Source organism: Choloepus didactylus, chromosome 10, assembly GCF_015220235.1.
Source record: "Choloepus didactylus isolate mChoDid1 chromosome 10, mChoDid1.pri, whole genome shotgun sequence".
In the NCBI taxonomy this organism is placed as follows: Eukaryota; Metazoa; Chordata; class Mammalia; order Pilosa; family Megalonychidae; genus Choloepus; species Choloepus didactylus.
The window spans coordinates 108,148,581-108,220,669 of NC_051316.1; the positions used below are offsets into that span (position 1 = coordinate 108,148,581).

General features: G+C 42.6%; 2 protein-coding genes across 2 annotated transcripts; both read left to right on the forward strand.

The window, feature by feature from the left end:
• Nucleotides 1–1,924: 1,924 nt before the first annotated feature.
• On the forward strand, nt 1,925–20,630 carry TNFSF15 (TNF superfamily member 15). Its single transcript, XM_037797538.1, has 4 exons — nt 1,925–2,780; nt 15,003–15,045; nt 16,833–16,880; nt 19,532–20,630. The coding sequence occupies exons 1-4, from the start codon at nt 2,583–2,585 to the stop codon at nt 19,984–19,986; spliced, it is 744 nt and encodes a 247-aa protein (XP_037653466.1). The 5' UTR covers nt 1,925–2,582; the 3' UTR covers nt 19,987–20,630.
• A 10,017-nt stretch (nt 20,631–30,647) lies between these two features.
• Nucleotides 30,648–31,993, forward strand: LOC119545328 (charged multivesicular body protein 6-like). The gene is made up of 2 exons (XM_037850821.1): nt 30,648–30,697; nt 31,159–31,993. The coding sequence occupies exons 1-2, from the start codon at nt 30,648–30,650 to the stop codon at nt 31,991–31,993; spliced, it is 885 nt and encodes a 294-aa protein (XP_037706749.1).
• Nucleotides 31,994–72,089: the final 40,096 nt, after the last annotated feature.

The following is a 72,089-nucleotide window of genomic DNA, read 5'->3' on the forward strand; positions in this document are numbered from 1 at the left end:
CTGACAGCTATGGCTAGGAAAAGGGGAGCACGAGGGAGCTGTAACAGAACTGTTCTGAATCTTGATTGTAGTGGTCATCACATGAAGCTACACATGTAATAAATTGCAAAGAACTAAATGCACAAACATAAATATACATGTAACACTGGTAGAATCTGAATATCGTTGTCAATGTCAACTTCCTGGTTAAGATATGGTACTATAGTTATGTAAGATGTTACCTATGGAGAGAGAGGTAGATGGGATTTTTTCTATATTATTTCTTACAGCCGTATGTGAATCTACAATGATCTCAAATAGATGTCTCTAAGCCTATGCCCTAGAGCTCTTGTACTCTTCCCATAGGACATTCCTGAGGCACAAACTCAGAATCCTTCCCTCAAACAGAATTATGACACGTCTATGTGCACTAGAACAGGGAGAGTCTGCTAGAATTCTCAGGTTCACACAAGAGAGGAAGAGCTAAATCCAGTTCTCTGGATCCACATTTTCTGCTTTTGCTATTCACCATCTTTTGAAGCCTTCTTACATTGTGGATAATAATAGAGACCTCTTCATTTGAATCCATACATTTGTACTTTTCAGATCCTGGTTTGATGAAGCATATCAACTTTCAAAAAAGAAATAAAATACAAGGATAGGAACAAGCATACAGATTTATAAACCCCCTCAAAATGATCATATATTAAGTATGATTAGGTTATGGCACCAAAGAAAATTTTCTTAATAGAGTTGTTAAACCAAGAAGGGATAGCCAAGGGACATGAAAATCACCCCTTGCTATAATTCTTTGAAAGTATGTTAGATGTTTATTTCAATAGATGTTGGTTATGTGTCTAGAATGTGTCTGTCTCTAGATCTGGAGCCACAGGGAAAGGATAGGACTTTGTACCAGTTCTCCCAGTTATCTGATGGTCTAATCAGGGAGTGACAGAAAAATAATCAATCACAGTCTAGTATGAAGTATACAATGATAGGGGAAGAATGAGAGGTTATAGGAGCATAGAAGATGAGCATCTAACCCAGTCCTGGAGGCAGGGGGATATAGGAAAGTTTTCTATGCACAATTAAGGAATAGAGGGGCAATGTGATATGAAGAGAGAGGGTTAGCAGCTTTCACAGCAGAAGGAACAGCATGCACGATAGTGCAACTGGGAAGGTAGTAGAGACGAGGCTAGATGTTGGGGAGACGGGTGATGGTGAGCAGGAAGCAGGCCATGGAAGGCCTTCCAGGTAGCTTGAGGGACTTAAGTTGATGTCATGACCAGAAATACCAACTGAATGGAGGCTCTGTTCAAACTGGTCTCCACCATATGCCAAAGGACAGTCCTTAAGTTCGCCTATCTCTGTAACCCATGTTTCTTCAGGGTCCTCTCCTCTACTCTGATATCACCCTTCCCTAAACTTCAAGACATATTTCCAATACTCCCTTCTTAAGTCCCTTCCTGAAAGGGATTAACTTCCCCCTGGGCAGAATGGGTGCAGTATACATGGATGTGCACCACATAGGAGCACACAAAGCACACACAGCATAGTGGTTAAGAGGCTCCAGGGCCAGCCTGCCTGCGTTCAAATCCTGGCTTTACCGTGTACTCTCTATGCTCCAATTCCCTTATCTGTAAAATAGGGATAATAACATTACTACTCCCGAAAGGTCATCTCAAGGACTGAATAGTTTTCATGAGTACATTTAACTCACTTAGAATAGGGACTGGCACAGAGTAAGTGTATAATAAATATTAGCCTTTGTTACATGGTATAGCCCCTATACTATACCCAAGTGTGGGCGGGCACATCCCCGGTGCTCTCTTAGCTCTGGACTAATCAGGGAGTGGGAGGCAATGACCTCCCATCAGGGACTCTATGAACTAATACTCTCTGCTTAGGCAATTGCTCAATGCAGGCTGAGAACACATTTCCTTTCACAGGTGGTTGTGTGCTAGAGGCAAGAACTTCCAATCATGATTTAGAACACTGTCATATTCCTAGCTCCTCTGTCTTAATCCCTGGAAGATCTTGGGCCAGTCCCTTCACCTTTTCACCACTGAGAACTTTGGTACCCCTATCTGCAAATTAGGAATGAATTAGGGTCAAAAAGACCAAGGGCTTGGCAGCACTTTGCAAATTGCTGATTCAAACGTGATTTCCTTTTTCCCAGTCTGCAAACCACATACCTCCCCAGCCCTCACTTTCACTTCCAGGCTGGCATAGCTGGCAGGACTCCAAGGCAAGGCATAGGTATATTCTAATCTGCCCAGCCCACAGACTTGATGAGTTCTTTTTCCCCTGCTCCGGGGACTTTCCTAACTTCCTTCTGTAAACGAAGGAGCAAGCACATGAGCACAGTGTATATAAATACGCTTGGGAAAGCTTTTCTTTTTCTCCTTAGCCCAAACTTAGTTTCTGTTGTAGGCGGTGCATTCCCTGGCAGGGCAGGGCCACAGTGTGTCGTCGACAGGGAGGGGGAAGGAGAGGGGGAGGAGTAGGCAGAGGGATGAATTCACCCTCTGTGAGAAGCTGGGCTTCTATTTAATGGGGGGTCTCTCTGCTAACGAAGACTCAGAGGCACCTCCAGAGCCGGCATGGAAACAGCCAGCGTGGAAATGCTGCCCGAGGAAGGCAGCCACCGGCTCAAAGCCAGAGCCGGGCTGGAGGCCAGGAGTGGCAGCCTGCACTGGGCTGTCACCTGCTGCCTCGTGTCGCTCCCCATCCTCGGGGGACTCACCACCTACCTGCTCGTTGGCCAGCTGCGGGCCCAAGGGGAAGCCTGCATGTTCCAGGTAAGCACCACTCCACTCCGATTCTGGCCAATCAGCCAACCCTCTACGGGCACCTGGCAGCTTCTGCAGCTTTGGATGGGGCTCCTTCATCCATTCTAGTCCTTGCTTTCCACTTACAAAGCAAATGTAGGATGTGAGGGGTAGAGAGGATCAACTCAGTTTCTATTCTCAATAATTCCAGGGAATGAATTGTCCATGTTTATGTTTCTATGGAAATAACCTCAAGCCCCTATATTTTTGGATAACTATAATCATAGTGCACTGATAATTTGGGGACATCCTTTTTCTTTAAAATAATTTTTTTAATTACATGAGAAATACATGGTCATTGAAAAAATAATTAGAAAATGCAGATAAGGAGGAAAAAAAACATGATTACCTGTAACTCCTTAGAGGTGACCACTGTTAATATTTTGAGGTATGTAATTCCTTATTTTTTAATACAATGGGATTTTTTGTGTCTCCTAATAGCCTATGATTTTATTTACATGCTATTAGAGTCACATTGGCATGATGATGCAGATGGCTATTTATTATATATTATATATGCCTGTATATGCTTGTGCTACCATTTATTCCACCAATCGCCTTTCTTGAGTTTAGAAATATTCTTTTTCAATGCTCAGGTAAGAACCTCCTGCCTGTCTATCTCCTAGGTTTTGAGGAGGGTGGGAGGAAGTTTATTCAAAACAGAACATAAGGGTCTAGGGACAACAATGGCAGAAGGAGGTACAGGTGTTAGGAGAAAATTTGTAATTCAGGACTAAGAACATCAAAACATATCTGAAAGCCTGAAGAATATGCAATTCAAATAATTTTATTAAAAGAAAAAATGTTCCTGCATAATCTGTGATGATCAATTTAATTTCAGTCCAAAGTATTAAATTCTGGAGGAGAAAAAGTTTTCTCAATTGGTTTAACTAGAACCCTGCTTTCACGCAATCCTGGCCAACGTCAAAGCAGAGACGTGAGCAAGCTGTGGCTAATGTGTAACTCTTATGACCCCATCAGGGTCAACAGATGACCCACGTTCATGACCACCGCCTTCATTTGACAAATATAAAACTATATAGGGGACCAGAAACGCTGTTTGTGCTAGAGGAGGCCTGCAGGGCATTGGAGGGCAGGCAGTGATCCCCGGACCCCTACGGGGCTGGTTCCTGTGAAGCCAGCACTGCAGGGTGCTCTTTTCCTCCTCAGCCAAAAGAGACACATTCTTGAATGAGGTATTGAATGGCCTCCAGTGACCTGCGCTTTCCTGGGCCCCGAAGGGAAACGCCCCCCTCTGTCCAAGAAGACTTTTGAGATCCACGATGTCTGCGGAAGCGGGAGAATGCTGGTTTAGATCTGGAACACCATCAGGTGAAATGCCACGGTCCAGGGAGGGCCGGCGGCTTGCCCACAGACATGGAGCGAATGGCATGTGCTGGGTCCTTTACACTCACTGCTACACGCCCAAGTCTACTGCAGTGACTGGTCCGTTGTCCGTGTTCAGGAAATGGATCAGGCTCGCATGATTCGTGCCGTGAGAGTTAAACCAATCTCCCAGAGAGCGGACGCGAGAGGACGTGTCAGAGCTGTGGTCTGATCAGACTGTGTAACTTCTCAGTGCATCAGAAAAAAGAGAAAGGGAAATGGAAAGAGGGCTGGGGAGCATGTAGCAATCGGAGTCATGAAAAGAAACAGCTGGTCCACCCAAAGCAGAGCATCTAACCAAGAAGAAAGTTAAAAGAAAAGTTGAAAGGAATTCAAAGAAGGGCCTGTTTGCTAACACACAAGCAGACTTAAGGGAACCACAGGGTTTGGTGAAGCATCCCGGGGCAAGGGACAGTGGGAAGCCCGCAACCACTCCTTGGCCTAAAGGGACAAGTATAGGGAGAAGGGAAAGAGGAACCCAGCAAGAGCCATAGCCAGGGAGAGGGCCTGCTGTGGGCAGCTGAAGGCATCCATGATTGGAATGCCATGGCCCAGGTCCTGGTCACAGACTCCACTACCTATAAAAGCCATCAGACAATCATGGGCTGGTGGAGGTAACAAGGTTTTCTAAACTCATACAGTCTAAAGCTCTATGTTTTGCAGATAGGGAAACAGAGGGCTGCAGAGACTGGCCCAAGCCTGTCCCACCAGTCGGGCAGAGCCCAGATTCCAACCCAGGCCATCTGGGTTGAGCCCCGGTCTATGCTCCTCCCCCACAGTACCAGGCTGCCATCAGTAATCACGGACAAGGGTAGCCACGGCCATTACCAAGAACTGAGCCTGACCCCAGCACCAGCCTCCCAATGAGGAGTTTCATCTACCAAATCTCTCTTCATCCTCAGAATGACCCGTACACCCAGGACTCATAGGGCTGCCTGTATTTCTCCAAAGAGGAAAGTTAAGAATCCAAGGTGGAGAGGTGTGCCCAAGCTCTTACAATTAGTAAGACCTAGATCTCGAATTTCAACTCAGATCTGTCTCCCCCAAAGCTTGGAACCTTCCACAAGCCTTGCAATTGCAAAGCTCCAGGCCAGTCTATCTGAGTAGACTCCCCAAACTCACCTTGGGGTCAAAGAACTACCTCCTTCTCCCCCCCAGGCCTGTCCCCTTCATACCCCAGCCCTTGGTCCCTTCTCTCTCCTTCCTCCAGCCCCAAGGTCTTTTTCTTCTGCCCACACCCTTCAGCCAGATCCATGGAATCTGAGATTGTCTTGGGAGTGAGTTTTCCATTCCCTCAGTGACCCAGGCCCAAAGACAGCTCAACTCTAACTCAAAGAGAATCAAAAGAGGAGGATCAGTCACCCTTCACATATGTACACAGCCCAGAAGAGCAAGCTCAACAGCAGGGGATAAGCTGGTGATAATAACAATAGTAACAACATGGCCATTAACTCCCATCTCAGGTTAGTAGAGCCCTCACAAGCGTGATCCCACTTGGATGTTCATGCCAACCCAGGGAGGCTGTGAGGGGATGAGTAGTCACATTTGGCCGAGGAGGAACCAGAAACCTTGAGGTTTCTGAGTGGGCACCCAAGGTCACAGGGCTGGGGAGATAATGGAGCCAGTCTCCCGGATGGTAAATCCAGGTTGCATTTGGTCTCGAGGTGTTGCCTCCACTCCCACCCCCAGGAAGGTTTTTTGATCCTGGAAAGAACCTACCATCCTCCATTTTTAAAGATGAATAAATGGATTATACTCATGTGTTAGGGAGAAATAGGGAACAGGAATATGGATAAAGATGAAATTCTGTGGAGACAAGTCTGGCCTTTGTTCTCCACCCACAAGCCAAAACAGTCCCTTGAAAGCGTTCACCGGGTTGGGTCATAGGCAGTAAGGCTCTCCATCTGTGACTTCATCTCATACCGTGCTCCTCCCTCTCAGATCCGCCTCCCTTCCCTCCCCCTGTCACGGGCATCTCCATCATGCTGGCTTTCCTCAGCTCCCCCAGCACCCCATGCTCTCCCCTGCTACCAGTCTTTACCTAGACGGCCCACTCTTCCAGAACTGCCCTAGGCTTCTCACTCAATCCTCCTAGCAAACCTGGGAGGTTGGCATCACTGAGAATCTTCTCCAATCCAACATACAGGTAGGAGAGGCCTTGAGAACAGGATGCTGTGCCTTTAACAGTGAGCAGGGTGCAAAACCTCTCTGAGCTTCAGTTCTCCCATCTATAAAAGTGGACAACAATACCTACCCAACAGATGTGCTGAGAAGATTCAAAGTAATCTCTGTAGGGCCCCAATGGAGTACCTGACAATAGCGGGCACTTGTTGGGCATTTGTGTCTTTCCTTCCTCTAAGTAGAAGGGGAAAGCGCTGCACAGATTTATAGAAACCTTTAGTCCAAGGTCCAACAAACCATGGCTTATGAGCCAATCTGGCCTGCCACCTATTTTTGGCAATAAAGTTTTATCGGAACACAGCCATGCCCACTCATTTGGGTATTGTCTATGGCTTTTTCATGCTACAATGGTAGAGTTGAGTAGCTGTGACAGATGGTAGATGGCCCACAAAGCCAAAAATATTTCTATCTGGCCCTTTACAGGAAAAGTTTGCCAACCCCTGTTCTAGTATAATCTCTTTGTTTTACAGCGGAAGAATCCGAAGATCAGAGATGGGAAGGAAAAGTCCAGGGTCACAGAGTTGGAACTAGACTCTATTTCTTCAGCTGTTTTGGGCCAGGACTCTTTATACCAGAAAACGGGACAGACTCTGCTCTTGCTGGGTCCCCAGTCTAAACATTGGGAAAGCAACAGCAACTGGTACAGAGGTGTCCCGGGTTTTTATTAGCAGCAACAAAAATAGTTACCAGGATTGTTAAAAACTATTTTATACTGGATTCGTCCTTCAGGGGTTGTGTAATGAAAGATTCAATGTGACAAACTTATTACCCAGGTAAATTGCAGAGTAGAAATCAAAAATAGATTTGGGAAGGGTTGGAATAAATGCCTTTAAGTGAAGTATCCATAAACATGGCATTAATTAAATAATGGTATCTCTTGCAGTGGAAAACTGTGTGGCTGCTGCTGCTAAAAAGAATGAGGCAGCTCTATTTGTAGGGATGGGGGAATTCTCCAAGAGAATTCACTAAGTGAAAAAAGCAAAGTGCATAAAAGCATATATAATATGGTACACCTTGTTTCCTTAAAAAATAATATATATTCACACATATGAATATGTTTATAAATGCATAAAATATCTCAGGAAGGACACAAAAGAAACTGGTAACTTTGCTAGAATCTAGGCAGGGGAACTGGGTGGCTGCTTGGGAAGGAAGAGGCATTTTTAAACCTGTATCCGTTGGCACAATATGTAAATATTACCTATACATGGAAATAGTAAAATGTTTTTGGATGTTTAGACTCCTAGAGGATTTTAGACAGAGTTGTGTCTTAGAAAAATCCTGGGCTAAAAGCATCTACTCTGTTTGAATGCTGGCCTAGCCACCTCTTAGCCATGTTACCTTACTTCCCTGGGCCACAGCTTAGTTACGTATGAAATGAGGATAATTAGAAATAAATTATTTAAAGTGCCCGGCAAGGGGTGGCAGGTTAGCAAACAGCAGCTATTATTACCGTAAGGTCAGCGAACTTCCCTGCCTGTGGAAACTGCATCACAGAAGGCCAACTACCTCACTGCTCTGGAATCTGCCATCACCAGGCCAGAAAGCAGGTTTTGATGGTAGAGGACTTTTCTTAGTCCCTGGTATTTTTGAGATGTCTTGGGGCCTTCTTCCCCACCCCAGTCTTGTCCCCACTCCCCACTCCCTTCTCCACCTGGCTCCACCATGGCCTGGGCCTTCTTTGGGCCCTTCAGTGGCCCTCAGAATGGATTCTCGGGCCCCACTTTAGCCCACAGCTGCCCTGTGCCCCTTCATCTTCCCTGGGTCACAGCTCTGACACACACAGTCTGTGCTCCAGGCATGACAGAATGCTCCAAGTTCACTTTCAGCCCCAAGGCTGCCACAAGTGGGTACCCAGTACTGTGGAAAGAATTGTCAGGGACATTGGAGAGGGCTTCCTGCTCGGGGTTTACCACTGCCCTGTCTGTCCTTCCCTTCCAGGTCCAACTTCTAGAATCATCTGCACCCACTCTCTCCACATTCTCACCTCCTGCTCGCTCCTAGATTCACTCCAACCTCACTTCTACCCTTCCCTTGTTCCCTGAAGCCCTCTTCCCCTCATACTCACCCTGACCTCGGTGGTCTTCACTCAAGCCAACAGGATCCCACAGTGACTTGAGCTCAGGCTGCAGAGTTATCCAGACTTGGGGGAAAGCCATGACCCCACTACCACAGAATTGTAACTTTATAATAACTTATTGATACCAGATACCATGCTAAGCTTCTTCGTATTTAAGGTTTCAAGAAGAATAAATGAGATCACATATATAAAGTGCTTAGCACGGTTTCTGACATATAATTCACATGCTGTACACATTTGCTACTATTTCTCTATGCATCAGCTCAGAGAATCCTCAAAATTCCCACTCTATAGATGAAGAAACTGAGGCTTGGAGAAATTAAGTAGCTTCCCCAGAGTCACACAGCTGAAGAGCAAGTTGATGGAATTCAAACCCACAATGTTTGACCCTCCCAACTACCATGCTTGACTGCCTCTAAGTAGAATCTCAGGTAAATTACTCACTTCCCAGAATGGTTAGGAGGATTTAACAACAGCATCCTGACCAGTGCCTGGCACACAGTGAGAACCCAGTAAATGCTTGAGAGCACCTGGCTGTACCCAGCACACTGAAGGTAGTCACTAAGTGTTTGCTGGACAAAGAGAGGGATGGAGGGTTAGGCAAAGTACCAGCCCTCACTGTGTCTTAGATCCCCTGCTATTAAATGAGATTAGTACACTTTCTTCATAGAGCAGTGCTGAGAATTCTGCAAAGATGTCCAGAAAGCTGTTGTCATAGGGAGATGCTCAACAGCTATTATTTCCCTGCCCATTGCACCTTGTATGAACCCTTTTATCGCTCTCAGTATCATCTGGGGAAAACAGATAATTGAGATGTAAGTGCTTTGCAAACTGCAAAACGCTGATCACACAGAGACACAAGCCCCGGAACACCTGAAGGAGAAGCCCGAGATTACACAGGTCAGGCTGTGGACAAAGGGCAGAGAAACAGGTGGTGGAGGTGCACTGCAGAAGGGGGAAAGGGAAGGTTTGATTCCCAAACACCCAAGGCGGCTCAGAGCTGGTGATTTCAGTTTCCTTTCATTCACCTGTTAAAGTAAACAGACACATGACTCAGTGCCCAGTACCTCGGGCTCCCAGGTCTTCACCCAACAAGCTATACACCGTGGTGCCACCCCAGAACCGTGGCTGCAAAGATTTTGTCTCCCAGCTCATTCTCCTTAATAAGGAGGAGCGACTGATGGCAGCAACGTGCCTGGGTTTCAAAAGAGGCTGGGGAAGTGGGGACGACTCCATTCCCTCAATCCTTTTGCATTCTGAAAGAGCAGGTGTCCAGAAGCAAACTGAACTGAGGAAGCCTATTGAATTTCTGTTGGGAGAAGGAGGATGCCACCCAGAGCTCCTACAGGGTTCAACTATGCTGCATGGTATAGAGGTGTGAGGGTGGCTGCAGTTTACAGTTGAAGTGATAAGACCAAAGGGAAGGCACGCTGAACCAACAATACATACCACCAGCGTTTACTGAGCCCAAAGAAAGAAAGAGAACAAGCTGGATCCTTACTTGATGTATAGGGACTTTCTTAAAATTATCACAATAGTCTTGGGAGGAAGGAATGATTGTCTGCTTTTATTGAGAAGGAAACTGAGTCTCCCCGAGGTTTGGTGACATGCCTAAGTCAGAAAGCAAGAAAACAGCAGAGCTGGGATTTCCAAGTTTGCTTGGCTGCACAGACTGCATTCTCGGCTCTTGCACCACACTAAATGTTGCAGGTAAAGCCCTCTCCAGGACACGGTAGGGGCCGATGAAATTAAATGACCTCAGAACAAAACATTTCCAGGTTAGGTTTTCCCCTGTGCAACTAAAAATTGGGAGAAGCAAGAGGAAGAGAGAAGGCAGCCAATGCCTGTGTCTTTTTTCTAGAAGTGCTGGAAGGATATTATGGATCGTAAAACAGTTATGCCTTTGCAATTGCAGCATTTATGACAGCAAGTAATGAATGTCTCTTCCTGTTTATGATATACTTGAGAGTGACTACAGGACACGCGAGGAAAGGCTTAATAGGTCATTAGTTAACATACACTCAAGGGATTTTTCTGGGGAAATGTCAACAAGAGAATGTCAAAGATGATCTTGCTTTGGACTCATTCATCAATTACACATTCAGCTACTGTTTATGGAGCTCCTGACATATGGCAAGGTCTGTACTTGGCCTAAAGGTTCAGATCCCAGACCCTCCATTTACTCTTTGACCTTGAACAGCTGCTTAAACTTTTTATAAGTTTATAAGACTTATAATGTTGTATAAAAGGTATATAGGCTTTAAGAGTTTACAAAAAGGTGATGCTGAGCCCTCCTTTGAAAGTAACGGAAGGATTAGATGCAGAATGCACAGATATGGCCAGCCCAGGGCCTGGTAACTAGTGAGCACTAAGTTAAACGTTAGTCTCCTCCTTCTCTCCGTCCGTCCTTCTTCCTTGTTTGAAGAATCAGAATAATTGCCAAAATGCCTACTGTGATAGGTCATGGTGATTTTGAATCAGGGATTTCCAGCCAACTTTCAAAAAAAAAGTGAGGAAAAGAAAGAAAATCAAATGAGAGTGCAAATTCCCTGACCTAGTGCAACTAAAGGTCAAAAAGCACCAGCTTGCTTTGCTCGGGCATCCCACCAACATATATGGCAAGGGGCATTCACATTTGCCTTTTCTACCTCTGGCTGCTGGCCAAGTCTTACAACTTTCAACAAGTATTTCTGAAGCGAATCCAAGCAGATCCCGATGATGACCTTTAGAAGCCCCAGTACTGAAAGATTGTGGCTACTCATCTCTATGTAATTACAACTTCTTTTGATTGAAACATAACCTGACAACTTTGCATGTACTCTAAAATAAAAAGATCCCTTTCCTAGTCTTTTGGATTGCAAAACTCTGGCTAAAGTTGTCAGTCTCAGCTTGGCTCCATCTCCTACTCTCTTTTCTTCCTGTCTTGCTGGTACCTGAGCATCTGTGCATTTTGCTGATCAGGTAATCAAGCAGGAGTGGTAGGCACTTGTGCAAAGCACTGGAACTAGAGTGGTGAGCAAGAGCAAAGAAATCAGGTCCCTGTCTACATGCAGCTTACATTGCACTGGAGAGAGAAAGGAAATTAGCCCTCAACTGAGTAATATCCTTCAAGGAGTAATAAATGCCCAGGAGGTAAAAAATTGGATTCTGTTTCTCAGTCAGGGGTTTGAGAAGACACTTAAGGGGAAATAAATCTCATTCTTCTGGGATGCTTTTGGTGTCATGGCTGTTCAGATTTGGAGGCTAATGTTGCAGTAATCAGCAAACCCCTCTGGAGCCATGGTCCCTGAGTGCACCCAGAATAGCCCGAGTGAAGGGAAGGGTCAGGGTTGGAGGACAGTGAGGCATTTTATTCATCTGGTGTTGCCAGCAGTCATTTTGAGAGCAGGCAATGAGCCAGCGCAAATGCATAAACCTTTCCCCAAGTAGCTACTATTCATCCTCTCAGCTCTCATCCTCATTCATCCCTGCCCTTGCTCAGAGCAGCCTTCTTTCCATGACAGACAGTCATTACAAAGAGAAACAGCAACAGAGGGATTTAGATGTTGTTTTTGGAGACAAAGTCCCAGGTGATGTTCTTCTTGTGGATTCTTGGAATGTTGTGGTCTTCAATGCCTGCCAGTTAGCACTGTCACAGCCTCCACGTGTATGGTGGCCTCTAAAATCCATCCATGTCCATCCATCTATGAAATTAAAACGTGTGCCCAGGTTATAGAAATTCAGCAGAGCAAATGTAGAGGAATGTCTTCGCATCCCAGATATCTGCTAATTACAAATGGGACTCTGCTCCAAAATAGGAATGCTCCAAACTCTTGGCTGGGTGTCTGCTTAGCCAAAGATAAGCAGTATGTTCATGAAGACTTCTAAACAGAGAACTAAAGGGAGCAGAAAAAGGCCAGCCAGGGCAGGTACCCTTTCCTACACAAGGAGATGCAGTCAAGCCCTCCCCAATTCTCTTTGGGAATTCATTCTTCAGTTTTCTGCCTTGCCAAAGGACCAATTCCTTCCTCTGCTGTGTCAATAGCAAGAAATGAAACAGGATACCGAATAGGCTAGTTTCCAGGCTGCTTCTACACCCCTGAGGCCCATCAAAGTCATTGATGTTAGAGAAGTGGTCATGGCAATTGGGTTTAGGTTTTCAAAACCATTGTATTCATGGCCTTATGCCAAGTGTACATAATGCATTCATTTAGCAGCAGAAATCCTTGCCATTTTCCAGCTGCCCCATGCTCTGTTGAGCCTCCTTACTCTTGCAAAAACTATTGGTCTTGTCTGGAATGGTCGTGACCCCTCTTATCACCTGGCTAATACCTGCAGGAACTGTAAGGCTCTGTTCAGGTGTAATTTCCCCTGATTTCCCCACTTCTGGGCCAAGTCATGCTTGCCCCACTGTCACAGTGCATGGAACTGCTGGTACTTACCTGTCCACCTTGCCAGAGGAGGAGCTCACCCAGGAGCTGTAAGGTGCAATGGTTTACAGTTTGGGACTCTGGAGTCAATGAGCCTGGATTAAAATCCTGCTCCTCCACCTTCTAGGTGTGGGAAATTGGGCAATTTACTTAACCTCCATGAGCCAAACTTTCAATATGAAGGCATGAATAGCATCCACCTTACAGGGCTGTTGTAAAGCTGAAGGAGATAGTACATGTGAAAAGTTTAGCACAGTGTCACTACTCACTAAAAAGCAGCTATATTTTCTACATTTTTTCCAGCCCCTTGACTCATTCACTGTGGTTGCCCCTTATGGCTGGAGAACAGAGGGTTTGGAAAGTTGTAAATAGTGGTTAACAAGACTAGGATGGTCAACTGGGACCATGAATGCCAAGATAAATATTTGGGACTGTGTCTTGAAGGCCATGGGGAGCCACAGAAGGTTTTTGAGCAGGGTTGTGTCTCACAAAAGTGATGCCTTAGAAAAAGCCTAGGAAACAGATCAGCGAAGGGAAGAAACCAAGGGCAGGAAGACCCATTTGGAGACTGTTGGAAGAATCCAGGAGGACAGAGTGCTGAGGCCTGCAGCAGAGCAGAGACACAAATGCGAAAAACTGCAAAAATAGAAATGATGGCCCTTGGGTGTGTAGAAGAAGAAAGAAGATTTCAGGTCTGGTAACCGAGGGGAAGCAGTAGTGGTGCCAGGATCAGGATTAGGGAGCAGAAGAAAAAGAGCTAGAGAGACAACAAATTCAGTTCATCATTTAAAGATAAGAGATGTGCCCTCAAGAGGGCTTCCAGCAGAGGTTAAATAGTGGTGTGGTCTGGGTTCTAACAAGATCACTGTTATCACAGACCTGCTCTCTCATTCTCACTAGACTCGACAGTGACACAATCACACGCACATGGCCACACATACAAGTGGACATCCTTGCACACACCACACCACAGACACATGTAGATACACAGATACAAAAACACATCAAATTGCACTCTATCCTGCTGATAGAGTCATATTCTCATACTCACACGGACACACAATTCCTCCTTTACAAATATATGTGCACACACACACATATTTTAAGATGTAGCACTGATCAGGTGTTCATGGTGACATAAGGATGGCTCTGTTATTGGGGACAACATAGTTGCAAGAACTAAATCAGACAATTCTGGGCTCAGCCAAAAAGTCTTGTGGAGAAGTGTTTTGGAAACAGTGTAAATGTATGACAGTGATTTTATCCCTGTGCTAAAACCTTAGTTTTGCTCCTGAGCTTTATTTTCAGGCATGTATGTGGTGGTTTTCTCATTTTCCTATGTCCTTTGCACTGACTCAGTTTTTTAGGGCTATTTAGGATCTCGTCATTAGTTATTTATGGGTGTGTTTATTCCTATTTGACAAATGAGGAGGCCAAGGCATGGAAAGGAAATGCTGTGAGATCATATAATTGCAATGACCAGGACTCAAATCCAGATGTGTCTGCCTCCAAAGCCATTGCTCTTCCACCATCACTTGGTCTCTGAAATGGCTCACAAACTAGGATGGCAATGATGAAAAAATCTTCACATATTCAGTGGAAATAAGGAAGAAATGTTGAGGGTGATAAGAAGGAGAACCTGGTCAAACTCCAGCTCTGGAATTTACTAGCTGGACCTTGGCAAATAATTTCACCTTTCTGTGTCTCAGTTTCCTCACCTGCATTATTTTTTAAATAGTTCCAGTTTTTTGATTATGCTGGGGGGAAAATAAAACAAGTCCCATTATTTGTTTTTTAAAAAAAAAAGCGAGAGAGAGAGAGAGAGAATTTGAAGCAATGACAAGAAGTTGGAGTTCCCTATAGTAGAACAGGAAAACCTCCCAGGATGGAACCTTAAAGTTGCATTTCAGAGACAAGCATAAGAGAGAGAAGGGTCTTTGGGGGTGCCAGAGGAAGGAAATGCTTAGTACAAGATTCCCATCAACCAAAGTATTTGTGCTCCTATTTCCTGAATCTCAGAGTGTCCGGGCTGGGTAGTAGCGGCTTCCTAATGATATCCATGCTGTGGGCAGCTGAATGAGTGTTGGGGTGAGGAGGCCCACCGAAGGCCTGAACCATATCTGTCTTTCCCAACAGACTCCAAAAGGACAGGAGTTTGGATCATCACATCAGCGAGCTTGTAAGTATGTTTATCTCTGATGCCTTTTCTTGTGGGGAAAAAGAACATTTCTAGTAGTTCTGATATGCATGAGGTTCAGAGATGGGTCTTTAATTACCAATTTGCTAAGCAGAGGGATAAAAAGTAGAAGCGAGGCTCTTCCCCAGGCACTGAAAGAGCAAAATTACACTGTGGCCAAGTAGGGTTCTAGACCTGAGCTCAAACTCCAGCTCTGGAATTTACTAGCTGGACCTTGGCAAATAATTTCACCCTTCTGTGTCTCAGTTTCCTCACCTGTAAAAATACTTATAATGGTTTTGGAAGATATTGCTAGACATGATGATGATGAAAGAAACATAAAAGACTGGAAGGAAACAATCATGCACAATAAGGCCAAGGGCAAGAACTCACCACTGACACCGGAATTAAGAAATATGAAAACATTATATAGTAATTGCTTTAAATATGTGAAAGGTTGTATAATGTTACTTTAACAGAATACTGTCAAAGCTGTAGACTGAAAAAAAAAAAAATACTTATAATGGAATCTATCCCACAGGTTAGTATGAATTAAATATGCTAATTCCCATAAAAGACTCAGAACAGTACCTAGCACATCAAAAGCACTCAATGAATTTTGCTTTTAATCGTCATCAACAACATCATCACTGCAATTAGAACACACTTGTCCAAAACAATCTCTGAGGAACAAAAGGAAATTCTGGGGGCTTCTAGAGTACTAATGGGCAAAGCAGAGATCCAAAGAGAGAAAGAGATCTGCCAAGGTCAAATAGAGCTACAGAATAGTTCCCACCCCCTCCCCATCTACTACGGTTTGCTAAAGCTGCCAGAATGCAATATACCACAAATGGGCTGGTTTTTTCAGTGGGAATTTATTAGGTTACAAATTTACAGTTCTGAGACCATGAGAATGTCCAGATTAAGGCATCAAGAGGAACATACCTTCTCTGGAGAAAGTCTGCTGGCATCCGGGGTTCCTCTGTCACGTGGGAAGGCACATGGTGACGTCTGCTGGTCCTTCTCTGCTGGTTCTGGTTTCAATGGTTGTCTCTCTCCTCCAGAAGCTTTTCTCTGGATTTCCACTCTTAGCTTCTCTGACCTCTCTGAGTTTCATATTCTTTTATCCTCTTATAAAGGGACTCCAGCAAGAGGATTAAGACCCACCCTGAAGGAACTGGGTTACATGTCCATGGAAACAACCTAATAAAAAGGTCCTACCCAACAACAGATCTGTCCCCACAAGAATAGATTAAAACAGCATGGACTTTTCTGGGGTACATAACAACTCCAAACCAGCACACCATCCATACACCATCCATATCAGTGGATACAGTTAAAGGGACCATGAAGAAGATACAAGGCCAATTAACTCCCACAGGATCTGCAGGAGCAGACAGCTGAAAGAGGGAAGTAGAGGAGAGCCATGATTTATTGAGCACTGAGCATGTAGCAGAAAACATCCTGAGTACTCTCTATCTGTGGTAGATATTTCTGTGCCCATCTTAGAGATGAGAAAACAGAGCCTCAGACAGGATAGATAATATACCCAAAGTAACGTGGCCAAGATTAATTTGCATTAAAGACTCCAACCCCTGAACCTCCCCTTCCTCCAGTAGTACATTCTCAAGAAACTACATTTCAATCCAAAAATTCTCAAGAACCCCCGAGCTCCAGCTGGAGAAGAGGAATATTTCTCTCCCATCACAGTCTCCTCCCAACTTCCAAAGGGCTGTCTTTTCCTAAGTCACCTTTAAGCTATACAAAGCATGTTTCTCTTTTTCTTACAGACGCACCTCTCAGAGCTGATGGAGATAAGCCAAGGGCACACTTGACAGGTAAATCTCCCTGATGTGTTCTCCAAAAGATCATGGGCCATAGTCCTGAGACTTCACTGAGAGCATTTGTCAAAATTTAGTCTAATGGCTTCAAGCTGGAAACCACACCACTTGGTAATAGACTCCTCTTCTCAGGCAAGGTTTTTCAGATGTCTTCCTCCCTTTGAGAAGACCAAAGGTCCTTTTCTCTTGGGAGTTTTCTTTCAGTTTCTATCAATCCTCTTCTCTGCTGTCTCTTTTCATTCAGACACAGAGCTCCAAGTAGTTCTGAATTTGGTCACAGATGAAAGTTACCAATTTATCAAGTCCATCTGTACCTTAATTAAGATGAAGCTATTGGACATTTACATCCAGGAAGATGCTTCAAAAGAATTTTCATTGATGTGAAGAGATTAAGAGGAATCCCTTGATATCACCAATTGTCCCAGTTGTCCACCAGCTTCCATAGACTAGTGTAGAATTTCCTGGCATCTCACACCTGGAGTTTCAGATGCTTCAAAGACTAAGGAGGAACAGCACAGTACAGAAAGGTGTGTTAAAAACCTGTTGAAAAACTAGAGTTAAAAGGCAAACATATTCTCCTGACCAATAAGAGAATTTGCAACCCACAAGAGGTACATCCTGTGGCCCAAGACATTTGCCCCTAAGAGGGAACGGTTTGAAGTAAGTCCTGAGTGATGATTAGGATCAGGGAGATGCTGAGGGTCACCATGACTTGCCACTTGTCTATAAGAACAGGAGGGACTGAAAAGACAGAGAGGCAAATCCTAAAAAATATCGGGTATGGAGATGACATCCCCTCGTCCTGTTGAATGAGAGGAGGAGGGATGGAGGGGGGTCCCAACCACCATTGAGCTCCCCATATACACCAGGCACTGTAGTAGGCATTTTTGCATCTATTACCTCATTTAATCTGCCTATCAACCCAATGAAATGGGGTTAGTCACTCCCACCCACGGATGGGGAAACTGAGGGTCAGGCAACTGAATTCACTTGTCCCACGTCATACAACTAGGAAGTGGAAGTGTTGAGATTCAAGCTTGTCTCCCAAACTGCACTGTTTCCATTGCAACATACTTCCTACCCGAACTCCTACTTGCTGATGTCTTGACATAGCTAATTGCATGTCAACTTCAAAGAACTATGTCTTGCCAAAAGACTAAATTAATCTTGCTTTTGCATCATCTAAGAGGAAATTTTAAATAAATAATTAAATAACAAATGAAGTTGCTGCATCATCCACAGGGGAGGAGAACAAATTTTCGGGCTTACTAGTAAAACTGCCTTTCACAAGTTTCTCAAAGAAGCACCAGAGTTCTCCAGGGGTCATTTAAGTTATTTAGTCTGGGGCCAGCACCACACACATTCTGGACATGTTGCAAAAGAAACCCAAGGTCCAGTCAACAATGGGAAAGCAACTTCAGAAAAACCAGGAACCAGGTTTCTGGCCACCCACTTAGTGTGAAGGTTACTAAATGATCTCTTTAAAAATAGCCTATCCCAGCACCGTGACTGACAGTGCATAATGGTGATTGCTACAGATTTCAAAAGCAGTTGAAAGTATGTTTTTATTTCTCCGGAAAAGTATGCCTTTATTGCAGATTATCTTATCTGAAATCAGTGGTTTGAATCGATGGCTTGATTCTATTCATTATTTTCTGAAGTGCTGCAGGCATGTTTCAGAAAAGCTTTCATTCCTATGTTCTATATAATGTATACGTGTGAATAATGCAAACATAAGAACATGTAAGATATATAAAATGAATAGGCTTATTTTTTAATCAAATTTTCTTCATTTTAGTCAAAATGAAAGATGCTGGTTTACTCTGGGGAAAGAATATAAATATTTATCCAGTAGAACTACATCCAGCTTTCATGACAAATATGCTCATATCTCTTCCTATCACTTGATCTTTAGAACAAGATTATGAGGGAGATTTATTCCCAGTTTACGCACAGAAAACTGTGGTTCAGATGGGAGAAGAAAATTATATAGTTGATTAATAAGCCAGTATGTTGCAGAGTCAGGACTGGAAGGAAATGGGCCCAAGTGGCCCCAAGTCCCTGTCTCTTCCACCCAACAAAAGCCAACTACACTGGCTTCCATTTGGAACTTGTTAATGTGCCAAGATCGAGATCTCTGGCCCCAATATATGCCCTGCATGTTAATTCTCCATTGAATGCTGCCTGCATTCACATGGCTTTGGGCTACAGCATTGGAATGGAATGACAAGGAACCCTTGACTCTCACTCTGAAACATCCTCTTTGTAGCAGAGCATGTCTGGAACAAAATGGCTCACAAAGGTGAATGTAGCTTAGAGGTTCTTCCTAATAGCTAGGAAGTCCTTTCCATGGGTGCTATTAGCTCTTGTTTGTTTGTTTGTTTTTGTTTAATGAAAGATCAGAAAACTCAGGTTCAAAGAGGCAAAGTAATTTGCCCAAGGTCACCCAGCTCAAAATTCTGCTCTCTTTCAACAAATAAATGTCCATGTCCATTTACGTACCCTCCACTCATTCCTACCCAAAGCACTTGTCAGTTGTTGCTTTTATGCAGTCAATTTATTCTACTTTGAAAACGATTTGAGACTCTTTTTAGCAAAGTCCACAGGTTCCGAGCTGAGTAATTTAAACCTCTCTTTTGTCTTTGCAGTTGTGAGACAAACATCCACACAGCACTTGAGAAATCAGTTCCCAGCTCTGCATTGGGAACATGAACTTGGCTTAGCCTTCACCAAGAACCGGATGAACTATACCAATAAATTCCTGTTGATACCAGAGTCGGGAGACTACTTTGTTTACTCACAGGTCACATTCCGAGGGACCACATCCGAGTGTGGTGAAATCAACCAGCGGAGCCGACTGAGCAAGCCAGACTCCATCATTGTTATCATCACCAAGGTAACAGACAGCTATCCTGAGCCAACCCAACTCCTAACGGGGACCAAGTCAGTGTGTGAAATAGGCAGTAACTGGTTCCAACCCATCTACCTGGGGGCTGTGTTCTCCTTGCAAGAAGGGGACAGGCTGGTGGTGAACGTCAGTGACATCTCTTTGGTGGATTACACAAAAGAAGACAAAACCTTCTTCGGAGCCTTCTTGCTATAGAGGCAACAGACATGACATGTGTGAAGATCCTCTACCACCTAGTTCCTAATTTTCTTCCTCTGTATGTCGTTACAACTAGAGGTTTTCTTGGGAGCAGGGCAGGTTAGAGGGCATTCTGCAGAGACAGTAGTTTAGCTATGAAATTTAGGACCCAAAAGTTAACTGTTGAAAAGCCTTAACTGATAACAATACTAATTGGAAAAAAGGCAGAAGAGAACATTGTCGTGGCTGCTTGGAGGAGTGGTAAGTTTCTAAACATTAAAACATTGATCTACTCAGTCAGGAATTGAAGAGGAATGTTTCCACACCTTGGTTATTGTCCCTTTTGATCCTGAAGTTTTTGCTTCAGTTCAGGAACATTGAGCAAAGTCCAAAGTCCATGGAGAACAATGTAAGCCCCTCAAAGGCAAAATCCTTAATCAGTTTCCCCAAACATTTTCATGCCTTGCCTAAAAATATGGAAAGAAAATTGGTATTTCTCATGAATCTTCTCAAAAAAGGAACTGGTTTTCATCCTTTCATAGCATATATCTTGAGCCCTGTTGGGTGCCAGCCACTACCTTTACTCAAAAGATACAATAGGGGACAAAACAGACTCTTCTCAAAAACCGTATAAATACTGCTAGATGCTTCCTGATCAAGTATCACTCAACACGCTCTGAGGACCAACTCCAACTCCTAAAAAATTATCATCTGACACATTCCTTAAGATTTCTGAAGCTTTCAGACTATATAAGAAGTCCAGCTGATTTGTCACCTCAGAAAATCGCAGACAAATTTCCAGCTAACTAGACGGCTATGAAACAAACTTGACTGGTGCCAGGAGACAATGGACTTATTCTCTGAGAAACAAAAGAAAGGAAAAAAGAAAAGTCAATCACCAAATCTGGAGAATTTAACCTAGATCTTTTTGAGTTTCACGTGCATCTTATATGCAAAGGGATTTAAATATGGAGTTAGCAATCAGCCCAACCAAAGCCTCTTCCCTTGAGGAGTGATCCCTCCTGTGCTTTGATGGGTTCATATCCTCTAGTCTATGTGCTTTTCCTCACTAATATACCAGGGGATCAGCAGTTCGGCTCTCCCAGCCTCTGTCGACTTGTCTGTAAAGCCAGAATTGCGGCCTCCACCAGTTTGTTTCCCAGAGTTACTATGAGGGTCCAAAGAGCTTATGGGAATGAAATGTGTTAACTCCAAACATCCTGTGAGGTCTGAGAGCATTTCAGAGCGACGTTGGGAGTGAGCTCCAGAACCTCGGCCACTGCTATAAATCTTCCCTATTGTCAAGAGCAAACAAAGCAGAAGTCACTCCCCACCCTGTGTCCAGGAGACTCTAGAGGCAGGGAGAGGCGCAGCCCGGCTCCTCAGCACTGCGCCTGGCTTAGTAGCACTCCAATATTTGTTGAGTTGTAATTAAATAACATTTAACTTCCGGTTTCTCGGGAGATTAAGATGCCAAGAGTGTTTCCTAACCTCTGCTAGGCTCACTTAAACCAAGCCAGAGGAGGGTGTGTCACCTCCACCTGAGGTCAAGAGGAGTCTTCATAGAGGAAGTAAAGCTGAAACATGAAAGAAGGTGGGCGGACACCAGATGGCCGCAGGCAAAGGGCATCTCAATTGGAGGAATTACCCTTTCCTTAAAGCAGAAAAGAAAGGTTTCTCAGTAACTGCAAGGCTAGCTTGATAAGACAACATACCCGCAACCAACTCCTAAATATTTATTGGTAAACCAGGAATGTTTTATGAATGACTCTAGTCTGGCTCCGGGATCAAACCTAACACCACATTTAAAAAAAAAAAAAAAAAAATACACTCTGCACTTGTCTCCACCATACATGAGAGTGTCAAGGGCCTTTGGGGGCAGGATAAGGTTTGCACTGTAAGAGGTGGGAGTAGCCTGTTTACCTTTTCCTCTGCCAAAAGGAACTATGTGCCAAGGGCTTTCAAACATGCCCTCTTTTCCTTAAGGGATCTGATGGATTTAGAAGTTTTCCCAAGAAATAATGATTTTCTAAAATCCTGAGGGTTACTTGAGGCTTTCTGAAAAATCCCTGCCACATATTTATTTCTCTGCTGTCATAGGCTTGTTTAATTAAGAATGTACTTTAGCTCAAGTGTTCATGGCTGATTTTGTTAAATTTCCTGTGATATATCTTTTGCTGTTCAGAAGGTCACATTCCTAATAGGAATGAAGTCAAAACTTCTAGTTCCAAGGCATTGTCTCCATAACAAAAATTAGTGCACTACTTTTAAAAGCAACAGGAGAGAAAGTCTTTTAAGAACATGTGATGAAACACTTAAAGAGGTTCATGGGATGCACTCAAGGGTTTGGAGATGAAAACAGAGCAGGCTTTAGAGAATGATTAATTTAGGGGGAAAAAAGCTTTACTGGTTAAATGTCTCTCAAAAGACTGAATCCCAAATCAATTTGGCAAACCTTTACTGATTTCCTGCTTGCCCTGGGGCTACAGAAATAAATCATCTGAGTCATGGAGGCTTTGTTCTAACTGCTGAGCACCTCCATTGTCTGCAGAGCCTTTCATTTATTTTGCTTTTATGAGCAAATTAATTAGCTAAATGGATATTTTCTCATTACAAAAATGGGTACCATTTGATGAAGGATGATCAAAAACAAAATGATATGTGTTTCCTATAAGTGGTTTTTAAAGTTACTCAAGAATAACTTTCAATAAATAAAGGGGAGGGGGGAATAAAGATACCATTATTTAAGCCACACGTTGAAAGATGTTAGTACTTGCTGGACTTGTTTGAACATCAGCACCCTTGAAAATATTAGAACTTAATAGATGACTCAGAGATGCTTTTAAAAGCCTATGTTCCTTAGCAAATATAGAAAACCTGATCAAAACACACTGGGTCACTTCCATTTTCATGCTATCATGGTTTAGATCCAGAACAGAATTGCTTAAGCCACTAAAATTGTATAATTCTTTTGACAAAGGTACAAAAGAAGCATGTCTGGTTCAGTTCAATAACAGGGCCTGCCAGAGTCTTTGGCTCCATTTCAATCTGAGCTACGTCACCCAAGAGGAAATTCCACCTCTGAGCTCATCAATAAACCCTCTGGATTATAAAAGTTCTTCTAGCTCACTGTGCACAAGGCATGTACGTTGCCAACATTCTCTTACAAGGTATTTTCCCAAGCCCTTTCCTAATTGGGTTTCCATGATTGTGACATTGGGGATTAATTCTTTGGAATGGGACTATTTATATTTTACACCTTGCAAAACACGTGCAGAAGCCTCTGGCCTCAAGATTTCTTGCTATCCTAGGGCCCAGCATCCTGGGAAGTATTTTGCCATTTTTAAAAAATGAACATCATTATCCCGCATACTAACAGCTATTGCATCACACTGGCAGCTGGGCCTGGGGAGAAGTCATTGGAGTATTAACCCCTGAATCCTTTTGCTTCAGTAGTGGGAGAGTGGAGGTCAGAACAGTCACATCTATGCCCTGTCCCAATCTAACAACCATATTGACAACATCCAGAGCTCTGAGACACATTTGCACCACCCCCTTCCTTCTCCTCATTTTAAGAAGTGAGCCATACAAACCCAAACAGGAGAAGTTACTTGCCCAGGGCCATGAAATGAGTTAATGGCAGATCCAAAGCTAGGATGCTGCCTTCCTAGGTCATAATCCTGAGATCATCCAATTACCCTACACTTAGCAAATAGTGTGTATAGGAGGGATTGAAAGAAGACAGAGGGGGCATCTTCAAATATCTGTGGGGCAATGTAAAAGGGGGAGGTGGCCTCTTCCAGGTGTCCCCAGAGGCGAGAGCTAGGACTAATGAGTGACAGTTACAGGGTCACCATTTCTGATTTGATAACCAAAAGCAGAATCTCACCAGATAATGGTTTTCCATTTCCTGGAGATATTCCAGCAAAGGACTTATCTCAGGGGCTTTGGAGAAGCTATTCCTTCGTGAGAAGGGTTGAGCCAAAGGATTTCTGAGGTCTTTTCCAAATCTATGGTTATATGGTCATGTTTTAATTGACTTCCATGTGCTCCACTGGATCATTAAGAACCTGGCAGGACTTGTCAAGAGTTCAGTGGCATCCGGCCTAGAAGTGGCTGTCATTTCCCACTTGTTCAGGGTGTATCCAACACAAAGTGACTCTGAGATCTTGGCCAATAGAGAAAGGAATCTGAGAGTTGATGAGATCTGCAGGGTTTATCTACTCCAGATTACATCACTTGAAGGATGAAGAAATCCAGGCTTAGAGATGTGTCCTCACTGGTCCAATGCCAGTAGTTAGTGGCAGTGTTGAGCCTAGAATTCATATTCCTGACACCAAGGCCTGTGTTCTTTCAACTTCATCACTAACCAGTTTTGTGGGTTGTTTTGTTTGTTTTTGAGCATCTGTCACACAACAGCAAGTGCCTAGATGCTAGAGACCCAATGGGGAATGCAACAGGCAAGTCCTACACCCGTGGTACAAACATTCAGGAGGAAGGAGACACACAGTGTTAAGTCAATAAAGTAGCTGATTTTATTCTTAAAGTCATTAAAATATATAACTTTCCCCTCTTTTGTTTCGGGGGTATACTAATTGAACAAAAATAGGCTTTTAGTGATAAGCCCTATGTGCTTTCATTGGTTTTATGTTTTATGTTAAAACGTCACAACCCCAAGATAAAATGCATATTGTATGCTGTTGGGTATGTACTTAACTGGTATACATCCCATGTCTTCAGGTACTACTGTATGGATTCTAATCTCTGTGAATGAAATATTGTATGTGTTAATGTATTTAATAGATGTGACTTAATAAACTGGCATTGAAGGCCGCAGTATTTCAACAATTAGACTGTTTTGCTTGTCAGTTTGTTCATTTATTTTTCTTTCTAGATTAAGGTCTATGGGTAACCCCTTGGGATTTTAAAAAATGTGACTAGTTTTCCATGTATTTGAATGCAAAATGGCAACTGATTTTCACTGGTTATAGTAAATCTTATGGCAAATTGACCGTGAAACACCACAGATTATGGTTCTCTGGTCAGATGAGGGGCAGAGAGAGAGGGGGAAAGGAAGAAGAGAATGCTGATCTGTCTGACATCTAATCTATGAATTAGGAGTCTGTAGTTAAATTACTTAATCTCAAATCCAATAATGGTGGGAAAAAAAAATAGAAGTCAAGAGAAAGCCATGTTAGTACTTGTCAGAGCTACAGTTTGGACCCAGGTCTGTCTCTGCTACTATACCACTGCCCCCAATGGAAGCAGCAATCAGCAGAAATCAAAAGTTTCATCAGCCTCTTTCCTTTTTTCAGGGTAGTAGCTGGATTCACAGTTGGTGTTCAATCAGTATCAGTATGGGCTATATTAAATTGGCAATTCTGTAGGGTAAAGTGGTCAATTATTGAAATTTAATTTGTTTCAAACTAAAAATCATAGGTAGAACCAGAGATGGAATAAGAAGAAGAGGGTAATGTTCTCCTCCAAATCACTGATCTCAAAACTTTCCCTCCCAACAGGGAAACTGGAAATTTATCAATGTCCTTCTGAAATTCAGTTCTCATATTTAGCTTGTACCCACTTCTTAGGGGTGATAAGGATACAATGTTTTATGCATTTCTAGAGAGGAATGACTTAGTTGCCCTAAATTGATTAAAAGACAAAAAAAAACCTGCAAAAGTCAATTCTCCAGATGAAAAATATTAATATTAATTTAATGGTCTGATCTATGGCACTACAAACAACTTTTTCTATCAGTTCTCAAAAGGACTTTCCATCCCTGGGAATGTCTGAGCAGGGAGACAAAACTAACTGACTATCTTTCCTGATGTTTGTCCAGTTAACCACAGGTAACCATGTAGCTGCTGTTGTCACCAATTAGCCCATTTCCCTTTGAGACCCTTTCACTGGGTCTTTGGGAAAAGGCTCTGTTCCCCTGTAGATCAACTGCTGATTATAAGATTTTAATTGTAAATGTAATTTTAGTTTACTTCATTCCCTTACTTCTTATCTTGTGTTTTACAATACTGCTGTAACCCGTAACAATCTATCTGCTGCAGCTGCCTTTTGTCAGCAGTTATAGCCCATCTGGTTAGCCTAGTCTCTTTACTTATTACCTTAGGTTAATTGAATGATTTACAATCCTGTTGTAAACTGTAACCTAATGCTCACCCTGGCTCTTGACAGTCTTCAAAAACTTCTTGCGCCCATACTTACACACTTCCAATTAACAATAACGAATCAAGCAATATCTGCCAATGTTATTCTTACCATCACCCTTTGTCTAAAACCCATAAAAACCCTAAACCCTTTGGATTCAGGGAGACAGATCTGAGGCTTGCCTCCTGTCTCCTTACACAGCTGCTCTGTAATAAATCTCTTTCTCTCTTTGAAATGTCGGTGTCACAGGATTGGCTTTTGGTGTACATTGGGCAGAGTGGCCTCTTTGGGAGGCAACAATGGGGGCTTTCAGTGTCCAGTCAGTGCCCAGCTAACATTCCATCGATATACAAAGGTGTTGTGTCTGCTCTGATTGTTAGTCATGATTCTGATTGTCTAATGCTCATGTCACACTCATTATTAGATATTTTGACTCCCATCCTTATTTGCATTGCTTCCACCCCACCACACCCCCTTCCACTAAAATGGTAACAACAATTATAATAACAAAGTTCCAGGATAGAATTATAGAAGATTCAGGGGCCCATGAGTCAGCAGACCCATCTTCCAGGTCAGCCAGCTGGCAAATTGAGAAGACTCGTGCCAACCATTTCACTTCTGTGGGCCTCAGTTTCCTTCTTGGAGAAATAGAATCACAGATGGATGAAATGAGCCAAGGTCCCCTTCTATTTGCAATTTAGAAACAGCTCTCAATAATTCCATGCTTGTAGCGCTTGAGTTTCAAGTGAGCTTCCCTTTTTCAGGTATGTGGAGGGAAAGAAGAGGGTTTCTCCAAGACCAATATAAAGAAGAAAGCAAAATTCCCCCAAGAACCTTATGCTGCAAAACTCTCCAGCTGTAAGGTACATGGGGACTTTTTACCCCTTCAGAGAAGGAAAGAGAAAAGTAATTGGAATGAGATGTGAACTCCAGCGTCCATGAAGGCTGGTCCATTTTGACACCACCCTTCAGTCCCCTCCAACCCACTGGCCCCTGTGACTTTTTCAGGCTCAGTGGCCCACCCTCTATTCCACAGAAGCAAGGGATGGCACCCTTGTAGGCTAATGTTGGAGTGGCCATGACTTTGACACCAGTAATCACAGCTGGTATTTTTCATGTTCTTACCTATGTCAGGTATTCAGCTCAACTCTTGACCTATTTCATCTTATTTAACAAGGCAACAACATTGACATTATCATCCTATTTTACGGATGAAGGGAATGAGGCCTGAGAGGTTAAATCTACTTGCCCCAGGCTACTCAGAAAGTCCAGGATTTGAACCCAGGCAAGATGAAAGTGCCCACTTCTCAGAGTTTATTGTTAACAGTGAATACTAATAGCTAATATTTATTGGGCTCTTACAGCCCTGAGCTCTTTACCTGCATTATTCCATTTAATCCTCAAACTCTGATTTCCTGACTCCAAGTCAGTAAACGAATCATCGCCCACAGAGGTTGGCATTCCCAGGAATTGACCTCCAAATACTCAAAAGATAAATGGGTTTTCCTTTCAATGGAATAAACATTGATTGTACAGCCACTCCAACCCCAGCAGGGATCCAAAGACACCCTCCCTTCTTGAATGCCAGGTCCTACTCTGATACCCCATTTCTGGACATGTAATAGGGACCCTGGCATCACCACTGTCAAGTCAGCCTAACTTTATCTAACCCAACCCTTGGCCCAGCCCCATCTACAGACTACAGGGTCACTTAGGACTCTTCTCCAAAGACCACTGGCCCTGGATTCCATGGCAATGTCAACTCCAACCCAGGGTGGAGCCCCATTTTGTCTTTATCTCTAGTCTCTGTGCTGCTTTTGTGAACCACAGAAAGATTAGAGCCTCTCTCCTGTGTCAAACACTGTAGTGAACAGTTTGTAAACACTATTTCCTCTCAGCATCAAGCAACCCTATTGGTATTCTTATAAGTAGGATTTTGGCCTTACCTATAGAGAGGTCCGCCCTTTGTCCTGGCTTCTGGAAGATGAGCTCTGGAATTTCCTAAGTGACTGGAGTGTCTTTTTTAAAGCCATGGTGGGCCGCCCCACCCCCACCCCCACATGATGGTTTATGCTAATGACTCAGGGTGAGGCCGGCCATTACAGAAAGGCCAACCATGAGATTAGAGGGTTGGGAGGTGGTCATTGATTCAATCAACCATGCCCATCTCCAATAAAAACTCTGATTATGGAAGTTTGGGGGAGATTCCCTTGTTGGTAATGTACATCGATATTCCAGGAGGGTGATGTGTCATGACTCTGTGGGGAGAAGACACTGGACATTCCTGGTTTGAGACCCTCCCAGCCCTCATCCTAGGCATCTCTTCATTTTGCTCATCCTGATTTGCATTCTTTTCTGCTACAATAAAACTGTAATCAGAAGTAGAGTGCTCTCCTGAGTTCTGGGAGTTGTTCTATGAATTACAGAACCTGAGGGTGTGGCGGGAGCCCCCGAATTTGTAGCCAGCTGGTCAGAAGTGCGGGTTGCCTGGGAATCCTAAAGCTTTTAGTGGTGTCTGGAGTGAGGGCAGTCTTGTGGGGACTGTACCCTTCATTTGCAAAGTCTGCCCTAACTCTCAGTAGCTGGTGTTAGGGCTCTATCGCAAAACTTGTCCAGAAAAGGAATCTGGGGCTCAGTGGGGCACAGTGACCTGCCCAAAGCCACAGCACCATGGAGTGATAAATCTGAGTTTGGACCAGTAAGTCAATCTAACTCCAAGTTCTCACCCACTATCCTGTTCAGCTTCTCAGCTTTGCCCATGTCTCTGCCCCTTATTTATTATACAGTCTTGAGTACGTTGTCTAACTTCAGTGGGGATCTCAAAGTTCACTTCCAACTCTGAAATTCTAAGATGCCAGCTAAGCAGGGCCAGAATTGTCATTATCGACATCCCCAAATTACAGATGAGTTAAGGTCAGGTTTTGTTTTAAAAGGACACCTATCCCAAAGGCCTCTCCTCTCAGGCTGTGCACTCATCCCAGAAGGGCCGCAATGCACCATCATTAAAGTCTTTCTTAGAAGCCCTGCCTGTAGCTGTCCCCAAGTAAAATGGGTTGACTGTCTCCATTTTTATCTCATAGTCTTCCAGAGAAGTTCTCAATTTGAACTGCCCAATGGTTGGCGGGCAGGGGAGATTAAAAACCCTGATGTCCAGGGCATACCCCAAACCACTGAAATCAGAATCTCTAAGGGCGGAAGACAGGCAACCACAACTTTATAAACTCTCCCAATAACTCCCATGTGCAGCCAGAGTTGAGCACCACAGTTTTCAAAGCACTGGCATATAAGGAAAGAGCAGACAGAATCTGCCTCGGTTCAGCTACGAAACTTCAGACAGCTGAGTTACCCAATCTGGGTCTCACTTTCTTCATCTGCAAAATGGGACTAATAATAGTAATGCCTCATGGAAACTTTGTGAGGATATAATGGGATAAAGCCCATAAAAGTCCCTGGTCCCTGGTTGGTGCTCAGTAAACAGCTGTCATTCTATCAGGAAATGACCTGGGAATTCTGCTGTCTGTATTTCTTCTCTTCCACGTTGAAGGAAGTAAAACAAAAGCATGGGAATTGTAAGATTAAATGATGAGATGGGAACTTGGTGATTCATTCATTCAAGTAATATTTAGAAGTACCCTCGATGTGTTAGTTTCCCTGTTTGGTGCTATGAGTGAAATAGACTTGGCTATTGGTCTCTTAGAGCTTCCAAGCTATTGGCTTGAGGTTGGGGGCATAGGAAGGGGGTACAATAAAGCAATTAAAAAACTCTAACACGTTGTGATGAGTGACCTAAAAGAAACAAACAAGGAGTGAAGAAGGGGAACAAGAGGGATCCAAATTCAATATGAGTTATTCAGAGAAGGTCTCACCAAGGTCAACTCTGCACAGTGTTTTATTTAGATACTGGCCGACAGCAAATGTGATTCATTCGGCGGGTACCGCTAATTACTAGGACCTTCAGGGGCAAAGAACAAGGTAGCTGAGCCCTGGCCAGCTGCCAGCTGTCCCTGGGGCCAAAACAAACAAACCATGCCCAGAACTCTCCTGTGCTCCAATCCCCAGTGCTCCACAACATGCTTTCAGATGGGAAACATTCCTTCTGCAGCCACTGCGGCGGAGGCGGGGCGGGGATCCAGCATTCCCCTTGGAACTCCCTGCTTGTATTAGTCAGGGCTCTCCAGAGAAACAGAACCAACAGGATATTATAAGATCTGTTATAGAATTGGCTCACAGGACTGTGGGATGGGCAAGTCTGAATTCCACAGGGCAGAATTTACTATGCCATCATGCGCAAAGATTCATAGGAATAAAGGGTCTGAGCCAGGTTTGACAGTCCCACTACTATGTTTCCAGTCACATGGTGCCTTTCTGGGGGATGAAATCCATAGGAAAAAGGACCAGCGAGACTCCATTCCTTACTGGTCTCCCTGCCTTGAGTGGAGCCCACTCCAGTCCATCCACCACATGGCAGGCAGAGTGGTCTTTCTGAAACAAAACTGATCATACAGCCCTCTTGCTTTAACATGCTGCAGCAGCTTCCTATCACCTTTAGAGGGATACCCAAGCTCCAGAGGTAAGCATTCAAGGGCCCCCTAATTCAGCTCCTACCAACCTCTCTGCTTTATCTGGTGTCCACTCTCCCTTATGTTATAGGCAGAGGCATGCTGAGAAATGTTTAACAACCAGCTCTCCAAAACAAAGCCCTGATTTGTACCACTTGCCAATATCCATGGTGTAAAGACTTCCACTATGATCTATTTCAAGCAACAAATGTGTTGTCACTGAACTGGTACTTGTGAGGAAATGTGTAGTAGCATATCATTATATGGTACTTCCACCACACAGATACAATAGACACAAATAACCTCAAAAGCATAGATAAGTGCAATATATAGCAAAACAATTAGGAAGTGATGAATTTTTAGTACTTATTATCTTTTTTTAATATAATTGATTGAAATGTTAATTTATACAACGTAATTTTTAATCGTGGCTGTGTTTAAGGACCAGCTCATAAAATTCCTAAAAATTTAGCATTCAGGGTGGTAGCTCGGGCTCGGCCCGGAGTGGGACGCAGCCGGGCGGCCCAGGCGCCGCCGTGGGCAACCTTTTCAGCCTCAAGAAGCAGAGCCACGTCACGGAGCAGGACAAGGCCATCCTGCAACTGAAGCAGCAGCAGGATAAGCTGAAGCAGTACCAGAAGCACATCAAGCAGCAGCTGGAGCGGGAGAGGGAGGTCACCCGACAGCTCCTTCGGGACGGCAAGAAGGAACGGGCCAAGCTGCTGCTCAAGAAGAAGAGGTGCCAGGAGCAGCTCCTGGACAAGACGGAAAACCAGATCACCAGCCTGGAGGCCATAGTTCAGAGCATCGAGTTCACCCAGATCGAGATGAAGGTCGTCGAAGGGCTGCGGTTCGGGAACGAGTGTCTGAACAAGATGCACCAGGTGATGTCCATCGAGGAGGTGGAGAGGATCCTGGACGAGACCCAGGAGGCTGTGGAGTACCAGTGGCAAATAGATGAGTTGCTGGCAGGAAGCTTCACTCGGGAGGATGAAGATGCCATCTTGGAGGAGCTGAACGCCATCACTCAGGAGCACCTAGAGCTGCCTGAGGTTCCCGCTGAGCCCCTCCCGGAGAAGAGCCCAGAAAAAGTTCCCCTCAAGGCTAGGTCCAGGCAGGCAGAGCTGGTACCAGCTTGTAACTCAGCCTCCTCTGCCGGACTCACAGGGACACCCCGTGTTCTGCAGCCCAGGGCATCTGGGGTGCGGCCAGCCCCGGCTCTGGTTCCAGGGGGCGGCCAGGCCGGGCCAGACATGCAAAAGAGGCTGCTGATGAGGGGGGGCAGCTCGCCGGCCATGTCAGGATGACTTTCCAGAGCATTCTCCCCTCATGGTTTAAAGTCTGGACATGCTTTGGTGGTGCCACCCCACTCTCATTTCCGGATTAAACAGCGTTCTCTAGTCCTCCAGCCTCCTCTGAAGGCCGTGGCTCCCATGGTGGCCTCAGCCCAAGCACATGTTCTGGTGCTGTCCACATCACCTGTCCTCAGCACATCTGCCGGGTACCAGCAGCCCTCAGTATGCCCCACGCATCCTTCCCACTGCTCCTTGCTGCTGCGCTAGCTGGTGGAAGCTCCGTCTGAAGTCTCTTCCCCTCGCTTGCCCTCCTGACGTGCCACTCCGTTTCCACCTTCACCCTGCGCCATCCCATTGGCCTGGGCCCTGTGGCTCAGCCTACTGACGAAGGACAGCCCAGGACGGCCCAGAGGTGGACCCTGCTCCAGCAGTGTGGCCCTGCCATGCACCTGCAGGCCCCGGGTTTTCTGCTTTGCTGTTAAGACAATCTCGCTAGGGTTTCATCATCTGAGAAACAGGCAGGAGCAGAGGCCCTGGACCTCATGCCTCAGGCCTGAAGACAACCAAAAGGGGAACGTCTTTCTTAGGCCCCTTCTTCCCCCAGAAAGATAAACTCTGTATTAAAGTCGGTCCCACCCAAAAAAAAAAAAGAATTTAGCATTCACCTCTGGCAAGCTGGTGTATGCTGGCTCCAGCCCCACTAGTTAAAGTACTGCTTTTCCACACTTCTCAGCCTACTTTGTGCTCTGAGTAGAGCACTTGCCCAGACTCACTATCCCCGTGTGAACTCCTATTCATTCTTCAAGACTCAGCTCAGATGTCACTTTCTCTGTAGGCTTCTCTATACCCAGGCAGGGTTGATCACTCTTTCTTCTCTACTTCCACAGACTCTGCCCCAACTCCCACCTTTGCAGGGTCATTCCTGCTTATTTGTCTGTCTTTCCCCATTAGATGGTATCTTATTCACTCTGGGGACCTAGCACCAAATGGATCATAATAAATGTTTGTGGAGCAAACTATTATTCAGTGTCAAATGTAGCTCCCTCCCTGTTAGCATTTGTCTTCCAATTTCCAGCTTTTATCCAGCCCTCTCTATCCCCAAGGATCTCTCCCAGAACCAAAGCAGGCTTTCAGTGGAGCTAGAAGCACAATGGGGAAAGTGAAAGGGGAAGGCTTCAACCAAAGAGTACAAAATAGGTTTATCATTTACATTTTTGCAGAAATACAAATTCAGATACCACCCACCTCCCCACCCCCATACCAACTCTCCCTAGCAAGAAGAAAGGAGAAAAGCACAGATTAGGAGGAAACTAGACCAACCAAACAGCTGATTCTAGAGCTTTTCTTGAGTCCTTTCTACAGAGCTAACTGAAAGGGACAACACCTGAGGACCTGCCACAGTGCGAGCTTGGGCTGGACACTTTCCATTTACTTGTTTTTTAAAATCCAATTCTCAAAGTAATCTCTTCAGTCAGGAAATATCTCCAGTTTATAAGTAAATAAACTGAGGCTTGAAGAGTTACTGTGACTTTTCTAACATTCCAAAAACAATAAACTGAGGAGCCAAGATTTGAACCCAGGTCTCGCTGATTCCAAAAACCATGCTTTTCTTATGTGGTGTGACTGTGTGATTGTGAAAACCTTGTGGCTCACACTCCCTTTATCCAGTGTATGGACAGACGAGTAGAAAAACGGGGACAAAAAATTAAGTGAATAATAGAGGGAGATGGAGGGAATGGGATGTTTGGGGTGTTCTTTTTTACTCTAATTTTTATTTTTATTATTTTTGGGGGTAGTAATGAAAATGTTCAAAACTTGATTGTGGTGATGAATGCACAATTATATGATGACACTGTAAACGATTGTATACTTTGGATGATTGTATGGCATGTGACTATATCTCAGTAAAATTGCAAGAAAAAAAAACTTGCTCTTAACTACTTTGATAAAATTTACTGCCTCTCTCCCTTATGACCCCTTAGAAGAAGAAGGAGGAGGAGGAGGAATAGATAGATGGATGGATGGATAGATAGATAGATAGATAGTAGACAGATAGATTGCAAAAGAAAATAAAAAGAGAGGAAAGAAAAAAGAAACGAAAAATAAGAAGTGACATTCACCACTATTGAGAAACTCCTCTGAGACAGGTAAGATACAAGGTGCTTTTTTAACTAGGAGTTTACCCTTGTTAACTCATTTAACCTTATATAAAATGTATTATTATCCCCTTTTTACATAAGAAAAAAAACAAGGCTCAGAGAGCTTTAAAAAGTGACCATACTGCATGTCTCCTAAGCAGTGAAGCTCAGCCTTCAGAGGGGGTCATCCTTGTGTGGTTCACATTTTCTGACCTTGACACAATCATCCAACTCAACTTCCCCTTGCAACTGCTCCCAGGAAATGGTTTTCATGGAAATTAATACCTGAGCATTAACGTGAAAGAATGTAGGGCAATAAATAGCTGCTCCAGGAAGACCAGGCTAATAATTAGCAGAGTTATTTGAGAAGACCAGAGTAACCTCTGATTGCATCACACAGACACTCGAATCAAAGTTCTGTACCATTGTTAAATGAAGAAGGAAGCTGAGAAAAGAGTACTGAAAAATGCTGGACATTACCCTGTGCTTCCCCCTCAGTCCCCCAAAGTGAATCCCAAAAGGTTATATGTGGTTTCCTCACAAGTGTGGGTGGTTTCGTAAAGAAGGGAAGAAGAAGTCGTTAATAGGGAACTTGAGCCTTCTTTCCACAAAGGTGTGAGTGAACTCTGGGCCCCAATTCAGAACCACAGGGAGAAGATAATGAATCCTCATGCAATACAGAATAGAACAGTTCAGACCAAGAGGGATCTATATCCAACTCTGCCATGTAACCTTAGCCAGGTCACATAAGAAAATTACTGGGCATTCATTCAACTGGCATCAGGCACCTAGTTCTAAGCACTACTCTAAACTCTAGAAAAAACAAAGATAAAGAAGACATTTGGACTTCCAGTTCTAGCCATGACAGACTAATGGCTAAGGGACTTACCTTCTCTCATAACGGCTGTAAAAGTGGAGAAAATAAAGGAAGCAGTTGCTTTAGGGCATTGGACAACTGACCACAAAAGGCTGTGATCCTTGAGATCCAGGCTTTCTGCCTGTGCAGTTGCCACTCAGTGGCCCAGGGAAGTGGACCCCAGAGAGAGACCAGCAATCTTACCAGGTGGAGGAAATGGAGAGCAGGGTTTGGGACTGCTGAGACAACCAGAATTTATGGCACAGGGTTCAGGAGAGAAGATGAGGTGCAGAGAAGTTCCAGAAACCTTCCTGGAGATCCCTTTGGTTGATACTAAGCTGTACAAGAGGAGGGTGAAATTCCTGCAGAAGCCTCACAGAAAACAGCTACAGGGGGTCTAAAAGCTGAATGGAAATTACAGAGGTTATGCATCACTGCCATAAGGTGAAATTCTGACCAGCCAGTGTGGGAGACATCACTGTAACCCCAGGCATTCATTCGAGACCCTAGAAAAGCCATGCTTAGGAGTATACCACTATACCGCATTAGCCCCATCCTAACAAGTCCTTAAGACAACCCTTGAGCTTGGTGGGTATAGAGTGTAAATAAAAATTAATTCTAAAAAATTAAAAATAGAATTTTAAAAAAACCTTGACAGGATCAAGACCTCCAGGAAAAAAAAAGTTTAAACCTCAATACTCTTTAAAAAGGGAAGGCAACAAAATTAAGGCTTTCAGCAATGTAGCAACCACAAAATCCAACATACAACAAAGAATTACTAGACATGAAAAGAATCAGGAAAAAGGCGACACATAACCAAGAGGAAAAAAAAAAAATCAATAGAAACAGACCTAAAGATGGCACAGTGATTGGAATTAGGAGACAAAGATTCTAATATAGCTATTGCAACCTGAAATAAGTCTGTTGTCTCAGATGGGCTGTTGATATCACACTTCTCATTCCTCTTTTTAATCAGTGGCTATTCAAAGTCATCCAATTCATCAACTACCTTCTTGGTGTGACTTTTCTTGATCACTCTATGCAGAACCCTGCCCCTCTTTTGTTTCCTTCAAAAGAACTTCCACGGTGTATCTGTATGCGTTTATAAAGCAGTGGCCACATCTGCCTTGTCACACTGAATCCCAGCACCCAGCACAGCGCCTTGCATAATGAGAATCTGTTGAATAAAGGAACTTTCAATTGGAAAAGAGCTTGCTGAAAGGAAGAAATTTAGATACTATGCATTGTTAAATATTTCTATTGAGCTATTTATAGGTTTTATTATAGAGTGCATGGAAGACTTGAAACTTTAAGTTAAAATTGAAGTACATAAATATGAACATTCTACAAAAGATGTTAATACACATTTTAGTGTATTTAAGATATACTAAAGCTGTGAAACATATAAAAATATTGCAGCTTAAACCCTTGACAAAAATGTCATCAAAACTAAAATATTCTACAGCTTTTCCTCCTTAATAGAGAGTTCCCCTTATGTTGAATTTTGAGTAAACATGAATTTTATTTTGGCAACCTTATAAATTTTAATTTCCATCAAACTCAATAACTCCAGTTGAGTTACGGCTACAGTGTTAAACTGAGAGCAGAAAAAGAGTATAATATTTTGGAATGAAGTAAAACTTAGCTTTAGCAAAGCTTTTGTGAAGATGGAGAGAACTGAGAGGGTGGAACATGGAAAGAGACTTGGAAAGAGGAGAGAGGAAATCCAGATTCTCCTGACTGTTTTAAACATTTGAATATAGGACCAAGACACACACACACACACACACACACACACACACACACACAAGCCTCTTGGAATGAGTATTATCACATAAATTTACCAGCATTGTGTTGGAACTAGGGAAGGGAGATTGAAAATGTTTCTAATTAGCAATTTAATATTAATTGGAAAATAATAGTATTGGATAATTTGACAGAAAAGACAATATGAACAAGTAATAAATTCTTCTTGATACTTCTAATTTCTTTAAAACATTAATATTGTCTTCATTTGGTGTACTGCTCTTATCCTATTGTTTTTATAAACATACAGATATTTAAAAGGGTGAAAATGAAGGTAAAATAAAGCATTTAAAATATGCAAAAGCTTAGGAAGCTATCCCCAATATATCTGCATTACAAGAAATGATAAAGAAAGTTCTTCAGGTTTGGGGGAAATGATACCATAGGAAACAAAGAGCTAAACGAAGGAATGAGAGCACCAGAAATGATCAGTATATGGGGGAAAATAAAAAGAAAATTTTCCTTATATATTAATGTTTTAAAAGACAATTGACTGTTTAAAGCTGAGGTCAGCAAACTACCACCAGCATGCCAAATCTGGTCCACTGCCTATTTTAGTATAGTCCACAAGCTAAGAATGGCTTTTACATTTTTAAATGGTAGAAAATAAATCAAAGGAAGAATAATATTTCATGATGTGGAAAATTATATGAAATTCAAATTTCAGTGCCCATAAAAAAAATTATTGGAACACAACCACGCTCATTTTTTTTTGTAGCATCTAAGGCTGCTTTTGCTAAAGAATCACAGGGTTGAGCAGTTGCAAGAAAGACCATTTGTCACTCGTGGCTTCTTGGTGCTGCATGGTGCACTGCAAATCTCAGTGACACCGTTTATAACTCAAGAGCATTTTCAGCCTCACACTTGCCATATGTGCCAGTTGGTATATATTATGTCCCCCAGAAAAAGCCATATTCTTTAATGCATTCTTGTGGGGGCAGATGTATTAGTGTGGACTGGGTTATAACCTATTGGTTCAGTGTCCATGGGGATGTGACCCACCCAACTGTAGGTGATAACTCTGATTAGACAATTTCCATGAAGGCATGGCTCTGCCTGTTCAGCGTGGGCCTTGATTAGTTCACTGGAGCACCATATAAGCTCAGACAGAAGGAGCTCATCGCTAGCTGGAGCTGAGAGAGACATTTTGAAGATGGCCGTTGGAAGCTGATGCAGACATTTTGGGGAACACCGTTTTGAAACGCAACCTGAGAGCAAGCAGACGCCAGCCACGTGCCTTCCCAGCTAACAGAGGTTTTCCAGATGCCAATGGCCTTTCTCCAGTGAAAGCACCCTTTGTTGATGGCACTTTATGGCCTTAAGACCGTAACTGTGTAACCAAATAAACCCCCTTTTATAAAAGCCAATCCATTTCTGATGTTTCGCATTCCAGCAGCGTTAGCAAACTAGAACACCATACCACAACTTTTTTTTTTTTGATACCAGTGCATACCCATAATTGTCAAACAAGAAAAGAAAAGTGGGTACCTAATGTTGTGCTATAGCACAGTGGAGTGTGGATTATTTTATTATCAAATAAATGGCAGAGCATTATGTTTATTATGCAATGGTGCTTAATACATACAATATATGTCATCATTACCAGAGTAAGCATGCATCACAATATTCCCAGTTCATGGGAAAACATGGTCGGAAAAATTAGAAAATTCAAAAATTTAACATATCTCTCCTTACAGCAGAATTTCTTCACAATTAAAAATGGAATTGAAGCTGCAAATAAAGTGAGTTTCCAAGTACTCATTTGTTAGTCAAGCTAGGAAAGACATTTACCAAAGGCAAGTTAACTAAATCATGTTTGATTCCAATATCCAGTACAGAGAAAATAAACTTGTTTAAGACTTTTGGCAAGAGCAATTGTTCCAAGGGTTGAGGACATTGGGGGCAACATAAATAGTCAATTAAAAATCAAGGCAAATTTCTACATAATTTTTCTATAAACCTATAACTTCTCTAATAATAATCATAATAATGCTAATAATACAAGGTGTTCTAGTTTGCTAATGCTGCGGAATGCAAAACACCAGAGATGGACTGGCTTTTATAAAAACGGGGTTTATTTGGCTACACAGTTACAGTCTTAAGGCCATAAAGTGTCCAAGGTAACACATAGTAATCGGGTAACTTCACTGGAGGATGGCCAATGGCGTCCGGAAAACCTCTGTTAGCTGGGAAGGCACGTGGCTGGCGTCTGCTCCAAAGTTCTGGTTTCAAAATGGCTTTCTCCCAGGACGTTCCTCTCTAGCAAGCTTGCTCCTCTTCAAAACATCACTCACAGCTGCACTCTGTGTTACTTCTCTTTGAGTCAGCTCATTTATATGGCTCCACTGATCAAGGCCCACCCTGAATGGGTGGGGCCACGCCTCCATGGAAATATCCCATCAGTTATCATCTACAGTTGGGTGGGGCACATCTCCATGCAAACAACCTAATCCAAACGTTCCAACTTAATCCCCACTATTATGTCTGCCCCACAAGATTGCATCAAAGAATATGGCTTTTTCTGGGGGACATAATACATTCAAACCGGCACACAAGGCTAATGATTTTGAGTTGTTTTACTCAGTTCTTGAAAAGTTGACAGATGTTACCAACTGCTTGGTAGTTGTTTATTCAAGGAGTCAACGTCAAGTTTGAAAGGACTAAAGATTTTGCTTCTACGAATATTCTTTGTGGAATGACAATGGGTGAGAATATTTTCAAAGAGCTTGAGAAAACGCTAACTCAGTACAACTTGAAGTGGAATCTGCTAATATGTGTTGCAACTGATGGTGGAAAAAATGAGTGTGGAGCAGAAAAACTTTTAGTTGAACAAATTTACAAAGCTTGTGAAAATGTAAGGAATTTGAAGCCAATAGTTATCCATTATATTATTCATCAGTGGGTTCCCTGCAGAAAATAGTTGAATCTGTCATGTGTTATTGAAACAATAGCATCAATCGGGAACTTCATTCTCATGGGAGTGACTGAAGTGTCAGTTCCATGACCTTTTGTCAGAAAAAAAAATGAATATCTTGACTTTCCCTACCATAGAGTAGTTCAATAGCTTAGCAGCGATCAATTTTTATTGTGATTTTTTTTTTTAAGTTCAGGGACGAGACTGAAATTTTTCTGGATGAGAAAAACCCTCAGCTACTATTACTGAACACTGAATGGCTTTGGAAATTAACTTTTGCTGCAGTTTCAATAATGTTTTTTAATGAATTCAACTTAAAATTACAGGACACAGGAAAGACTAATCACAAAAGAAAAAAATGACGAGTTGAACTTCTGAATATATTTAAAGCTCACACAACTCAATAAAAATCAGACAGCACAATGGGCAAAAGACTTGAAATATATGTCACAAAGGAAGGTACATAAATGGTTAATAAGCACATGAAAAAGTGCTTAAGCTCATTAATTATAAGGATAATGAAAAAAAAAAAAACACACCCCCAATAAGATATCACAGCAAACCCACTAGAAAGGCTAATATTAAAAACACTGGCACTACCAAATGTTATCCCAGATGTGGAGCAATGAGAACTCTGACACCGTGCTGGGGGAGTGCAAAGTGGTACAACCACATTGGAGAACCACTGGTAGTTTCTTATGCAGTTAAATATATATTTACCCTATGACCCAGTAATTTCGCTTCTGTGTATTTATTCAAGAGAAATTAAAACCTGCATCCCCCCCAAAAGCATGTACAGAGAAGGTTTATTCACAATAGCTGAATCCAGAAACAGCCCAAATACCCTTCGACAAGAGAATGGGTAAACAAACTGCACTGTATTCGTACAATAAACTATTACTCAGGACACAAGTACATGTGTAAATCCCGAAAACTTTATGTTGAGTGAAAAAGCAAGACACAAAAGCATATGTACTGTATGATTCCATTCATTTGAAGTTACAGAAAAGGCCAAACTAATCTACAGTGATAGAAATCAGAACAATGGTTTCTTCTGGGCAGGAGAGAGCCAGTGTTTAACTGGGAAAGTATGCTAGTGAACCTTCTGGAGCTATGGGAATGTTGTTTATCCTGATAGAGATTGGGCTACATAGATATATGTATTTGCAAAACTCATCAAAACACTTAAGATCTGGGCATTTCACTGTGTGTAAATTATACTTCGATTAAAAAAGAGAGAGCCCTTGGCCGTGCAATCAAGAGGTTCACACCCTAATTTGCAAATTCCTTCATGAACATGGATGGAATCCTTCCTGTTATCATCTCTCCGTTCCATCTGTTTCATCTGCAAACTCTTCTCCTCCACACTAGCTAAGGCTCTATCACGTAATAATGGCCTCTTAACCAGATTCCCAGCCTCCAGTGAGTCTCCCACACTGCAATCAGTAATCCATCTGAAATAGAAACATTCCTTTGTCACTCTCCATTGCCCTTAGGATAAATTCCATCTTCTCTCATGCACACCTGTGCCTCACCTCCCACCACTCCTCCTTTGCAAACTGTCTTGCAGTCCATCTGAATTGCTTAGTTCTGATTTTTCACATGTTCTCTCTGCTTTGAATGTTCAACACACGCACCTCATCTACCCACACCTCCACTTAATTCAGGTCTCAGGTGAGATATCACTTAACAGCTTTTCCTGACACACCCCCTCTCCCACACCCTCAACTGCCACCACCCACTTAGAGGCCTGCTCTTTTTATGTAACCATATTGTGGTCAGATTTTTCGTACCTGTATCTATCACTCCACTAGACAGTGAATTTCAGGAGGGCCGGGGATGGGTCATGTCCTTCTTTGGTGCCCAGCTCAACACTGGTGCATAATAGGTGATCAGTCCATCAGAAGACGAATCGGGTTAGAAACAAGAATAACCACAGGCTCTTAACTAGGAATCCCAGATCTCTGCTTCCCAACAAGCCCCAGGTCAAAGAGGACCAGCCAATGATGGGAGGTGGTGCAAGACCTAGCCAGAGGACACCATCTGGTCTTTCTCACAAAGTGGGAGCTGGAACTCATACAACTTAGATTTCCTGAGAATGCCCAAATCGTCCAGCTCCAACACAGGAACAAAAGAAAGCCTGTATCTAATCCAGGTAAGAAAACACCCATTAGGTGCTCAGAGTCACCCCAAACCCATGTCACCTCTGGACAGTTGCCCGGCACACATGCCAGGCTGAGTGTCTCCAGATATGACTGGTGATGATCACCAGCCAATTCATGGATTCCACATCAGCAGGATTTCAGAACCCATTCCAAGCGTTGGATTTCATGGACTATTCTAAAGCCAAAGTCTCATGAAAATGTGGGTGCTTGAAAAGAAAGTGTTTCACTCTAGTCCATTAAAAAGCAAAGAAGTGGGCAAAGAGTCTTTCCAAAAGAAGCCTCACTGTGATTATAAACCTTAGAAAAAATTCGGCAGTAGATGAATCTTGGAAGGTGGTGTTCACAGTGGTTAGGTGTGCAAGGTCCAGAATCAAGCCACTGGTTCCCACCTGACCTGCTGAGTAACCGTGGGCAAGCCCCCTCAAGATCTCTAGGTCCCACCAGCCTCATGCCCTGAGCAACCTCCCAGACCTTCAGCATCTTCATTAGTAAAATGAGGTTGAGGCTAATTATGCCTCCTCCTTCAATTATCGTGAGCATTAAATGAGACGCCACATATAAATTGCTTAGCACACTCTAAGTTCTCTGCAATTGTTATCTATTATTATTATCTTTACTGCAGAATCCTATTTCCACGGGCTGAACACTATCTAATGCTTTCATGCCTTCCTTCCCATTTGCGCAAAATATTCCAGAAGAAAAGCCAACACTCGCTTGGGGGCTATCAATTCACAAATGATTTGAGTCAGCTTTTGTGGGCAAACCCATATATTCCCCATTCCTTTCTGCTGATGTGAGCACAGTTCTATCTTGTGTAGCCTGCCACGTGGATTCAAGACCATCAAAGCAAGTTAATTTGAATTTTACCAACAGTATGAAACAAGAATCCTGGAGAGAGTGAGATAAGCTATGGGGTGCTTCTCCAGCCCAGGATGGCAGTTTTGTGAAATCAGTATTAAATTCCCAGCTCCTGGAACAAAGGAGAACCTCAGAAATGGAATCCATTGTTATGTCATTGTGTTGGCTGCCAGCCCTCCCCTAGTCCCACTCCAACAGCAGGCACACAACACACACACACAAACACATTCACCTCCCATGTGTACACACAAACACACACATTCACCCCCATGCACAAACACACATTTACCCCACCTATACATGAACACACATACACTTATTCACACACATACATTCACCACCACCACCACGTGTGTGTGTACACACACAGACTGAGAATCCCTTTGCTTTTCCTCACACTGAACTTGTCCCTACACCCAAGGCCTCAGCTATCCTGTGTATTTGGTGAGGGAACAGAAAGACTCCACCTTGCCAGTCTTGTGGTTTGGCCCTTACTTTGGGGGTTGGAAGGGTGTTATGGGGTGGTGCCATCAAGCAGAAGAGTAAAGCTAATTTTCAAATGGGATCTAACAATCTTTGTACTTAACCATATCAGTTCTGATGCAACAGAACCAGGAGTTGGAATGGAAGTGCACAGCCCTTCTTCTGATGGAGGCTCTTGTAATCTGTTCCCAGAACATCCAGCCACTCTGAGCCACTTGAATCTGGGTCAAAATCTCTTGGCATTTTGATGTCTTTACATAGGCTGTCCCATTGGCCTGGAATGTCCTTCCATGCCATCAGCCCCCTCCACTCCCTCAGCCTTCCATTGCTCACTCCTACTTACTGTTTAAGGCTCTGAGGAAATGCCCCCTCTTTTAAGAAGCCTCCTCTGACTCCACACACCGCAGCTGGATTAGCCTCTCCACCTGCTCCCTAGCAGGCATTAGCTCACCATAGTGTGCACCTGGTTGAGGTTTTCACTGGGCTCTTTCACCAGACTGTGAGATCTGTGAGAGCAGTGACAGTGCTTGCTTCATCCCTCTGTCCCAAGTGGCAATTAGATAACAGGAACGGAGGGCACAGTTATTGAATGTGTCTTCTGTGATTTACAGAAATAAATAGGAAATTGGAAGTGACTGATGCATGGCCAACCTTGTGCCAATTTTGTTCTGACATGTTTGGACTGAAACACAAGAGAAGTTCAGGGCTAGAGACCCAGAGACATTAAGTGACAGTAGTCTAAAGACATCTCTTTGGGTTAAAGTTTACAAAGTTAGGTCCTTTTTTGAGTCCTAATGTCTAACTAAAACACATCCAGTACATAATTATTTAATGAGTGGATGAATAAATGAAGTGAGTAGCAGTGCCATGAGCTGAGGTGAACTATAGAAAGCCCTGGCCTAGGAACAAGGAATCCTAGCTTCTAGTTTCCTCTGTCTCACGGAGTCCCTATTTGAACCTGAGTAAGTCCCTTCCCCATCTGAGTCTTACTCTTCCTCTCTGTATAGTCAAAGGGTTGCACTAGAGCAGAGGTCTTCAAACAGCATTCCATGGAACCCTGGATTGCGGAGCATTTTGTTGGCCTCTGTGGAGCATGAAGTGACACTGCACTGCCTGGACATGGGGCTTCCTGCCACTGCCTCAGTTGGTACTCTTTGCTTTGACTTGCTTTATATTTTCACATTTTATGTAATATTTGATATAGAAAATGGTTACACTCCTGAAAATAAAAACCAATCTGAAAACAATTAGATTAGATGCATTCATTCCATAAGTGTTTATTGAGCCTAGTACAGTTTTAGGCACTGGAGATATTAGCAGTAAACAAGAAAGGCAAAATCCCAGCCCTTATGGAGTTTGCATTCTTATACAGGAAGGCAGACAATTAATAAATAACCAGAATAATTTCAGATAATGATAAACCATGAAGAAAAAATAAATAGAAGTAAAATGATGATAATGATGGGGCATAGTTTGAATCCTCTTTGAGGAAGTGACATTTAAGCTGAGACTTGAATGATGAGAAGGAGGCAGCCATGCAGAGTTCAGGGGGAAGAGCATGCCAAGCAGAGGGAATAACAAAGTGCAAATTCCCTAGGGTTAGAAGAAGCTTATCACTGTCCAGGAACAGCAAAGATGACAGTGGGGTGCAGTGAAGTGAGCAGGGGGGATGGTGGGGGAGGGCTGGGAAGACAGGTGGGGTCAGTTCAGAGAAGGCCTTGAACGCCATGGCAAGAAGTTTGGAGAAGATGAACCTGAAGGTCCAGATCTTTAAAAGTAACCTAAAAGGAGTAAGTAGCCCAACCTGGTAGAATAGGTCTAGAATTTTCCATGTAAACTGGGGGAAAAAATATCTGAGGTTCTAAAAGGGGCAAGATTTAAAACTCAAGGAAAACATCCTTTGACAAATGGTTTTCAAACAGTAATTTATTTACATCAGAAAAGAGGAGTCTCATAGTTAAAAATATTAATTCTTAAGAATCAGAAAAAGATGCTCTTGACCAGGGGCAGAATTGGGAAGAAGAGTAAAGCTTTATTTCAGGGACTGGGTGTGGCTTTGGGAGCGCATTCACTAAACTTCCCTTATTGAAAAGATCAAAGTGACCAAGAGCATTACAGAAGCTACAAATGTTGAAGGACTTAGAAAGAGAGGTCTTCCCCCACCAGTTTACTGGACCCACCCTGCCCTAATCGCTCTCCTGTTACTTCTATTGCCCATACATGGCATGCATCACACTCTGAAATCATGTTGCATATTTATTTTTATTGTCTGCTTCCTCTCACCCCCGTCACTACAGTGTAAGTTCCCAGCTGAATGGATTGGCCTCCTAAAATGACACGGAGCCCTTGGGCCCTTTCTGTTGATGTGTTGAATTGCAGAAAAATTCCCTTCCTGAAATTCACTGGGGTATTTTAACAAGGAATTGGAAATCCTAATTACTAATTTACACAACCCTTAATGAAAGGCTTCCCAGTTTATTCAACTAAGAACCTTTTTCTCTAGACCTTGCTGATTCAATAGCCTTAAATTCTGAACGTTTAGAATAAAAAGGAAAAGAAAAAAAATCCAGCACCTTGAGAATTTTTAATTAAAACAACAGTTTGATTTAATCCTATCGATCCACATTTCTCTTGGAGGGATATGTCACTAAGATTTGTATTTATGGTGGAAGGTGATGAATTCCCTGCTCCTAGAACTTCAAAGCAATAAGTACACATTGGGCTTCAAATCCTCTCCGAGACTACTGCATCATGCCAGCAAATTTGCTGAAGTATGGAAGACAATGTGGTATAGAGTTGTGGTTTCAACATTTCAATAGTAGCGCTCCTTATTTAAATGAAATGTAGGGTCCTTTGGAAACAAGGCAGACACTGGGCAAGAAACCAAGCTACCACGATGACTGCAGGGGAACATACAATCAACAGGTTAGGTGGTGTGGGATTCGGCTGGCCTTTCCACCAAGCGAACAGGGGAGAAGCTGCTGGGACCTTGGAGGGTACGAGCTGAGATTGGTTCTATCGCTTAAAATATAGATATGAGTTGTCCATACAATGTGCCCATTAAATGGAGGGCAACGTCACTCAACTAAGGGAAGGGCAGCCCCACTAGAGGGAAAACTGGCTTTGCTGCCCGTGCTGAGAGTCGGTCTCCAGAGTTGTCCCTTCCAGATGGTTTTTCACAGGATAAAATTAAAATCTCACCCTGCTTAAAATAGGATTCCGCCACATATAAGCAGATGGAGCAGAGCCACTCTGACTGAAGTGACATGGGAGAAACCCCATCCTCCACCCCAATTCAGCCTCCCCTGACTTTCTTCACCTGTCTGGAGATGAAATTTAGGGCATCTGTAAAATGAGTATAAGGTTTGGTAACCACCTAACCTGTCACTGTGAGGACTGGCCTGAGATCACATGACTAAACAGACTGGGCTTTTAGTAAACCCTCAATAAATGCGTGTGAACCTGTTGAGATAGGGCTTAGTGGGGATTTTGAAGGATATGTTTGGAAGAAAGAGCAGGCATTCTGGTTGTGGGAACAGTGTAAAACGCATAGGAACAGAAAGAGGAGTTGGATATTTAGGGAAGAAGGTGAGTTTACTGGGAGGCAAGATTCGCATAGAACAGCAATGGCAGATAAGACCGAAGCATCAAGAGGAGCTGGGTCAAGAACCACCTGAGTTTGGGCTTTATTTTGAGAGTGAAAAGAGTCAGTGAATGCTGTTCAGCAAGACAGTGTTTCTGGGAGATTACTTTCTTCTAGTGTGCTTCCTAACCTGGAGGTTCACTTGTGCCTTCCATTTATAATAGTGTTTTATTTATCACTGGCTCAAAGGCAGCCAAAAAAGACTTGGGAGATGAAAACAAAGAGTTACTTCAATGAATATTTGTTCAGCATCTACTATATGCCAGACATTGTTGGAAGTACTGGAGACACCACAATGAGCAAGACAGACAGGAGCTCATCTTCTGATGGGAGACTGGCAACAAACCAACTGCTGCAGAGAGAATTAAAATATGGTGACGGGATAAGGAGTGATTGTGTGGGCAGAAAGAAACCAACTGTAGATGATTCAAGGAGAGTAGATTCCAACCAGTTACACAGAACTGGCTCTGCTTGGGTTGGGAACTCATCTTGGGCTGTGGACCGAGTGCCTACACATGGCTTCTCTACATGGTTTGGGTTTCTCCTGGCAGCTAAGTCCTGAGAGGGAGCCTCCCAAGAATGACCAACCCATGAGACCCAAGCAGGAGGTACAGGGATTCTTAGGAGCTGGCCTCAGAAGTCATGGAACGTCACTTCTACCCTAGTCTACCAGTCAAATGAGCCCAGAATCAAGGCAAGGGGGAACAGAATTCACTTTTCAATCACAGATCAGCAAAAATTTCTGACCATCTTTAATCCTCCAAAGGACTATAGTCTGATAGATGTGATTGAGAGGAGAATTTGAGATGAGGAAGGGAAAAGAGCTAGTGCAAAAGTCTTGAAGTATAAATGAGCCTTAAAATGTTCCAGGAACCAACAAAAAGCCAGTGTGGCTCAAAAAGAGTGGGCAGGTAGGAGTGCAGGGCAGATGTGGTCAGAGAGGAAGACAGGTGTCATATCACACAGGGCTCTGTATGAGGAAGGAGTGTTGAGTTTTAGTCTACAGGCAATGAGAAGCCACTGTAAGTAAGCAGGGTAGTGACATAATCTGAGTGATAATTTCAAAGATCAATCTACCCGCACTTCAGAGTATAGGCTGTAGAGGAGCAAGAGTGGAAGGAAGGACATCAGTTAGGTGATTATTCTGGTGCTATGGTCTATAAACATAGATCTAAGAGAAGTGTATTATTTTGGAGTGTGTTTTTCAAACAGATCCCTCATGACTTAATACTGGATTGGTAGCTGTTCTTGCCGTTTGCCATTTGCTAAGGGGAGATGGTAGATGGAAAACAAGTGGCTACAAGGAGAATCCAGAATTATACTTTCCAAATGTTTTGGAATGTCTTTCAGATATCCAAGTAGAGGTGTCAAAGAGGCAAGAGAGTATATGGAACTGGAAGTCCAGGGAGAAGTCAACACTAGACCGTATGTTTTGAAGTCATCAGCACAAAGGTGTTATTAAAGCCGTGAGACTGACTGATGTCACCCAGAGAAACTAGATAGATTGATAGAAAGGAAGGCCCAACACACTGAGGCAACTCAGGATTTAGAGTCTGAGTAAAAGAGAAGCCAAAAGAAACTGTGATATAGCAGGCAGAGAGGAAGGAAAAAAAGCCAGGCAAGCATGGGGTCACGAAAGACAAGGGAAAAGAGTATTTCAGGAAGTGATGCTCCTGGGAGGCTAGGCATGGTCAGATTTAAAAGTGATCACTGGATTTGACAACATGAAGGTCACTGGTACACTAATTAATCAAGATCTCAGTGTTGTGGCAGGGACCTGTCAATTACCTATCACTGAGTAACACACCGCCGAAAATGCACGGCATTAAAAAAATATTTATCATGTCTCACAATTCTCTGCTCCACGTGCTGTCAGATGGTCAACTGGGATGGGTACAGTCCTCTGGAATCGATTGGACAGGAACATCCAGCCTGGCTCACTCATTGTCTGGAATTCGACAGGGGCGGTTGGCTAGGAGAGTAGTTTGGGCTGTGGACCTAGTGCCTACACGTGGTTTCTCCATGTGGTTTAGGCTTCTCCACATGGTTTGGGCTTCTCCATGTGGTTTAGGCTTCTCCACATGGTTTGTGCTTCTCCACATAGTTTGTGCTTCTCCACATGGTTTGGGCTTCTCCATGTGGTTTGGGTTTCTCCTGGCAGCTGGGTTCTGAGAGGGTGGCTCCCAAGAATGACCAATCCATGAGACCCAGGAAAAAGGTATAGCGATTCTTATGAGCTGGCCTCAGAAGTCATGGAATGTCACTTCTACCCTATTCTATCAGCCAAATGAGCTCAGAATCAAGGCAAGGGAAACAGGGTTCACTTTTCAATCACAGATCAGCAAAAATTTCTAACCATCTTTAATACTCCACAGGGCTATAGCCTGATAGACATGGTTGAGAGGAGAATTTGAGGTGAGGAAGTAGAAAGAGACACTTCAGACAACTCACAATTGCAGGCACTCAAGCTTATAAACGTGGCTAAAAAATTAAAAGCCTTCATTCTGATATTTCTAATAATTCTGACAAGCTCAATTTCCAAATTGCAAATCCACAAAAATTGAGAAATATGAAATTAGGTGGGAATAAAAAATAAAACAAAAGTACTAGAAGAAAATATGAATACATATTTATTATATGTGATCTTTCTAAGAACTCCAATGATAAAAACAATAAAGTAAAAACCATTTCAACTAGATGTACATTTTAAATTTCTATAAATCAAAAACTAGGATTAAAAAATCAACCAAAAACTAGAAAAACCATTAATAATATTACCATTTAAAAATTCTTAAGAATCAAGAAGAAAACCAAACAACCCAATGGAAAATGGGCAAAGGAAATGTAAAACCAAGAAAAAAAAAACCCCGCAAAATAGCCAATAAACAAAATAAAGCATTTAAACATCACTGGCAATCAAACATGCAAATTAAAACCCTGAGATGGCATTTTCTAAAAATTTAATTGGCAGTTGTTTTCAAGTAAATATCCAAGGTAAGCAAGATTCAAGGAAAATGGCACTGCTATATATTGCCAGAGAAAATATAAATTGGAACACACTTTTCAGGAGGAAAATTTGGCAATACTTTTCAAAACTTCTAGCTGTGTAAAATGTATCATTGTTCTAAAAACACAGCTTGTTCTTTCTTATTATCAGGCCTTTGCATGACCTCTTCCCTTCCTCTGGGATTCTTTCCTCCAGCATCCCTTTGGGTGGGAAATCCCCATTTGTCATTCAAAATCCAGCTCAGATATTAACGATATTAACTCATCCAGGAGCCTTCCTTAAACGAACTGCCCTCCAAGCAGCAATCTCACCCCTCTTTCACTATTTCTGTACCCTTCTCAAGTCTGTGCTGCTGTCATACTGTAAAATAATTACCTATTTTTCTGACTTCTCCACCTTTAAGCTGACAATCTTTTTAAGTAACTCTCAGGCTCAATTTTTTCATCTGGAAATGAGGATAATAGTATCTATTCTGCAGGGCTGTTGGAAGGATTAAAAGATTCTCAAATTATTGGCATATAAACAACAAATGACCTTATTTTCAAATTCCTGCTACTTCTATGCTCTGCCAAGCCATCCCTTTCTGCTGGGTAATGGACTCCCTTAAAACTGGCTCAGTCCAATTTTACCACTTCTCAGTTACTTTAAATATTGAAACAGTCTCATTTCTATTATCATAGCATAGTTCCTCTGTTGTTGAACTCCCATCTCATATTTGATCTAAAGCTCTCCTCTTCTCTTGTTTCCCCAGCCCGGCTTGTGCTTGGGGCAGAGGGAGTTAGAACTGGTGCACTCTTACCCCATCTTCCTCCCTGACCATGTTCCTCTGGTGCTGGGGTGGTGAGGCGGGAGAGGGAAATTGACGTATGTTCTCAGTTGCTTATTGGTGTCTGGTCTCTTCTTCTTTGCTCATAACTCCCATTCCCTCACTTGAGCACAGTCGTGGGAGTCTGCTGATATGAAATTGAGTCCCCTTTTGATTAGACATCTCTCTCAGTCTACCTCTTGAAGGGGAGACTGTTTCCTTCTTGGTGGCAGGTGTCGAAATGCAGGCTTTGGGCACATTTGTGGTTCTTTGGAGGCCCCTCTGAGGACTTCCCTCTCCCCAGTGCCCTTGTGTGGGAGATCCAGCTGGTACTTACCCTCTTCCCCTTCTCTCACCTTCCCTTCCCGGGGTGGTCAATCCGACAGCCTTCCCCGGAAGAGGTCCCTTCCCCCGTTGGTGTTCCACGTAGAGGAATCAGCAAAGAAGTCTAAGCCCAGGCACTTTCACGGGGTCATTCTACCCCTGGGAGACTCCCTGTCATTTCAGTGACAAGGCAGCTCGCCCACACTTCCCCTCTACCTGCCCCCTTCTCCACAGCCAGCACCATCTGGCTCTCTGCAGGCCTAGGGGTTCAAAAGATTTGAGAAATGAAACATCCAGCCCTCCCACCCTTTCTGGGGAGGGAGAGAGGACAGACAAAGTGCTTTCCCCATTTTGTAGGAAGGACAGGAACAAATCAAATGTCCTCTTCCCTCGGGAGGAGAAGGAGAAGAGGAAGGAGAGGTGACCTCACAAAATCAATATTCCCTATCTCCCTCCTCTCCCACAACCTCTTCTTTCCATTCGTAAGCCTTTTCCTTCACTTCTCACTGATAAAGATCTTCAAACTTGCTCAGTCTCTGGCACCTGGGGTCACACAGACAGTTTTGCCCCATGAACTCAACCTTCTTTAAACACCTAGGAGCACATGGGGCATCTCAATCCAAGAACCAAGCCTTCTTTAAACTAGGTTTTGAGGCATCTCGTAACTTAATAGGGTGCTAGCTCTGCTGCAACCCCAGTATTACCTGGTAACCTCCAGTGACATGAAATTAGGTGTTTTCATTCACAGAGAGAGAAACAAGTACCTAGCCTAGTGTTAGAGTGTGGTAGTTAATCACCATAGTTATTTTCCTTGGCTTCAGTGGGGACATTTTGAGAAAAGAGATTCCATATATTATTATCCTGTATATCATATCCCATATCTTATATCCCATATATTGTAATCCCATACTCTATTAAATTCACTTCCATTTAGTTTAACAATTATCAGTTAAAGGTCCCCTGTAGTCAAGAGGGATTCTCTCCCAGCTCTACTTCTTGCTGACTTTGTGGCCCTCCACCTCACAGGACATAAAGACCTTGGGATCCTAGACACACAACTAGCTGTTACCTCAAGGAGCTCATGCCTCATGCAGGACTTAGACAAGGAACCAGATGATTACTGGAAAGCTCTCAGTGAAGGTGGAATAATAGGGCAAGTTTCCCAGAGGAAGGGGCAACCAAGATACTCCTTGAAGGTTAAGTAAGAATTCGCTTCATATTTAGATTGCCATGCTGTTATGACAAACACCACACAACGGGTTGGCTTAAACAACGAGCATCTACAGTCTCATGGTCTCAGAAGCTAGAAGTCCAAAATCAAGGTGTTGTCATGGCTATGCTTTCTACCTGAAGTCTGCAGCAATCTGGTGCTGGCCTGCCACAATCCCTGGGGTTCCTTGGCTTGGGTCTCTGCCTCCGTCACATGGCGCTCTCTCACTCCTTATGTCTGCTCTTCAGGGTTTGCTGGCTTCTGGCTTCTGCCTGTGTGTCCTTCTTTGACTCCTGCATCCGAGTTTCTTTTGCTTATAAACTACTCTAGTAATATGGATTGAGACTCACCCTGATTCCGCTGTACCACATCTTAACTAATAATGCATCTTCATAGGGCCCTGTTTACAAATGAATTCAAGGAATGTGGATTAAGATTAAGAGCATGTCTTTGTTGAGGGACGTAACTCAACCTGCCATACCTGGCTAAGAGGGAAAGAGTCTGTTTTAATCAGAGGAAAGAGCACAGTCAAAGTCCTAGAGACAAAAGACAGCATGGTGTGTTTGAGAAACTGGAGGGGATGCAATATGACTGTGGGAAGGGGGCTGGAAGTTAGAGTATAGGTCAAGGGGCACATAGAGAATGAGGATGAAGAGGTAGATGGAGCCAGATAGCGAGATCACTGTAGGCCAAGTCAACAAGTTTGGACTTTTCTCCAGAGGACATTGAGGAACCATGAATGGGCTTTATGCAGAGGAAGAACTTGATATGATTTCCAGCATGGAAAGGTTCTTCTGGCTGCCAAACAGGAGAAGGGATTGGTTGAAAGCAAAGTTGGAGGCAGGAAGATCTCTTAGGAGTCCATTGCTGTCATCCTGTGGGAGGGGTGACTGTGGACTGGACTGAGGTATTTGCAGAGAGAGGGAGAGGAGAATGAGAACCAGAGATATTAAGATATATTCAGCAGTCCTTGGCAATTGATAGAAGGTAGGCGTTGGAAGAGAAGGAGGTTCAAGAATGATGCCCAGGTTTCTGGCTTGAGCAAATGAGTGCATACTACTATTAAACCCAGAAGACTCCGGGGAAAGCAGGTTTGGTTCAAGGGAGAGGAAAGTGTTTGCATTTAATATCATACCTATTAAGTTTTCCATCAACAGATGAATGGATAAATGAAATGTGATAATGGAATATTATTCAGCCATAAGAAGGAACAAAGCTCTGATATGCACTACAACTTAGATGAACCTTGAAGACAACGATGTTGAATGAAACAAGCCAGACACAAAAAGACAAATATCAAATGATTTCACTTGTGTGAAATATCCAGAATAAGCAAATTCATAGAAACAGAAAGCAGATTACAGGTTATCAGGGGCAGGAGGTAGAGTGAGGTGGGGAAAGGGGAAATTATGTTCAACAGGTACAGAGCTTCTGTTTGGGGTGATGCAAAAGTTTCAGTAATGGATGACGGTGATGGTAGCACATCACTGTGAATGAAATTAATACCACTGAATTGTACACTTGAAGGTGGTTAAAATAAAAAATTTTGAGTTGTATATATGTTAGCACAATAAAAAATTAAAAAAAATAAAGATAAAATACTGTACCCATTTGAGGTGGAAAGCCAGGCAGAGACATGTAATAAGCAATTAAATAGATGGAACTGAATTTCAGGAAAGATATCTTGGAGAAGATAATAGATGTGACAGTCATCAGCACCCAGGTGGCACTTGAAGCCAGGATATTGAGGAGATCATGAAAATAATTTTTCTCAGTGTTTCCAGTGTCTAATACAGGGCCTCAGCACATAGTACCTACACAGAAGTATTATTTTATAATCTAAAAAGAATTCGAGTATGTACTGTGTCAAGACTTATTGAGTACCTAGTCAACACACTATACTATGTGATTTTCAATCCATTATTTATGTGCTACTTGCAACAATCCTATACTATAGGTAACACTCTTTTCCATCTCATAAACAGAGACATAATAGTCTATGAGTGAATGGTGACAGAGTCAGGAAAAAGGGGTGCTGAGATAGAACCCCTCTTGATTACAGAGGCCCTTAGGAACAAAGGAAGCCCTCGAAGCCAAATTACCAAGACCAACCTGGGGTTGATCATCTTAATATGACCCTGGAAGCTGGCACTTCCTGTTTAGGCGACTAAAGGAAGAAAATCTAGGAGAGACCACCCATAATTATTTCTGCTCATTTCAAATTCCCCACCAGGCAGGATTGGGGCCTGGACTTCCTCTATCTCCACCGCACTCACCAGCCCTTCACCCATGGTGAAAATTGCTCCTGTGTGCAGGGAGGCAACTTCAAACAAAAGGTAACATTTCCTCTCATGGGAGAATTGCCCCCACCTCCTCCCAAACCTTCCCTCACACACCTGTGATTCCTCAGCCGCGTGTATCTGTTTCCTCAGATACACTCAGGCCTAAGTGTCACAGAGATGCCCAATCTCCTGGCTTCTTCAAGCCATCATGCACAGAGGAAGTCACATGTTGTCACCACAATCATTAAACCACTTCTCTGTGCTCAGATCTGGGTCTGGTTCAACCCACACTCTCTGATACATGTCACTCCTGGATTTTTGGACTCTGCCAGCCTCAACCTTCTCCCCCTTCTTAGCCAATGCAATCAACCACCAGACGCATTGAACACCTACTGTATGTCAGTCACCATGTCTGGCACAATGGAAAACTCAGTGATAAAGTAGACACATTACAAGCCAAGAAGGTTTTATGTATAAGACCCTGTCTAAAGGCACAAATTCAAAAAATGGGGAAATGAAACATTTTTGAGCAGCTATTATATGCCAGTTTCCGTATTTGTGCTTTTCATAAGGCATCTCGTTTAATTCACACAAGTCCATGAGATGGAAAATATTATCCACATTTTATATATGGTGGGAAAATAAACCCAATGTAGCAAAGACTGAAAACTGTTGAACAAACTCATTTCCTCTTCTTCCTGTTCATATATGTAGATTACACTTCCCAAATCCCTTTGCAGTTAGGAGTGACTATGGGTATGAGTCATGACCAACAGAAGTTAGATGTGCCACTTGCAGACCTGGCCCATAAAAACTTTCTGTATGATACTTCACTCTCTCTCTTCTCCATGTCATACTCAAGAAAACCCTGGAAGTCATATGTTGAAAATGGCAGTCTCAGTGCAATTCCCTGAATCATTGCACGGAGCAGAGGACCCCACTATTGGACTTCAGGTGAGTGAGAAATACAATTTTGTCAATAGGCTACCAAGATTTAGGGCGGCTAACCATTATTGTAGCTAACATTTCTTAACAACAGACTTCAAAGACATCAAGTTACCTACACAAAGCCATCCAAGTGGTTAGTGGCAGAGAATAAATTTGAAATTGGGTCTTATTCCAAAGTCACTATCCCACACATTTTGCCTAGGTTTGGGTGGTCTGGGGAGGTTTCCTGAAGAAGGTGTAACATCATCATGGCTTTAGCAAATAAGTAAGATTTTAAAAGCAGATAGATAGCAGGGATAAAGATCAGAGAAAGGAAGATACAAAGTATTCTTAAGGAAGCTACATAGAGTGAAGGTTCTGTGCTGGAGAATTACAGGAGAGCTAATTGGAAATGCAGATTGGCCTGCAGCAGTCAGCATAAGTTAGGTTGGGTTGCATTAACAAGCAGAATCAAACTCTCAATGATTTAACACAACCAGTTTATTTCTGGCTCACACTACATGTTGGGTACAGGGCCCCAGGAGTTTGATGCACATTACTTCTGGTCATATTTCTTTGGCCATGAAAATTCATGTCACCACACTTAACCTCAAAGTTAGTGGAAGTACCCATGTACCAGAGAAAGCAAAGAGCTGAAAATACTTGATAAATAGCATTAACAACTACTGTAGGATCAAAATGGGAGAGTTCTCAGTGTCAAAATAAAGAAATATATGTTCCTTTGGGAGAGATTCTTACTACAGGATTAACCACCCAACTCTTAGAAAAGCAGAAATTCTTCTTTTCCCAAGACATACAGCAGAATTACAGATTGAAGACCTTGTGGAGCTTCTGCAAAGGCAGTTTGGGCATGTTTATATTAGAAAGTTTAAGAACATGCATATCTTTTGCCTCTCAAGTTCCTTCATATACATAATTGCATAGTATTTAAACTTTTTGGTTCTAGATTCAGACATTTCTGAACACAAATCCAGACTCGAACACCTACCAAATGTGTGCTATTGGAAAAGTAGCTAACCTGTCTTAGCCTGGCTTTCTCATCTGTAAAATGAGGATAATGGTACCACCTACCTCATAGATTTGTTGTGAAGGTTAAATGACTAACACATGTAGAAGCACTTAGTATAGTGACTGACACTTAGTAAAGTTCTTAAAAATACTAGATGCTGCTAACCACTCAAGCATTCACAAAGATATAGGCATTCTTTATAGCTCTGTTTGTAAGAGTGGAAATTTTGAAATGTTCTGAAGTTCCGTTAATGTAAAAATTAGTACAAGTATTTGCAGAGAAACAGAGAAAGAAATATTTATTAAAATAAAACAGAACCATATATTATGATCTGGCAAGAAGCACATATTATATTGTGGAATTGGAAATAGCAAATTGCAGAACACAACGCATAGCTTGATTTCAAGATACAGGTATATGTGTATATATATATATAATTACCCCTATTCTAAGGTGTTAAGATGCCTTCAGTTACGACACACAATTGACTTAATAATAGTTCTCAAGGGAAAAGTAAGATTTCATTAATTGTCAGATTAATTGAAAGATGCATGCTAAAATATGAAAAAGAAATTGTATCTCAGAATCAAAACATATTGTGAGTGCATCAGTGAATGAATAGTCACGTGTTTGGCTATGCCTAAGAAAAGATATGAAAGAATTCATGCCAAGGTTTTATCAAAAGTGATGGGGAACGAGTAAGTAAGAAACTTTTACTTTTCAGTTAATACATTTCTATATTGTTCTCTGAAGAGAAAAAAAAACCAGGGAGTTGTCTTCAACTTCAGTCAGGCTGTAGAGCAGGTCATGGAATTCCAACACTCTCAAATGTTGGAATTACAAAAATAAAAAGTCAAATGATTTACAAAAATAAAAGTAATGACATCAAAGACCTGTAGAAGCAATAAGGACTAGATGAATTGGAATTCCTGAGAAGGTGAGGCTTTTCCTTCATCTGCTAGTTCTGAGGGCAGAAAAAGGTGGGCCTGGCCCATGTAGTGAAACCCTACTACAGAAAAGAGAAATCGGCAGGGCTTATGGTGGGGTTAGAGTGACAGACTGGAAACTTGAGGGTGCCCTAATGTGGCCAGAAGTCCCTAGGGTAAATGTCCTAAGTTCTGGGGACAGTGCAGGAGAATGGAGAGCTTGGCCAAGGACTTCTAAAAGGCAGAACAAAATCCCCCATAGTATCAAAGTACGTAGAAGACAAAGTCCCACTAGTGGGGAGGAGACTGCTTCAAATACCAAGCATCAAGACACTTACAGATTTTGAAACTGTGGGCAATGAGAGGCTCAAGAGCTAAGTTTCAAACCCACCAAAGGGCAGAATTGAAACTCCCAGAATCTTGCAGACACGAGGAGACAGAAGGTGACCAGGCTTTCCATCAAACATGCCAAAGGGCTGAGACTGAAGAATAGGGACAAACCACAGGCTGAGTTTTATTAAAACTGCAACCCTGCCCAGTGCCTGGTCTTACAGAAGCATCAGCCCCTCACCCAGCTAACTAACAGAGAAAAGTGGGAATCCCATATGGTGGAAGAGCCCAGGAGGAAAGCAGCAGTCTTGCTGGGCTGAGGAGGCAGATGTTGGAGATCAGGGCTAACAATATGGTGAGAACTTGAGGGGCAATATCATGGAGAGAAAGACCAGGGAAGAAGGACTCCTAAATTCTACACCCAAATTCCACCCATATCCCACCCCTCAAGTGTACATGCACAGGACAAGAAAGTTTAGACAGAAGAGTTGACAAGGTGAAGATTTCAACAGAGAGTTAGAATCTATCAAACAGAATCAAGTGGACTTTATAGATTTAAACTATATTTGACTTAACGACATTGGATGAGTTTACAGCAGGGGACAGATCAATGGAAAACACACACACTGAAGCATAGAGAGTAAACAGAATGGGGAAAATGCAGAGCAGTGTGTAAGAGACACATAGGACTTTGTCAAGAACTAAGGCTTAAAAGGATTAAACAACCTGCCAAAAGTCACACATCTACCAAGTGTCATATCTGGGATTTGAAGTCAGGATGTCTGATCCCAGAGACCATCTCTTCCGCTGCTATACTATACCACCTCCTGGCAAAATGGAAAAGATATCCCAAATAATGGATGTCGAAGACTGTGAAAGGAATCTGAAATAGAATTTAGTTTGTTGAATTCAAAATTATCACTTGTTAACCTATAGCATTCTTTGAAATTTGCTCTATAGTCATTCATTGAATTGAGCTTTGAAAGTTAGCACCTTTCTGTACAAATCCTGTTTTACAATAAGGAAAGAACTGAAACTGTGAAACTGTAACCCATAACATTTTTTAAATTACCTATTTAACTGCTGGTTGAGCTGTATTTTGAAAGTTAACAGCTTTCTGTTTATATGTCATATTTTACAATAATTGGAAATAACTGAAATTGTGGAACGGTAACCCATAACATTCTTTGAAATTTGCTTTCTAACACTTGTTAAATCATACTTCGAAAGCTATCACTGTTATATATATATGTTAAAGTTCACAATAAAAAAATGCATAAAAAATTATCACTTGTTCCTCACTTGGATTGTTGCTGATGTTCTCACAAATATTGGGGACTGATGGCTTGATATGCTGAGCCCTCTGTCTTGGGGCTTGCCCCTATGAAGCTTATTACTGCAAAGGAGAGGCTAAACCTGCTTATAATTGTGCCTAAAAGTCTCCTCCTGAGTGCCTCTGCGTTGCTCAGATGTGGCCCTCTCTCTCTCTAACTAAGCCACCTCGGCAGGTGATCTCACTGCCCTCCCCCCTACGTGGGACCTGACTCCCAGGGGTGTAAATCTCCCTGGCAACGCAGGATATGACTCCCAGGGATGAATCTGGACCCTGCATCATGGGATTGAGAACATCTTCTTGACCAAAAAGGGAATGCAAAATGAAACGAAATAAAGCTTCAGTGGCTGAGAGATTTCAAATAGAGTTGAGAGGTCACTCTGACGGGCATTCTTACACATGATGTAGATAACCCTTTTTAGATTTTAATGTATTGGAATAGCTAGAAGTAAATACCTGAAACTACCAAACTCCAATTCAGTAGCCTTGACTCTTGAAGACGATTGTATAACAATGTAGCTTACAAGGGGTGACAGTGTGATTGCGAAAACCTTGTGGATCACACCCCCTTTATCCAGTGCATGGATGGATGAGTAGAAAAATGGGGACAAAAACTAAATGAAAAATGGGGTGGGATTGGGCAGATGATTTGGGTGTTCTTTTTTATTTTTATTTTTTATTCTTATTCTGATTCTTTCTGGTGTAAGGAAAATGTTTAAAACTAGATTGGGATGATGAATGCACAACTATAAGCTGGTACTGTGAACAGTTGATTGTACACCATGGATGATTGTATGGTAGTGAATATATCTCAATAAAACTGAATTTAAAAAAATTATCACTTGTTAATTATTTGAAACATGACCATAAAGGAAGGCACAGAGAGAAGGCTGAGCTGGGGTCCGGATGCTGCCAAGGAACACAAACGTGCCTCTGCCCCGCCCCCTCCACCATCACCAGCACTGCCCCCTTCCCACAGCATCTGTTTGTATTCATTAATAACCATGGAAACATTAATTTTTTAACTGAAAGAGGAGAGAGGCGTTTGAATAAAGGTCAAGAGAGGAAGAAAAAAAAGCCAGGGGGATGGGATTGACTGTGTTCCCCCATGAGGCCTCTTGAACTGGGTTTCTGTCCCTGTGGCTTATTTGTTCACAAATTCATTGAAGGCCTTTTCTGCACCAGTCACTATTCTAATTACTGGGGATTGGCAGTGAAGAAAACAGAGAGGAAAAGCTGAACTTGCCAATTAGCAGCATGTCGGTAACTTCCACTTTCAACAGTCTTTTTCCACTGTCTCAGGCTCTTTGGGGCAGAGGCTCACTCTCTGCTTTCTCCCTTCTGGGTGAGTAGGAGGCTAGTGTGACATCACATGATGGAGAAGGGGCCCCTCCATCCACCCTCCCACCTCTGGGCCCCCTCAGGTCTCTGCCGAGGGCTGCTGTGTCTGGTCTGGACTTTGGGGCCCTGCCTGGATGTCTCAGCCCCCAGCTGAGTTCTCCCTGCCCCTTCAGTGTTTCAGTCATGTGCTCCAGCCCTGCCATGCCTGAGCCTCCACTACAGTCTCCTCTCACCACCCCAAGGTGGCCCTGGTGGCTGGCTCACTGGGTGTCAAAACACATGGGGTTAGAAGATCCAAAATAACAATCTCTTACTCCATACCCCCCCAAAAAAAGATAATTTTTACTCCATCCCCCCAAAACATATAATGTTAAGTAGTGATAAGTCCTATAAAAAATTTAATGATTATGTCATAGTCTTTGTTGGGGGTAGGGTGCTATTTTTAATTGGGTGGTCAGAAATGGCCCCCAGAGCTGAGGTATGCACAACAGGGAGTTATATAGAGAAAATAAATTATGCCCCAGCACCCAGATATTAGTTTCCAATACCTTTCTCCAGTAAGAGGAACCAGAACTCCTTGGAAAAATGACTAGTTCTAGGGTTGGGGCAGGCAAGATACAAGATGAGCCTGGAACATTTTGAAGTGCCAAAAAGCAAGGAAGAGCTGAAAAATCAAAATGATAAGATTCTGTCCAAGGGATCCAGAAGGCAAAGGAGAATACTCTCAACAGCCAAAGCAAGAAAAACTTGAGCAACAAATCAAATTATGTAATACTGGATTGATACCCAAAGTATAAGATAAATATCCATGAGAGCAGGCTGATACAAACAAACGATTTACTAAATCAACAAAACAGGGATAAGACGACAAATCTCCCATGACTAAGAATTCCAAGTAATTTATGTAGATACTCTACCCTCAAGGGAATGGAGCATAACTCCCCACCATTTATGTATCTGCTGAGCTTAGTGAAAAAGAGTCACTTTACAGCAGAGAAACCTGACAAACCTCAGTCAGGTGATCAAGGTCAACATCAGCAGTGGTAAGTCATGTTGACAACAGGTACCCTTGATGTGATGTGATGAGAAGGCAATTTACCTCTGTGGGCTTCCTCCCCAGTACCTATAATCCTGGTGTAATCATGAGAAAAACATCAGACAAATCCAAATTAAATGTATATAAAATTATAAAAGGAAGGAAAGAACAATGATCAAAGGAAGGAAGGAACAATGGAGGGCAGATATGGTCACATTTTCCTTGAGTCCCAGGATACTTAAATAAAATTGCATTTAATTCCTTCAGCTAGATAAAAGCATTGGCTTTTAAACCTTCCAGAAACATATGTAAGAAAAATGGGATCACACTGCCCATATTGGTTTATAATCCTTTTTAAATTTACAGTCTATCTTGTAATTTGTTCAATAACATTATCTCTAATGGCACCTGTGTGAATAATGACATTGTACAACACAATGATATTTTATGACATTTTATGAAAGAAACTGCCAGTTGCCTCACACAAAACACCAGAGATGGATAGGCTTTTATAAAATGGAGGTTTATTTCACTACACAGTTACAGTCTTAAGTCCACAAAGCGTCCAAGGTAACACATCAGCAATCGGGTACCTTCACCGGAGGATGGCCAGTGGTGTCAGGAAAACCTCTGCTAGCTAGGAAGGCAGCTGGCGTCTGCTCCAAAGCTCTGGCCTCAAAATGGCTTTCTCCCAGGACGTTCCTCTCTAGCAAGCTTGCTCCTCTTCAAAATGTCACTCACAGCTGCACTCCGTTCAGTCTCTTTTGAGTCAGCACGTTTATATTGGCTCCACTGATCAAGGCCCACCCTGAATGGGTGGGGCCACGCCTCCATGGAAATATCCCATCAGTTATCATCTACAGTTGGGTGGGGCGCATCTCCAAGCAAATCTGATCATCACCAAAACGTCTGCCCTACAAGCCTACATCAAAGAATATGGCTTTTTCTGGGGGACATAATACATTCAAACTGGCACATTCCACCCCCTGGACCCCAGAAAAACATATTCTTTCCAAATACAAAATACATTCATTCCATCACAATATCACAAAAATTTAAATCATTTCAGTAACAAAAGTTAAGTACAAGATCCCATCAAAATCAATTATAGGCATGGTGGGTCTTAAGGCATAAATCTCCTTTAGCTTTGGACCTGTGGGCTTAGAACAAATTATATGCTTCCAATATACAAAGGAGGGACATTCATAGGATAAACATTTCCATTGCCATAAGGAGAAACAGTAAGGAAAACAGGGTTAACAGGACCAAAACAGTTCCTAAAACCTGCAGGACAAACTTCATTAGATTTCAAAGTCTGAGAGTCATTAACAGAACAATGTTGCATCCTTGGGGCTTGAGAGAGTGGGAGTCTAACCCATCCTAAGGGCCTTTGTGGCAGCCCTTTCCTCTCCAAACACTTGGGTGAGTGTTCCAACATATCCACACATTGGGGAGACCACCTTCTCGGCCCCACCTTCCTCAAACCTCGGGGCAGCTCCCGGATTCCCTTCCATCTCCGAGGCACACACTCAACCCCTTCAGAACAGTGTGGTGGCAGCCGGGCTCTCCCCAATTCCCTGGAAATGTGCTCCACCCTCTTTGGGACCTGAGGTGGCAAAACTCTTCCAGAGCATCAAGGTGGAAAGCCCGCCCTCGACCTCCAGGGCAAACTCACCCTTTCCATGTGTGTGGGCTGCTCCGCTTTCCCAGTCCAAGGCCTCTTGACTCCAGACCTCAACCTCCATGGCTCTGTCTTTGAAGAAACTTTTCCTTTAATTTGTTCCTTGTCTTTCTCCTCCAGTCCTGACTGACAGCGGCTCTGTCTGTAAAGATCTCGCAAAAATTCTGTTGGCTTCGCATGAAGCATGCAGGGGTCAAAGCCATCAGACAATAGGAGTTTCCACAAATCCTTTCTGGATAATTCCATCTCCAATCTTGGCTTGTACTGAAATGGCAGCTGGGTTCCATGTTTGTTACATCCTCACGTTGGGCTGTAGCTTCTGAAATTCCACCCCCTGGAAGCTCATAATTTTCCAAGCCATCAGCTTCTGGTTTCTTTGAACCCAAGAGTTCAGTTCTAAGTTTATCTCTCTCTGCTCGCATTTTACGATAAGCTGCAAGAAGAAGCCAGGCTACATCCTCCACATGTAGTCTGGAGATCTCCCCAGCTAAGTATTCCAGGTTGTCACTTTCAAATTCTTCCTTCCATTTGACACCAGGACTCAATTTTGCCAAATTCTCTGCCACTTTAAAACAAGGATCACCTTTCTTCCAGTTTGCAACAACACATTCATCATTTCTGCTCAAGTCCTCATCAGAAGTATCTTTAGAGTCCATATTTCCATAAACAGTCTCTTTAAAGCAGTTTAGGCCTTTTCTATCAAGCTCTTCACAATTCTTCCAGAAACTCCCCATTATCCATTTAAAAAGCCGTTCCAACATGTTTGGTATTTGCAAACTCAGCAGCAAAAGCACCCCACTTCTCTGGTACCAATATCTGTTCTAGTTTGCTAATGCTGCAGAATGCAAAACACCAGAGATGGATAGGCTTTTATAAAATGGAGGTTTATTTCACTACACAGTTACAGTCTTAAGTCTACAAAGCATCCAAGGTAACACATCAGCAATTGGGTACCTTCACCGGAGGATGGCCAATGGCGTCCGGAAAACCTCTGCTAGCTAGGAAGGCAGCCGGCATCTGCTCCAAAGCTCTGGCCTCAAAATGGCTTTCTCCCAGGACGTTCCTCTCTAGCAAGCTTGCTCCTCTTCAAAATGTCACTCACAGCTGCACTCCATCCAGTCTCTTTTGAGTCAGCACGTTTATATTGGCTCCACTGATCAAGGCCCACCCTGAATGGGTGGGGCCACGCCTCCATGGAAATATCCCATCAGTTATCATCTACAGTTGGGTAGCGCACATCTCCAAGCAAATCTAATCATCACCAAAACGTCTGCCCCACAAGTCTACATCAAAGAATATGGCTTTTTCTGGGGGACATAATACATTCAAACTGGCACATATATGGAAAACAAAAATTTCCCATTTTAACCACTTTCATGTGTACAATTCAATGATATTAATAACATTCACAACATGGTGCTACAATCACCACCATCCATCACCAAAACTTTTTCATCACCCCAAACTGAAACTCTGTACCCATGAAGCAGTAATTCCCCATCCCAAACCTCCAGCTCCTGGTAACGTATAACCTATTTTCTGTTTCTATGTATTTGCTTATTTATTTTAGGTATTTCATATAACTGAAATCATACAATTTCATCCTTTTATATCTGGTTTATTTCACTGAACAGAATGATTTTAAAAGATTCAACCATGCTGTAGCATGTATCAGACCTTCATTCCTTTTTATGGCTGAATAATATTCCATTGTGCATATGTACCATATTTTGTTTATCCAGTCATCTATTGAAGGACATTTGGGTCACTTCCACCTTTTGGCTACTGTTAGTAATTCTACTATGAACATCTGATGTACAAATATCTGTTCAATTCCCTCTTTTCAATTATGTTGCCTATATGCATAGAAGTAGAATTTCCAGGTCATATGTTAATTCAATGTTTAACTTTCTGAGGAATGGCCAAATTTTTTTCTACAGTGGCAGCACCATTTTCCATTCCAACCAACAACGTACAAGGGTTCCAATTTCTCGGCATCCTCACCAGCAATTATTTTCCATTTTTAAAATAATAGTCAACCTAATACATGTGAAGTAATCATAAATTAGTGTTCTAAAAACATTATCATTCTCAATTAAAGATCCATTTTTCAAATTTGTTAAAAGATGTCCTATGTTTGCACTGTTTTAATCAATTGTATATTGATAATGCAATGAAAAATGTTAATACTTCCAGCGTCTTGTCTCACATGAAATTAAGATTAAAATTTCTATACATATTGTTGTGGCTAAGAGATATGATAAGAGATCAATAAAAGACTTTCAAACAGAAAAATACATATATTAGAAAAAGTCTATAGACCAGAATGAGAAAAAGGCATGATAGAAAACTTCCGACTGCTAAGGGTTCGTTTATTAGTTTTTAGATGGAAGATGGTGGCTATCAAATCACAATGGTATTTAGATACCTCTGTACACATTTTAAAAGGTGATGCAGTAGTTTTATTTTTATGTTGATGTTTACAATGGGCTAGAAATTATATCCATTGCATCCACATACACCTACAAAAAAAAGTTTTCAAGGTTAAGCTAAAAACGTGCAAGGTGGCAAATAACTTTCCAATTTTTTTTAAGGGATATGTGAGCACAAATATTTGAAGACCATAAACCTACCCAATACACATTCTCTCCTTTCTTGTATTCCTTGTACCAGAATCTCTATGTGCTCAACTAAAATCCACCTTTCCGAGTCTCTTCCAGATACACATAGCCCAGTGACCAAGTTTTGGCCAATGAGATGCTCACTTTCTCAATTCCTCCCTTCCATCTGGGGTGTGAACACAATGGCTGGAGCTCCAGCAAACGTCTTGGACCATGCACTACAAATGGCAACAGTAAAAGATAGAAGGAACCAGATAATTTTATGGCTCCTCCATACCACCCTTGAAACTACCTACCTCCAGATTTCTTTACACTAGAGAAATGTAAATGCCTAATGTGTTTAGGCCACTATTTTGGGTCTTCTGTTACACACGACCAAACCTAATCCTGACTGGTAGAGTGGCTATAGCATACTTTATATAATAAGTCAGTTGTTGAACATTTAGATTATTACCAAATTTTGCTATTATAAACTATATTGTCATCCTCATTGTGTATCATTATATACCTTAATAGTTATTTTCCTAGGAGAGAATCTAAGAAGTAAATTCTGTGTCATCAATAGTATATGAGACTGCAGAGTTCTACATACTGTCACTGTCAATGGGTAGTCTTTTTTCTTATATATTGCCAATTTGATAGAAAGCAAAGAAAAATTTTATTTGCACTTTTATACTGTGGTAAAATACTCATAATATGAAATTTACCATTTTAATCATTTTAAAGCACACAATTCAGTTGCATTAAATGCATTCACGATGTTGTGCAACCATCACTATTATCTAGTTCCAAAATATTTTCATCACTCAAAAGGAAACCCTATACCCATAAAGCAGTCACTTTGTATTCGGCCTTCCCCCCAAGTCTTAGCAACTACTAATCTGCTTACTCTGGACATTTCATATAAATGGAATCATACAATATGTGACTGGCTTCTCTCACTTAGCATGTTCTCAAAGTCATACATATTGTAGCATGTCTCAGCACTTCATTCTTTTCATGACTGAGTAATATTCCATTGTACAGATATTATTTGCACTTTTTAATGACTAATGAAGTTAAGCTTTTTTCTTTCTTACATGCCACAGGGCATTCTTTATTTTAACTTCCATTATTTAAAAAAAAAAGTTAAAAAGCTGAGTATTTTTTGCTCTAGATTATGTTAAGGTTGGAGAACTAGAGTAAAGGCTACCTGTATCTCTACATCAAAAGGCTCCATGGCAACAAGGGGGGCTGTCTGATTTACACTGCTTCCAGGGCTTGGCACATAGTAGGACCTCATTAAATATCTGGTGAATGTATCTTACTATATTACTTTGAACAAGTCATTTCCTGCCCTAGGTCTCAGTTTCCCAGTTTATAAACTAAGGGCATTGGATGAGTCTATGTCATGGTCTTTTCCAAGTCCAACATTTCTTTATTCAGAAAGGTCCAGATCCAAGTAATGCCCATAGAGCATCAGGTGGGAAATCCTTCCTTCCTTCCATCAGGGATATTTCTACTTCTCAGGAAGGCCAGAAGCACAAGAGGATAAAATAAATGGAAATGAGAATTTAACATTTCTTTTTGTTTCTCTCTTCCCATATTACTAGAACACAAAAGAGTTGCAAAGGCAGTCAGGAACACCAGAAAGTCCCTCCTTTCTCAAACTTGCCCTTTGAGGATTGAAGGTAGTCTCTATCTCAAGCAAAAAGTCCTTCAGTCACAACTCTGTATCCTCTTGCTCTTTTGGAGCCCAGAAGTCAGAGAGGCCTAGGTTTAATAGAGCAATTTCTATCCTCCCTGAGTCTTCATTCCTTACCTATAAATTGAGAATAGTGGAATCTACCCTTCAGTGTTACCAGGAAGATAAATGAGGTCAGGGCTGTGTCCAGCAGAGGGGCCAATACCTATGGATTAGTTTTGTCCTATGACAGCTGCAACAAATTCCCACAAACTCGGTGGCTTAACACAATAGAAATTTATTTGGCCAGAAATCCAACATCAGCATCACCGGGCCAAAATCAAGCTGTTGGCAGAACCGTGCTCCCTCCAGAGGCCATTGGGGAGAATCTGTTCCTTGCCTCTTCTAGCGTCTGGTGGCTGCCAGCATTCCTTGGCTTGTGGGTGCATCACTCCAGTCTTCAAAAGCTGGAGTCTTCAAACCTCTTTCTGCTCCATTTTCACACGGTCTTCTCTTCTACATGCATCAAATCTCCCTCTGCCTATATTTTATACAAAGATATGAGGAATTGCCTTTAGGGCCCACCCTGATAACTCAGAATACTCATCTCAAGACCTTCACTCAATCATAACTACAAAGACTTTTTCATGTAAAACAACATGCACAGGTTCCTGCTATTAGGACCAAAATCTTTGAGGAGTGGGGCAGAGCATTTTTCAGCCTACGCAACCTAGTACATGCTCAGTCAGTATTTGTTCCACAGTGGCACCTAGTTTCAAACATCATGAGTGCTGAGCAGCTGTGGATTTTTTCCTAGAAAAACCCCCACCATAGGGTTGGTCATTATCGCCAACTACATAATTTCAGATTCTGGCTCTCTGACCTTCTTGGAGATTCTGAGAGTTTCCTAGTACCCTTTTAAAAATTCCACTGCTACTTAAATGAACCAGAGTGGATTTTGCTGTCTGCATCTTAGAAGCCTACCCATTACAATTGCTATCGGCCATCACATTTTACAGACCGTTTAGTCTAAACTCCAAAAGGAAAGCTTCACCAGAGCCAAGTTTCATCTACCCATGCAGCTCAACTCCCACCCTTAACTTCAATTTGGTTTCATGCAGTGCCCTAATCAACTCATGTGTAAATCATCTTCCCAGCTCAAGGGAAGCCCTTTAGAATAAGTGGCAGCCTCTTAAGGTACAGTGGAAAAGGCATGAACCTGGATGCAGAGTTAAAGCCTTGTTTCACCACTAGAAATCCAAATAGTTCACGATGGTTGCTCTCAATTCCCTGGGCATTGGTTCCCTGGCCTATGAAATGGCAAGAATAGGATCCAGCCCAGGGATCCTGAGATCAGACACAATGGATTTGAAGACTACTTATGAACTGTAGATCTTACAGACAAAGTAAGTGGTGCTGCTATTCATGTCTACCACTCTCGCCTCCCAGAAGGCAGAGTCTGGGTCTCGTCTTTCCCTTTGTTCTCCCAGTCAGACCGGGGGCGGGGCCAAAACATGGGCCATACTGCCCTCTGGTGGATCTAAATGGAAAGGGTCTGGGTTACAAACACTATGAGCTACAAAAACAAAACTCCGGAGTCCCGGAATTCCAGAAGTGGAAGGGATCTTCGCGGTCATTTAGTCTAACATCCTCTTTTACAAGTGGGACAAAAAAAGGCCCAAGAGCAAGAGTGACTTGCCTGAGGGCAAACCAAGAACAAATGTCAAAGCAGGCAACAGATCCCAATCCCTCGAGCCTCCTCCCATGACCATGTGCACTTCAATCTCTCTGGGATGAACGCACCCTGATCAGACCCTCATTGCTTTGGTCAGAATTCACATATCCCTGAACCTTCAGCATCGCTCACCCAGCTGTCAGCAGTAGCATTTTAGCTAAACACTGCCCAAGGTTAGGTAATTTCCCCACCCAGTAATATTGTCAAAATTTTATGTTACTTCTCTTTAAAATATATAATGCTAATGTTTTGAGTTTTGGTAGAAACAAACCAAGCTATAACTATGGAAACTTCTTGGAAACTTGGAAAGAAAACAGTTCCAAGCATGACCGGATAATTCTAAGAAAAAAAAAGAACAGAATGCCTGATTTTCCATGAACTAGAGAAATGCCCTTTAATTCAGACACCAGTGTCTTCCACAGGGGGTTGTCCACATAAGACAGAACAGTCCAGAGGGCTGAAAAGCAAATAACTTTCAGGTTAGCACAGCTGTCATTCCAAGTATGACTTATATAAGATCCCACACTCAAATGGTGCCCAAGAAGCTGCAATCTAGGCCAAATAAAGTGGCTCATGCTGGGTTTTTGCAATGGGGAGGAAATGTCCTGTTTGAGAGGATTTGGGGAAGTGTTTGTTTTATCCTCTAAGTTCCTTTGGAACCTGAAAAGGCAGGGAAGATTTCATCCCAGGCAGGAAGATTTCATCAAACAGGCCACCTGAGTTTTGTACCCAGAGAGAGCAGGAGGGACCTCGGGGGCGTAACTTGCCCCCTCTGGGCCTGAGCTTTCTCACAGGTAGAAGAAGGCATCTGGCAGATCCTGCCAGCCTTGCAGGGTTCCAGAGAGGATCTAGTGGGCATTATCCAAGGGTCACAAAGCATCACAAATGTACAGAATTTTAATCACCCATGATGAAATAACCTGGGTGTTTCCTCATTTCCTAACAGGGCCCTGAATCTTAGCCTGCCAATGCTCTATTTCACTATTATTACTCAACAATAGCAGTAACAATTGCTGACAGTGTTTACAGGAGCACTATTCTAAGAGGTCTGCATGGATTAGCTCAATCCTCACAAGAACCCTATAAAAAGGACACCATCAATGGTCCCCATTTTGCAGACGTGCAAAACTGAGGCTCAGAGAGGTTAAGAAACTCACCCAAGGCTACACAACCCCTAAGTGGAAGAGCCAGGATCTGAACTCAAGTCTACCAGACTCAAAGTCTCTTAAACCCAGCCCCACACTGAAGATTATTGGTGAGGATGTAGATCAATGTCATTATCATCCCTTAGCTGAATCCCAGTCCCCACTGATTGAAAGTCAAAATCACAAAGGGTTCTGTTTGGGTTTGAGCCCAGAGTCCTCCCAAAGGCACATCTGCACTGAGTTTTCATGATCCTTCTAAACTTTTTTTTTAACTCCCTCTGCTTCCTTCCAGCAACATAGGTATATATATGCTCAGTCAGTGTCAGACGGGAGGAACGGACACCACATGGGTAGCATGTTGGGTTTTTTCTCCTGGAGACAATGTGGTATTTTTAAGAAGACTGAAGACTTTAGAGAAAGACAGATCTGGGCTTGAGAGCCAACTCTCCTCTCTCAATCACCTGTGTGACCTTGGATAATTATTCTCTCTGGGCCTCATTCTCTTCATTCATCTTGTAAAATGTGGATAATAGCATCAACATTACACGTTATGAGGATCAGTTCAGACCCGTGACTGGCAGGCACATAGCAGACAAGAAAATGAGGCGATTAGTAAACAGGCTACCAGACGCAGAGCCCTCCCTTCCTCACTACGCCAATCCCAGTCGCCAGAGGTGACAGCGGACACCTGGGGAGGAGGGAAACCCGGTAGCCCGCAGTGCCAGGTAGTGAAACGTGCGTGCATGGGCTTCAGACTGACTCTGGGTTCTGCTGTGGTACTTTGGGAAAGTTACTTAATTTTGCTGAGTCCCCAAGTTTCCTTCCTCATAAATGGAGGGGATATATACTCATTATATATGACATATCCTCGTGTTGCTTACCATCCAGTCAGGAAAACAGGATATGGGCATAAAAGTAAAAGAAAAGTTATAGCCTCTCAAAGAAGAGTTTTGAAGGATACTTCAATGATGTAAGCCACTGAGTTAGCGATTCTCAACTACCATTTTTATTCAAAGAAATTAAATAAATTGCAGAAATGCTAATAATACAATAAAATATCAGCCTTCTAGAATGTACCGAGACTGAGGTACTGTAGGAGATTTCTAGACCAAAAAAAGGTCAATTTGTTTAATTTTAATCAAATAGGGTGGGATTCTTTTTCATATATATTTTTTATTTGTGCATCTTCTTTTAATTTATTAATTGTAAAAGCATCATACGTACATACCCAAGAGAAAATCTGGCATTATATAGTAAAATACATGTACAAGAATGTTCAAAATGGCAATGTTTATATAACAGAGAATGCTGTGGTAAAAAAAACAGTACATGTGTGCCAACAGAGAAAGGATAAGTAAATTGTAGAATATTTGCACAGTAGAATACCATAGAGCACAGAAAGTGAAATTGTTGCTGCAAGCAACATAGAGGAAGCCTAGAAAAACTGATAAAAAGAATCAATTCATTGAACAATACATCTAAGCAGGAAATCACTTTTATAAAGTTCAAAGACAAGCAACTCTTAAGCAAAATATAAAATATTGTTTAAGGATATATGGAGAAATAGTGAAACCATATGAAAAAAAGAAATGATTTTAAAACTTCTGAGCAATGACTGCTACGGTGAGAAAGGTGAGAGAATCGGATTGGGTAGCAGCACGCAGTATTGGAAAAGTTTCCTGCTGGGTGATGGATTCACTCATTTGAATAAGAGTCTTCATAACATATATACATATTTTTATTTTTATTTTTATTTTTATATATATGATAGCACACAGTGCTATATATAATATTATATAACAAAATTTTTACAAATCAAACTATTCAAGATTGGGCTAGAAATCTGGTT

Excerpts from the sequence above, each read along its gene's own strand:
- TNFSF15 (XM_037797538.1), top strand. The coding sequence starts at position 2,583 with ATGGAAACAGCCAGCGTGGAAATGCTGCCCGAGGAAGGCAGCCACCGG. Across the intron at positions 15,046-16,832 it reads ATCATCACATCAGCGAGCTT|ACGCACCTCTCAGAGCTGAT; the intron begins GTAAGTATGTTT and ends TTTTTCTTACAG. Across the intron at positions 16,881-19,531 it reads GCCAAGGGCACACTTGACAG|TTGTGAGACAAACATCCACA; the intron begins GTAAATCTCCCT and ends TTGTCTTTGCAG.
- LOC119545328 (XM_037850821.1), top strand. The coding sequence starts at position 30,648 with ATGCTGCAGCAGCTTCCTATCACCTTTAGAGGGATACCCAAGCTCCAG. Across the intron at positions 30,698-31,158 it reads GGGATACCCAAGCTCCAGAG|CATTCAGGGTGGTAGCTCGG; the intron begins GTAAGCATTCAA and ends CTAAAAATTTAG.